The following is a 72,089-nucleotide window of genomic DNA, read 5'->3' as shown; positions in this document are numbered from 1 at the left end:
GTGACCCACGACACCATGTTCTATTTTCCACAATAAAAATTTATGCGTCAACTTCTCAAATGTCTTCTGGAACTCCCAGGACAGTTCATCTACAGGCACCTTTTATCCGCAATACATGGTACTCCTTCTCTCTCTAATGATTTAGCTAAACGTGACTTTCTCTTTGATGAAACATCGCAAACAAAGAAAACAGAGGCAGATGAAGGTCAATCAGCGCTTCAGGCCTGCTCCATCATTGACCATGATTGTGACTGTTCATTCAACTCAACACCCGCATTCTCCCCATTCCCTTTGATCCCTTCAGCCCTAAGAATAATGTTTTACTCCTTTTAGAAAACATTCAATGCTTTGACCTCAAGCACTTTCTATGGCAGAGAATTCTGCAGTGTTGCATGAAATATTTTTGCAGTTCCTTGAGTGTAGGAGATTAATGGATGATGTCATTGAGGTGTTTAAGGTGACTGAGGGAATTGACAATCTGGATAGAGAGAAGCTATTTCCTCTGGTGGGTGGGGGAGGGGGAGTGGGGAGGGAGATTCCAAAGCAATGGTTGGCACCACTACATAGTCAGAGGCAGGCTGTTCAGGAGGGTGACGGAAAGAATAGATTTGGAAATCTGGAAATCTCTCCAACACACTGAGGCTGGGGAACAATGGGAAATTTCAGAAGATTGTACAAATATTGTTAGATTCTTGTTGGATATGAAGTCAAGTAAAATGATGTGCAAACAAAGCCAGGACACTGTGAGAAAGAAGCTTACTCACTCAGTGTGTTGTTTGGGTATGGAATGCGCTGCTTGGAATTGAGGTGAGCCACGTTCAATTTAGGCCTTCAAGAGGACATTGGATAATTATTAGGATTTTTGTTTTATTTCTTGAGCGCGTCTTTTGGCTGGGCCAACATTTATTACCCATCCTGAATTGCCCAGAGGTCAGTTAAGAGACAACCGTCTTGCTATGGGTCACATGCAGGTTGGACCAGGTAAGGACACCAGTTCCCTTCCCTAAAGGATTTCAGTGAGCCAGATGGGTTTTTCTGACTATCAGCAATGGCTTTATGGTCATCTTCCAGATTTCTTTATAAGAAATGGTGTGCAGGAGTACGGGGCAAAGGCAGGAAATTGGGACTAGGTAGTAGAGCTGGAACAGGCATGATGGACCGCATGGCCTCTTCCTGTGCCATGACCATTTTGTGTAATGAAGTTAAGATACAGATCAGCCATTGGTCAAGAGGCTGATGAACCTCTTCTTCCCATGTAACATGGTACCTCATGACTCATGGCCTTCAGCAATGGATGATAGGAGGGTTATTTAGAAATATTAATCCATGTCTGTAGCTGTAAAGAGAGCAGAAAGAGAGCCTGAAAACTGTATGGGAGGAATGGTGGATGGAGGGATGGTAAACAGGACTGCCTCACAGCACCTGGGACCCGGGTTCGATTCCAGCCTCGGGCAGCTCACTGTGTGCGATCGGTCCAATTTCCTCCCCCAATGTAAAGCTGGTGTGGGAGGGGAGCTTTCTCCAGGCCCAGCTTTTCCACTGAGATAGCAGGAACTTCATCTTCTCTCCCACCACAATCCGGAGATGACAGAAGGCACCAGTGAAATGCAGATCCCTCTTTTACTTTTGTGACTGTAGATCCTGAAGAAGGGCTTATGCCCGAAACGTCGATTCTCCTGTTCCCTGGATGCTGCCTGACCTGCTGCGCTTTTCCAGCAACACATTTCCAGCTGTAGATCAGATAGGCCAATGGTCCGAGGAGTGGCAGATGGCGTTTAATTTAGATAAATGTGAGGTGCTGCATTTTGGAAAGGCAAATCTTAGCAGGACTTACACAATTAATGATGAGGTCCTGGGGAGTGTTCCTGAATAAAGAGACCTTGGAGTGCAGGTTCATTGTTATAGAGAGTCATAGAGATGTACAGCACGGAAATAGACCCTTCGGTCCAACCCGTCCATGCCGACCAGATATCCCAACCCAATCTAGTCCCACGTGCCATCACTTGGCCAATATCCCTCCAAACCCTTCCTATTCATATACCCATCCAGATGCCTTTTAAATGTTGCAATTGTACCAGCCTGCACCACTTCCTCTGGCTATGAAGGGCTTTTGCCTGAAACGCGATTTTCCTGCTCCTCGGATGCTGCCTGGTCTGTTGTGCTTTAATCTTGACTCTAATCACCAGCATCTGCATGACCCACTTCTGCCCACTTCCTATGGCAGCCTATTCCACACTTGCACCACCCTCTGCATGAAAAGGTTGCCCTCACGTCTCTTTTATATCTTTCTCCTCTCACCCTAAACCTATATCCTCTAGTTCTGGACTCCCCTACCCCAGGAAAGAGACTTTGTCTATTTATCCTATCCATGCCCCTCATAATTTTGTAAACCTCTATAAGGTCACCCCTCAGCCTCTGACGCTCCAGGGAAAACAGCCCCAGTCTGTTCAGCCTCTCCCTGTAGCTCAAATCCTCCAACCCTAGCAACATCCTTGTAAATCTTTTCTGAACCCTTTCAAGTTTCACAACATCTTTCCGATAGGATGGAGACCAGAATTGCATGCAATATTCCAGAAGTGGCCTAACCAATGTCCTGTACAGCCGCAACATGACCTCCCAACTCCTGTACTCAATACTCTGAGCAATAAAGGAAAGCATACCAAACACCTTCTTCAGTATCCTATCCACTTGCGACTCTACTTTCAAGGAGCTATGAACTTGCATTCCAAGGTCTCTTTGTTTAGCAACACTCCCTAGGGTCTTACCATTAGGTATATAAGTTCTGCTAAGATTTGTTTTCCCAAAATTCAGCACCTCGCAGTTATCTAAATTAAACTCCATCTGCCACTCCTCAGCCCATTGGCCCATCTGATCAAGATCCCATTGTAATCTGAGGTAACCTTCTTTGCTGTCCACTACATCTCCAATTTTGGTGTCATCTGCAAACTTACTAACTGTACCTCTTAAGCTCACATCCAAATCATTTATATAAATGATGAAAAGTAGTGGACCCAGCACCGATCCTTGTGGCACTCCACTGGTCACAGGCCTCCAGTCTGAAAAACAACCCTCTACCACTTCCCTCTGTCTTCTACCTTTGAGTGAGTTCTATATCCAAATGGCTAGTTCTCCCTTATTCCATGAAATCTAACCTTGCTAACCAGTCTCCCATCGGGAAACTTGTCGAATGCCTTACTGAAGTCCATATAGATCATGTCTGCCATTCTGCTCTCATCAATCCTCTTTGTTACTTCTTCAAAAAACTCAATCAAATTTGTGAGACATGATTTCCCACACACAAAGCCATGTTGACTATCCCTAATCAGTCCTTGCCTTTCCAAATACATGTACATCCTGTCCCTCAGGATTCGCTCCAACAACTTGCCCACCACTGATGTCAGGCTCACTGGTCTATAGTTCCCTGGCTTGTCCTTACCACCTTTCTTAAACAATGGCACTACGTTAGCCAACCTCCAGTCTTCCGGCACCTCACCCGTGACTATTGATACAAATATCTCAGTAAGAGGCCCAGCAATCACTTCTCTAGCTTCCCACAGAGTTCTTGGGTACACCTGATCAGGTCCTGGGGTTTTATCCACTTTTATGTATTTCAAGACATCCAGCACTTCCTCCTCTGTAATATGGACATTTTTCAAGATGTCACCATCTATTTCCCGACAGTCTATATCTTCTATGTCCTTTTCCACAGTAAACACTGATGCAAAATACTCATTTAGCATCTCCCCCATCTCCTGCGGCTCCACACAAAGGCCTCCTTGCTGATCTTTGAGGGGCCCTATTCTCTCCCTAGTTACCCTTTTGTCCTTAATATATTTGTAAAAACCCTTTGGATTTTCCTTAAGTCTATTTGCCAAAGCTATCTCATGTCCCCGTTTTGCCCTCCTGATTTCCCTCTAAAGTATACTCCTACTTTCTTTGTACTCTTCTAAGGATTCTCTCGATCTGTCCTGTCTGTACCTGACATATGCTTCCTTCTTTTTCTTAACATAACCCTCAATTTCTTTAGTCATCCAGCATTCCCTATACCTACCAGCCTTCCCTTTCACCTTGACAGGAATATACTTTCTCTGGACTCTCGTTATCTCATTTCAGAAGGCTTCCCATTTTCCAGCCATCGCTTTACCTGGGAACATCTGCCCCCAATAAACTTTTGAAAGTTCTTGCTTAATACCGTCAAAATTGGCCTTTCTCCAATTTAGAACTTCAACTTTTAGATCTGGTCTATCCTTTTCCATCACTATTTTAAATCTAATAGAATTATGGTCACTGGCCCCAAAGTGCTCTCCCACTGCCACCTCAGTCACCTGCCCTGCCTTATTTCCCAAGAGTAGGTCAAGGTTTGCACCTTCTCTAGTAGGTACTTCCACATACTGAATCAGAAAATTGTCTTGTACACACTTAACAAATTCCTCTCCATCGAAACCCTTAACATTATGGCTATCCCAGTCTATGTTTGGAAAGTTACAATCCCCTACCATAACCACCCTATTATTCTTACAGATAACTGGGATCTCCTTACAAGTTTGTTTCTCAATTTCCCTCTGATTAGTAGGGGGTCTATAATACAATCCCAATAAGGTGCTCATCCCTTTCTTATTTCTCAGTTCCACCCAAATAACTTCCTTGGATGTATTTCTGGGAATATCCTCCCTCAGCACAGCTGTTATGCTACCCCTTATCAAAAATACCAATCCCCCTCCTCTCTTGCCTCCCTTTCTATCCTTCCTGTAGCATTTGTATCCTGGAACATTAAGCTGCCAGTCCTGCCCATTCCTGAGCCATGTTTCAGTAATTGCTGATATCCCAGTCCCATGTTCCTAACCATGCTCTGAGTTCATCTGCCTTCCCTGTTAGGCCACGTGCATTTAAATAAATGTGGTTTAATTTATCAGTCCTACCTTGTTTTGTCTGCTTTGTCCCTGCCTGCCCTGACTGTTTGATTCACCTTTATTCTCAACTGTACCAGTCTCGGATTGATCTCTTTCCTCATTATCTCCCTGGCTCCCACCTCCCCCCCAACAATCCCCGCTCCGCGCCTTACTAGTTTAAATCCTCCCGAGCAGCCCTAGCAAATCTCCCTGCCAGTACATTAGTCCCCTTCCAATTTAGGTGCAATCTGTCATTGAGTCATAGAGATGTACAGCATGGAAAGAGACCCTTCGGTCCAACCCGTCCATGCCGACTAGATATCCCAACCCAATCTAGTCCCACCTGCCAGCACCCGGCCCATATCCCTCCAAACCCTTCCTATTCATATACCCATCCAGATGCCTTTTAAATGTTACAATTGTACCAGCCTCCACCACATCCTCAGGCAGCTCATTCCATACACGTACCACTCTCTGCTTGAAAAAGTTATTCCTTAGGTCCCTTTTCTTTCTTTACCCTGTCACCCTAAACCTATGCCCTTTACTTCTCGACTCCCCCACCCCAGGGAAAAGACTTTGTCTATTTATCCTATCCATGCCCCTCATAAACCTCTAAAAGGTCACCCCTCAGCCTCCAATGCTCCAGGGAAAACACCCTTAGCTAATTCAAACTCTCCTTATAGCTCAAATCCTCCAACACTGGCAACATCTTTGTAAATCTTTTCTGAACCCTTTCAATTTTCACAACAACTGTCCTTCTTGTACAAGTCACTTCTACTGCAAAAGAGATTCCAACGATCCAAAAATGTGAATCCTTCTCCCAAACACCAGCTCCTCAGCCATACATTCATCTGCTCTATCCTCCTTTTCTGACCCTCACTAGGTCTTAGCACCAGGAGTAATCCAGATATTACTACACCCGAGGACCTCCTTTTTAAATTCCTGCCTAACTCTCTGTAATCTCCCTTCAGAATCTCAACCTTTGCCCTCTTTGAAAGTGGAGCCCTATGTCGACAGACAGTGAAGAAGGCATTTGATATGCTTGCCTTCATTGGTCAGTGCATTGAGTACAGGAGTTGGGAGGTCCTGTTGTGGCTGTACAGGATGTTGGTTAGGCCACTTTTGGAATACTGCGTTCAATACTAGTCTGAGACAAAAAAATCTGCAGATGCCAGAATCCAAGGTAGACAGGCAGGAGGATGGAAGAACACAGCAAGTTAGGTAGCATCAGGAAGTGGAGAAGTCAACGTTTCGGGTGTAACCCTTCTTCAGGACTGGGGAGTGCATATAAGGGGAGCTGCAGATAAAGGGGAGGGGGGATGGGGAGGGTTTTGGGTGGGGAGACAACACCTCATCTTCCGACTGGGCAGCCTACAGCCCGGAGAATTCAACATTGAGTTTCCTAATTTCAAATAACCTCCGTTCCCATACCCTGACTCCCTTCCCAGCCCCTGATTCCCCTTCCCAGCCCTGACTCCCTTCCCAGCCCCTGATTCCCCTTCCCAGCCCTGACTCCCTTCCCAGCCCCCGATTCCCTTCTCAGCCCCTCGTTCTCCTTTCTATTCCTATGATCGATGCTTCCTTTCAGCTACCAACTGGATCCATTCCTCCCATCGACCAACCAGGTCATACCCTCTGCCTGTCTTCACCAATCCCCACCTCACCACTCCCAACCCAAAATTCAACATCACACTCTCTTTTTAGTTGCTGCTCCCCCTACACCCACCCCAGTCCTGAAGAAGGTTTACACCCGAAACGTTGACTTCGGCAACTCCTGGTGCTGTCTGATTGCTGTGCTCTTCCAGCTTCTTGCTTGTCCACCTTGCAGTTCTGGTCTCCCTGCTATCGGAAGGATATTGTGAAACTTGAAAGGGTTCAGAAAAGATTCACAAGAATGTTACCAGGGTTGGAAGGTTCGAGCTAAAGGGAGAGGTAGAATAAGCTGGGACTATTTTCCCTGGAGCATCAGAGGCTGAGGAGTGACCATATAGAGGTTTATAAAATCCTAAGGGGTTTGGATAGGGTGAATAGACAAGGTCTTTACTCTGGGGTGGGGGGAGTCCAGAACTAGAGGGCATAGGTTTAGGGTGAGAGGGAAAAGATATAAAAGGGAACTAAGGGACAACTGTTTCATGTAGAGAGTGGTACGTGTATGGAATGAGCTGCCAGAGGAAGTGGTGGAGGCTGGTACAATTGCAACATTTTAAAGACACCTGGATGGATATATGAATAGGAAAGGTTTAGAGGGATATGGGACAAGTGCTGGCAAATGGGACTTGATTTTTTAGGATATCTGGTCGGCATGGACGAGCTGGACCAAAGGGTGTGTTTCCATGCTGTACAGCTCTATGACTCTACGACTCTAAATATTTAATCAGACTCACCAATGAGATGTTTCTGGGCCCATGATTCCACTCACCTTAAGCATTCACTTTGTCTGGCACCCATGCAGAGTAGTAGCAGTGTGTACTACCCACAAGGTAAACTGCAACAACTCAACAAGGCTCCTCCGACAGCACCTTCCAAACCCAGGACCACTTGTATTTAATTTATTGTCACGTGTACCAAGGCACAGTGAAAAGCTTTGTCTTGTGAGCAATACAGACAGATCACAGAGTTCAATAACATAGATAGTAAATAATAGGTAAACAGCAGCAAAAATAAAAAACACAGGTACAGGTGAATACCGAGAATTTGTGAGTCCATTCAGTATTCTAACAGCAATAGGGTAGAAACTGTTTCAAAACCAGCTGGTGTATCTGTTCAGACTTCTGTACCTTCTCCCCGATGGTAAAGTTTGTAGGAAAGCATTGCCAGGGTGGGATGGATCTTTGAGAATGATGGCAGCCTTTCCTCGACAGCTGGTACATGGATTCAGTTGATGTTCTAGGGAGGAGTGAAGGGCAAGTGATATGGCATCTGAATGGATCTGTTGGTCCGATGGGCAAATTGGAGTGGGTCAACGGTACTGGGGAGGCTGGAGTTGGTTAATGCCATGACCAGCCTTTCAAAGCACTTCATGACCACTGAAGCTAGGGCCACTGGGCAGTAGTCATTAAGACATGCTGCATGAACCTTCTTAGACACAGGGATGATATTGGCCCTCTTGAAACAGGCAGGGACATGACCTGCTGCAAGGAGAGGTTGAAGATGTCTGAGAAGACCTCTGCCATTTGATCTGCGCATGCTCTGAGTGCACGGCCTGGTACTCCATCTGGTCCCATCACTTTCCTTGGATTCAAACGAAGGAAACCTGATCTGACCTCTGATGCAGTGACTGTTGGGATATGTTCATCAGGACTTGTCAGAATAGGTGTTACCCCTCCGCCGAAATTCTGCTCAAAATGAGCAGAGAAGGAGCAGGGATGTGTCATTGTCTGCTATCTTGCACTGCCTCTTTTTAGAACCTGTGATGTCACTCAGTCCTTGCTATAGTTGCCAGGTGTCTGTCTGGGTCTCTAGTTTGGATCGGTATTGGTCCTTGGCTGTCTTAATGGCTCTGTGAAGGTCTTACTTGGATTCCTTATATTTGAGTTGGTCTCCTGATCTGAAGGCCTCTCACACCTGGTTGTTAGCAGGTTCTGTACATCCTGATCCATCCAGGGTTTCCTGTTCGGGAACACCCGGATTGACTTCCTCAGTATGCAGTCCTCCACACACTTGCTGATAAAGCAGTCCTTCACACACTTCCATCCAGAAAGACAAGGGAAGCAGGAACACCACCCCCTGCAAGTTCCCCTCCAAGCCACTCCCCATCCTGACTTGGAAATATATCGCTGTTCCTTCACTGTCACTGCGTCCAAATCCTGGAATTTCCTCCCTGACTGACTCCCTACAGCACAAGAACAACAGAACCTCAAAGATGTGCCTTATCCCCCAACTTGCTTAGGGCTATTAGGGTTGGGCAGCACATGTTGATGGAGACAATTATGTTCACATCCCCTGAAAGAATAAATTTAAAATAATGACAACAAAGGCAAGCTTTCACTGTCTCTGCTTTCTGTATTTCTTCCAGGTCTTTGAGGGATCTTTCCATCAACTTCACAAGGAGCTGACAGAGGTCACTGAGGAAATGTTTGAACTGATTGAAAAGTGGCTCAGTGACAGACTGTCCCTGGTGGAAACATGAGTGAAATACGAAAATGAGAGAGTTTACTAAGTGTTTAATTTATACAGGGACTGAATGGGTGGGTGGGAGGGAGGGAGGAGAAGGGTGTAAAACCAGTTTCAAATTATCTGATTAACAAAATAAAATCTTTTTTTTACACAAAAATAAAGTCATTGGATAGATTGATTTAGTTCTTTGTGTTTGTGCGCACGGAGGGACAGGTCTCAAAGCAACCCTCCAGTTTGTAATTGTCACTGCCGTGCACTGTAGGTACAATAAAAAGACAGTACGAGTTGCATTTATATCGCACATTTCACAACCATCAAACAAACCAAAGCACTTTCCAGCCACTGTACTACAACACTCACAGCAAACAATAGTGTGAAAATGACCGATTAATCTTTCTGAGATTTTGTATTTGTTCGTGGGACATGGACATTAATGGCCAGGCCAGCATTTATTGTCCATCCCTAATTGCCCAGAGGGCATTTAAAAACCACCTTCGTTGCTGTGGGTCTTGGGTAGCAGGTAAAAACAGGTTTCCTTCCCCAAAGAACATTAGTGAACCAGATTGGGTATTTGTGACAATCAACAGTGGTTACATGGCTACCATTAATTCTAGATTTTTACTGGGTTCACATTTCAGCATCTGCTATGGTGGGATTCAAACCCACTTTCCCAGAGCATTAACCTGGGGCTGTAGGTGACCAGGAGAGTTTCCTCTACACCAATGAGACAGGATGCCTTCTTGTGGATTGTTTCAGAGAACATCTCTGGGATACCCGCACCCACCAACCCCACCGCCCCATGGCTGAACACTTCAACATCCCCTTCCACTCAAGGACATGCAGGTCCTGGGCCTCCTCCACCACCAAACCATTACCACCCGATGCCTGGAGGAAGAACACCTCATATTCCGCCTTGGGACACTGTAACCACACGGGATCAGTGTGGATTTACACAGCTTCCTCATTTCCTGTCCCCCACATTATCCCAGTTCCAAGCCTCCAATTCGGCATCGTCTTCCTGACCTATCCATCGCTTCCCCCCGACCTGTCACCTTCGCCCTCACCTTCGTCCACCTATCGCTTTCCCAGCTACCTTCACCCCAACCCCACCCCCCTCCCATTCATCTCTCAGCCCCCTTGGCCCACAAGCCTCATTCCTGATGAAGGGCTCATGTCCGAGACATCAATTTTCCTGCTCCTCGGATGCTGCCTACTCTGTCATGGGCTCTGTGGTATGTGCATCTGATGAGCTGCTCATAGAGCCACAATTTCGGCCGTACATTCAGCCGGTGTATTCAGGAGTTTGAATTGGTCTTTGCCCTCGAGGCCATTGGCATGCTTTTCTCCAATTCCATTTCCGTACTTCCTCTTGCCAACTGGTATTCTCAAAGAATGGCATTCCTTCATACAGGAGTTTCCTCCAAGTCAGTTTCTTCTGAACGAGGGTATCCTGTACATTAATGTCTATGATGCATTTCTTGAGGGAAGCCACCACAGAGTCTTAGAAACACTTGCTTTGTTCTCCTCTTGTTCAGGTGCCTTCCTTGAAAAGCTGAAGATTTGCTTTGGCCATCAGAACTCAGGCACCTTAAACAGGTGTCCAGCCCAGCTGAATTGGTTTTGAATGATTGTGGCCTTGAAGCTGCTGCTGTTAGCTGCTATAAGGACACTGATGTTAGTATACCTGTCCTCCCGCTGATGCGGAGAATCCATCTCAAACAGCATCGACGGTACTTCACAAGGGCCTTGCGTTGGTGTCTATATGTAGTCCAAGTTTCACAGCCATGCAGGAGAGTCAGAAGGATGACTGCCTTATCCACAAGGATCCTGGTATGAGCACGGTTGTCACGGTCATAGAATTTTCTCATCCTTAGATATTCAAAGGCAATGCTCACAGACTGGAGGCAATGCTGAATCTCCACATCAATGTCAGCCTTCGAAGAGAGGTAGCTTCCCAGGTAGGGGAAAATGCTCCACATTTGGGAGGATTCCTTCATTGATCTTAATGGATGGATGTAGTACAACTAGACTTGGGGCAGGTTGGTAAAGGAATTCAGTCTTCAGAATATTAAAGCTGACACCAATTCTACTGTACGCTTCTACAAAGGCATTGATTGAAGATTCTCTTCTAGAGACGATACTGTCATCACATACTGAAGTTCTACAAGTGAGGTCAGTGTCACATTCTCCTTGGATTTTAGTTGGTTGAGGTTGGAAAGTTTTCCATCCGTCCTCACCACTGGGAAGCTTGTTCAAACAAGATGAAGAAAGGTGGTAATGAAGGTGGAGCAAACGGTAGGGGAACGACACATCCCTATTTGACCCCAGAGGAGTCTGAATATTATCAGTGAGGATCGTCACCAACATCGCGTCACGGAGCAGACAAAGGATGTTGATGAATTTCACAAGACAGCTAGCCTTTGACAGGATCTTACATTGCACTTCCCAACTGACTGAGTCAAAAGCCTTGGTCAGGTCGCCATTGAGAGTTGCTGGTGTTGTTTCTGGTATTTCTCTTGGAGTTGAAAATGTGTTGCTGGAAAAGCGCAGCAGGTCAGGCAGCATCCAGGGAACAGGAGAATCGACGTTTCGGGCATAAGCCCTTCTTCAGGAATGAGGAAAGTTTGTCCAGCAGGCTAAGATAAAAGGTAGGGAGGAGGGACTTGGGGGAGAGGCGTCGGAAATGCGATAGGTGGAAAGAGGTCAAGGTGAGGGTGATAGGTCAGACTGGGGTGGGGGCGGAGAGGTCAGGAAGAAGATTGCAGTTTAGGAAGGCGGTGCTGAGTTCGATGGATTTGACTGAGACAAGGTGGGGGGAGGGGAAATGAGGAAACTGGTGAAATCCGAGTTCATCCCTTGTGGTTGGAGGGTTCCTAGGCGGAAGATGAGGCGCTCTTCCTCCAACCGTCGTGTTGTTGTGGTCTGGTGATGGAGGAGTCCAAAGACCTGCATGTCTTTGTGGAGTGGGAGGGGGAGTTGAAGTGTTGAGCCACAGGGTGGCATCTGCAGACCTCACTTTCTCTTGGAGTTGCCAAGCGTTGAAAATCATGCCCATAGTTTTAGGGCTGGGTCAAAGCCACACAGGCTTTCCGAAAGGGTTTCCTCTGAGGATGGGAGAAGCTGCCTAAGCAAGGATTTGGGTGATGATCTTCCCAGTGTTGGAAAGGAGGGAGATTCCTCAGCAGTTCCCACAGTCCATTTTGTCTCAGGAGTCCAACATTATCTTTGATGGGGAATTGGGGGATTTCCTCAACTATGATCCTGGTTGATGGTTGTACCGTGGATTAGGAGTTGGTTAAAGTTCTCTCTCCATTCTCTCTCTGCCATGGCCACTGATCTCACATGAGCAGCTTCTTTCCAGATCACCATTGAGGACTTGTTTAGGATTATGTTTTGTCTGGTTCCTCCTCTCTGACCTTACCGTCAGGAGAATTGAGAACACCTGATGGCAGCAGTCTCTGGATCAATGGAACACTCAATCCACTCCATTGCAGCAAGGTGGCAATCCCCACAAAGTTTGGCAAATGGAACCTGATTGGTAGGCACATTACCGTGAGGAATGCACCCGTTAATGATGATTGACAGTTAACTGTCAGGCATTGTTTAAATTTTAAATCAGGAAAATTGACACATATTTGTTCAGAATTGCTCTCCAGTACACACACTACACTGCACTGTGAGCCCAATTGACCACCTTAAATTGGTATTGACATAATTCTTCACACACTCGAGATGATCCAGCAGATATTGTCCAATTGCAGACTCACATGTTGGACTGTGTATTGTGAGGTTTACAAGTGCAGGCTGCCAGTGTACAGTCAGTAGCTCAGTTGTCGTGACTGGCTGAAAGCTGTTGACATAAACCATCTGCCTTAGGAATACATACAGCCTACAATCATCGCATCACATTGGCCCTGAAATTGAACCTTTATCTAAACAGTGCTTTTTTTCAGAAATGATTAAGACAGAAACCACCATTCAGTCTCTGGAGGGCAATTACCTTAAACATCCATAACCAACAACTGCTTATCTACAGTTACTAGCCAATCGGGCAGTTTTCCCTCTCTTTTTTTGGAGTTTACTCTGTTTCAGTACATCTGGATTGTGTTTCTGATCCTCTATTTGTCTTCTCCATTTTTTTCACTGCCACTGTGTTATCATGAATTACACGTCGTTCTGCTATAACGCGCGTTTCATTAACACAAATTCGCTGTAATGTGATTGATGAATTGGGGATGCTGTTTCTTAAGCATGTACTTTTAAAACAAGTGTTGGCTGTAACGCGATTACATCACCAACACTTAAGCACTCTTTCTATCATGCGAGGTTGTGCAAGAACACAGTCATCACATTATAGAAGAACTATCTATAGTACAGCTCTCTCATCACAATCCTTTCTGACAATGGCATTATCTGCACTGTTTCCTTGCTTTTCTAGACCTGAAGCTTATCACTTTATCTAACTATCATCAAATCTCTGTTGTTGCATTCCATTTAAAATTGTACTGCTCACTTGAAAGTGCCATTTCTTGTTCTGTCTTGAAAAATTAATCACATCCTTCCAGTTTGCTATAGCCTCCCAGCACCAGGCCCCTTACCCTTTTACTCACCAATAATGTCTCTCTGTGGGAGTAATTGACAAGGACTGACTAATGTTTCCATTGGGATATAAATGAGGAGGCGATGGACTGCTAATCCAGAGACCCAGGTAATGTTCCGGGGACCCAGGTTCAAATCTCGTTACAGCAGATGGTGGAATTTGTATTCAACAAAAATCTGGAATTAAGAGTCCAATGATGACCATGAATCCATTGTCAAATGTCAGGAAAAATCCCATCAGGTTCACTAATGTGTTTAGGGAAGGAAACTGCCATCCTTACCTGGTCTGGCCTACATGTGACTCCAGACCCACAGTAATGTGGGTGACTCTTAACTGCCCTCTGGATAATTAGAGATGGGGCAATAAATGCTGGGCCTGGCGAACGATGCACTCAGCCCATAAATGAATTAATAATAAAAGACTGTGACAAAAACTAAACCTCTTTCCGACTAAAACTGCCTTTACGTTGACCAGATTGGATCTGAAATAGAATCCCAGAACTGCTAAGGTCATCGAGGTCAGTTTAAGGAGTACAGAGGGCTGTTGGGACTGGAAAATGCCTCATGTGCAACTCAAAAGCACCATCAGTTTCAAGCTGCACCTGAACCAGGCTGGCAGCTCTCAGAGATCAACGAACATCCTGTAAGTTTGGACTGTACGGAAACAAGTCATTTAGTTCCATTTTTAGATCCTATTTGGATCAAGTAACACGCGGCCTTATGTACATATAAGTCTTTACTACTTAAGAGTGACTACCGCCTGACACCTTTTATTTTTCCGATGATACATGCTCTACAGTGAGGTGCTCCATCTCTCCCTTGTACAGAATCATGCTGCTGTCTCAGACTCTAGCACATCACTGTTGATATACGTCGTTATCTCATTATTCTCCCCCCTCCCCCCAAGTATAATCTCGACTTAACAATAACAGTTCCACATTCCGTAAGACAAGCGTGGGCAGCAATCTTGTAAGCTATTTGTTGACCCTTGTGCTGAAATAGAGCACATCAGATCCTGTGACATAATAGCTATCCTCATCCAGCCATTTCTTACTGCACACGATACAAGCTCATGAGAGACCCACTCTTGATTCTGAAAAGTGCTGAGACAAACTGTTTCAGTGCTACTATGTAATAACATGAAAGATTTGGGCTTGATTCCTGGCCAATGCATGGCAGCCCATTCTTCGGGGTGGTGTGGTAGTTAGCACTGCTGCTGCATAGCGCTAGGGACCTGGGTTCGAATCCAGTGTATGAAGTTTGAACACTCTCCTCATTTCTGCTGGGTGCTCCAATTTCCTTCCGCAGTGCAAAGATTGGCTGGACATTGTAAGAGCATTTGGTCTGGTCCAGAACAGCTGGTAGACCCCCAAGTGCATAGTGATTGAGCCCGAAGAAAATACATTATCAGCCATTAAATACGTCCTGTGCATATATGTGTATGTGCGTTGGTGGGTGGGTGGGTGTGCGTGTATGCGCACACATGTATGTGGGTGGATGTGCGTGTGTGTATGCATGTGTGAGCGTGTGTGTGTGGGGGGTGTGTGCATGTCTGTGGGCTGCGTGAGTATGTTTGTGTGTGTGGGGGGTGTGTGAGAGTGTGTGTGTGAGCATGTATGTGGGATGCGTGAGAGTGCTTGTGTGACCATGTATGTGGGGTGCGTGAGAGTGTTTGTGTGACCATGTATGTGGGGTGCGTGAGAGTGTTTGTGTGAGCATGTATTTGGGGTGCATCAGAGTGTGTGTGTATGTGTGCATAGTGCGTAAGAGTGTGTGTGTGGATGTGTGCGTGTGTGCGTGGGGTACGTCAGAGTGTGTTTGCATGTGTATGTGTGTGAGCATGGGTGTGAGAGTGTGTGCGGACAAAGTGACCTGGCCAGGAGCGTACAGCTGTAACTGTCTCTGAGCTCCAGAGTGAAATCCTGACATAAGTTAGAGAGGGATGGTTCCCATGGAGCACACGGACTCGTTGTGGTGAGGGCAGTGGCGCCTGAGGCCCTGCAGTGCCACCTGGTTACAGTTTCCAAATTTCAGGAATCTCTGGAATTGGCACCATTCAGTTTCTCAGGAAGGAGGCGATAGCGGGGATTGCGAGGTCAAAAGTGCGATGCAAACACATGGACATAAGGTGATTTGTGAGATTCAGAACTTGTTGGTTAAACCGCAAAAGGAAAATCAAGAACTTTTCTTTCAATGTTGAGATTCCAATTTTCCCAAATCTTCCCCACTTTCTGACCATTGCCAGCACCACTCCGGGCTGCAGAAGAACTGCACACAGGATCACGGCATCATTTGTACGAAAACCCTTTCAGCTCAACCAGAACATTCAGGGAAGAACATCTGCTAGCCTACATGTGACTCCAACCCCTCAGGAATTAACGCTGAAAATGCAGTGAGCAGGCCTGACAGCATTTGTGAAGTTGACTGCTCCAATGCTTACACTGTGTGTAGGGACAAAGTTAGATAATCCAGCAGTGCACTTGACGAAGGGTCAGCACTCCAAAAGCTTGTGATTTCAAATAAACCTGTTGGACTATAATCTGGTGCTGTGTGACTTTTAACCTTGTCCATCCCAGTCCAACACCGGCACCTCCATATTGTGCAATAACAATAACCCTCTCTTTAGAAACAAAAGCAGAAATTGCTGGCAAGCCTCAGCAAGTCTTGCCTGCCTTTTGAGATACAGGGAAAACAGAAATTAAACAACCTTCTGAGATTAGCTGCAATTTCACTGTGACCTTAGTGGTCATGTGTTAGAATTCTATTAAGAAGAATTCTGTACAGTTCAAATTGTATTGGTGTATAATCTTACCATCACTTACAGTGTGACAATAAACATTGTTTAACAGCTACTATTAAAGAAATCTGGCTTGAGTTCACATGAAAGCACCACATTAGAGCACAACCCAACACATGATATACAGGCAGCAGATTCAGTTTATTGTACATATGAAGCAAATCAGATTTATTGGTGTTTAATAGTTCAGGATTAGAGAGTACAGCAAATAACTTTGCAGTATAAACAAGGTCAACATGAGAATTACTTTAAAATGTTGATTTCACTGAGTCTTTGAAAAATACTTGTCATTACAGTATATTTGCAAACAAAGCAATTTCTCAATGTTTTTGTCTGTCATTTTACCTCCACTCCCCTCTCATTACCTTCTCATCTCGATATTGTGACTCTTGTGATTGAGAGATTGGGATCCCAGTGACCAATATTTTGAATGTGAGATTGTAGGGTTTTGGGGGAACATATCCAGAGACTCTGCCCATTCAACCCAGGACAGCATCAACTCTTTGAACTGAAGTCAATACTTTGCCTCCCCTGAGATATCTTCCATCTGTGCTGTCAGGTGCCAGACATTGATCAGCTCTCAATAATTGAATATGCCACACTCTTTAGCAAGTAACTGGGGAAACTGGAGAAACCAGAACACATCTTACAGCAAAGGAGAGATTTAATAAGTCTGTTAGAAATTGTTGAACATTCCACTGACAAGTATCAGTAATCAGATTACACTGATACTTCAGGAACTAGGAGTCTTTCTGTATTACAGTGATGAACACGTCTCATGTGGATCATAGAGATACATTGGCTCAAATCAAATCAGCACTTCCCTTCTGTGTTTGACACTCAATTTTAAAGTCTTAAAAGTGTTCAGGAAATCAATTGTATCAGAAGAGGGACCACTGACTCTTTCCAAGTGGTATATTAGTGTTTTAGCAATGCATTTCACAATTCTGTTTGCATTATATGGAAATGGAAGTGGTCTCATTTACACACTATGTAGCAGAGTGAGGAAGCTTTGCAGTGTAACACACTGGTATTGGGAAATACCCTGGCAGCAGTGTGGCTGGTGATCAGCAACTGCTTACAGATGGTAGATCTAAGAGGACACCGTTGTTTTGATTTGAACCCCCTCTTGTCCCTCTGCCGCACTCCCAATCCACCCACTGTAGCTGGGAGCCTACAATTCTGTTGGCCCCTTGGCTCCTGAGATAGTGAGCTGCAGACTGGGATTGAGAAATGTCAACCACAGTGAAGAGGGGAGGCTTTTTTCCAAACTCAGAAACAATGGGTGCAGACAAAGAGGGAAGTCTGCAGATGCACAGCTTTCCCTGGCTCAGTCGTAACTAATTGAATCAAAGATTTAATTGAAAAACTGTTGCTGAACAAATACTTCCTTTTAACATAATTTTCTTTATGAGGTAAAACAAACAAATTTTTGTTAAATTAGGCAATTTGAATTTTGTTTTCCTCTTCCCACAGCCCCCCTTCCCCCCCTGTACATGCATCCCCATTATAAATGAAACTGGTTCCTTTGTAAACTGTCCACATTTACAGGCCTGTTCAGTCTTGTTCCACTGGCGGCATCCTGTCAGCGATCCATTTCCCAATCAATGCAAAGACTTCCAGAGTAACATTCGGCACTTCTCGATGGAGCAGGTGGAAACATTTACTGAAGATCTGAAACACACCCAGAAGGGAGAGATACTGGTGACTAAACAGCATCACATGAGAGACCAACTGATGTAGGTGAAAGAGTCCAACTAAAATCTTATTGCAACGAAGACCAAAGTTTCTATACTATTTCCATTCCTGGAATGGAATGAAACATTAATTTGGGAGCAAAATACCAGCAATGATCATAGAAACCCTACAGTATGGAAGCAGGCCATTTGGCCCATTGAGTCCACACCGACCCGCTGAAGAGCCGCCCAGCCAGGGACACGGGCCTACCTTATACCTGGAACCCTGCATTTCCCATGGCTGATCAACCTAGCCCTCACATCCCTGGACACCATGGGCGAGTCAGCATGGCCAATCTACCTAATCTGTGCACCTTTGTACTGTGAGAGGAAACTGGAGCACCTGGAGGAAACACACACAGACTTGGGGAGAACGTGCAAACTCCACACAGACAGTCGCCCGAGGCTGGAATCGAACACAGGTCCCTGGTGCTGTGAGGCAGCAGTGCTAACCACTGAGGCAATGATGGGAATGAAAAGGATTCCTTTTGATCATTGAACAGTTTTTAAGGCAGTTTTTTGACTAACAAGAGAATCAAGGGTTATTGGGAATAAAGCATGAAAGTAGCTCAGGCCACAATCAGATTAGGCACACTCAGTAGCAGCAGTGTGCACCATCTACAAGATGCGCTGCAGAAATTCATCCAGGCTCCTCCAGTAGCACCTTCCAAACCCACGACCATCTTGAAGAGACTGGAGGGTTTGAATTATAGGGAGAGGTTGAATAGGCTGGGACTTTATTTTCCCTGAAGTGCAGGAGGCTGAGGGGTGACCTTAAAGAGGTTTATAAGATCATGAGGAGCATTGATAAGGTCTTTCCTCTAGCGTAGAAGAGTCCAAAACTAGAGTGCATAGGTTTAAGGTGAGAGGGGAGGGATTTAAAAGGGACCTAAGGGGCAACGTTTTCATGCAAAGAGTGATGTATGCATAGAATGAGCTGCCAGAGGAAGCGGTGGAGGCTGGTACAATTACAACATTCAAAAGGCATCTGGATGGCTACATGAATAGGAAGGGTTTGGAGGGATATGGGCCAAATGCTGGCAATGGGACTAGATTAGGTTGGGATATCTGGTTGGCATGGACGAGTTGGACTGAAGGGTCTGTTTCCGTGCTGTACATCTCTATGACTTTAACTGTAATTTGTGAGGACGGTGCAAGGATGCTTCATGAGGTTTTGGACAAGCTAAGTCTAAACAGGCAAGAAACTGGCAGATGGAAGACAATGTGAACAAGTGTGAAGTTACTCACTTTGGTGAAATAACAGAAAGACAGAATTCTTTTTGAAGAGTTTCAGGTTGGGAATGTTTCCATGCTGTATTACTCTATGACTCTAGGCCAGAAGCTCTCTGCTGTCTGCAGTTAAAATGCATTTCTAACTTGAAGAAAACCAGTGACTTTTTCTTCAGCAGTTGCTGTAAGCTGTGACTATTAATTGATAAATCAGAGACATATTACAGGAGAACCAGCCACCCTGTACCTCTCAGAAAATGGGGGAAATATTTGGAAACAAGGAAACCAGGAAGCAACCTTCGGATCAGCAACAACCAAATTTGTGGACAAAGACGACTGAGCTGTCTCTCCAGTTTTTCCTCGTCTATACTTCTGTCTGAATTCACTGTCACAGAAGGCTGTGGAGGCCATGTCATTGAGTATATTTAAGACTGAGTTAGATAGGTTCTTGAGGATCAAGGGTGTCAAGGTTACAGGGAGAAAGCGGGAGAATGGGGTTGAGAAATGTATCAACTGGGAGGAAGGGAGGACTGTAGATGCTGGACACTGTTCAACTGAGAAACCTATCAGACATGACTGAATGGTGGAGCAACTCAATGGGAAGGATTGGCCCAATTTCTGCTCCTATGTCTTCTTGTGTGTATGTGTGTGTGTGTGTGTGTGTAAGGGATTAGAGTTTTAATTAGTTGTGATGGTTTATAATTGTTTATCTGTACTTAGATTTCCAGTGCATGACTCCAGTGAGTTGTGACATAAGAACATATTAAATTGGATAGACATTTTAAATGTTCACATAAAATGGCAGCATAGGCTTGTTGAGCTGGAAGACCTACTCCTGTTCCTATATATCTATCTTAAATGTACTCAATGCATCCCAGGACTGTTAGCACAGAATTTGCCACCAAGCTACATGAAGAGATGTTTGCACAAGCCAACAGGGCTGGTTTTAAGAAGCACATGAAAGGAAGAGAGAGGAGCTATAGAGGTTTAGATGGGAAATTTCAGAGTCAGCTGAAGGCTGCAATACCAGTTTGATGAGAATTGGGGCCAGAATGACAGGGTTGTGGGGCTGAAGCGAAGAACAGAGATGGGAGACGAGGGCATGGAGGGATTCATAAACGAAGAAGAGATTGTTGATCAGGAATCAGTTGAGAAGTCAGTGAGCACAGGGGCTGATTGATGCAGAGTGGATTGGCTTTTGATAAATGGTGAAAAATGGGCCATTACAATATGTACCACTGCATTTTACGCAGCTCCTTAGGACAAGTTGAGATTAAAAGAAAACAACGATTGAAGGACTATTCAAGATTAGATTAGATTACTTACAGTGTGGAAACATGCCCTTCAGCCCAACAAGTCCACACCAACCCTCTGAAGAGCAACCCACCCAGACCCCTACACCTAACACTATGGGCAGTTTAGCATGGCCAATTCACCTAACCTGCACATTTTTGGACTGTGAGAGGAAACTGGAGCAAACCCACGCAGACACGGGGAGAATGTGCAAACTCCACACAGACAGTTGCCTGAGGCAGGAATTGAACCCTAGTCTCTGGCGCTGTGAGGCAGCAGTGCTAACCACTGTGCCACCCATGCATGTGGGATACCTCTGGAAAAAAAATCTAATCTGCTTTCTTTTTGTGAGCTTTGACAGAGCGTGAGGTAAATGAATATAGGATCAATCCAGTTTACATTCATTTGTGGGATGTGGTGTTGTTGGCTGGGCCCAGCATTTATTGCCCATCCCTAGTTGCCCCTTGAGAAGGTGGGGGTGAGCTGCCTTCTTGACCCACTGCGGTCCACCTGCTGTGGGTTTACCTACGATGCAATGAGGGAGGGAATTCCAGGATTTTGACCCAGCGACAGTGAAGCAACGGCGATATATTTCCAAGTCAGCTTGTGAACAGCATTGGTGTGGAGGTTTCACAGTGGAGGGAAAGAGGGATATGCGGTGGTGAGCCCAGCAGCATTCCCTGATGGGCACTGGGACAGACTGGTCATGTATGATGTGGGGCTCACAGAGGTTGGGAATGGACACCAAGGGGAAGAGAAAGCCTCACCTTCAGAGTCTTGTCCGAGCTCGCCGATAGCTTGTACAGGAGGAAGGAGCCCCTGATATCACACAGTTTATCCGCATCACCGTGTAAAATCAACATTGGCCAAGTGATGGTAGGCACCACTTTCTCCAGTTTGGCAACCGCTTGTAACACTTGAACAGTGAATCTCATCCTATACGGTCCGTGGTAATTGAGAGGATCATTATTGAATATCTTTACCTGCAAGAACCAAAACACATCACATGTACACATTGGGACTTCAACAGCGCTGTTCAGCATCTACGCAAATTGTGTGAAATCAAAACAGGGAGAGGAATCATTTTGAGTCGAAAAGTGTGGTGCTGGAAAAACATAGCCGGTCAGGCAGCATCCGAGAAGCAGGAGAGTTAACATTTCAAGCATCTTTCCTGGTAAAGAGTTTATGCCCGAAACATCGATTCTGCTGCTCCTCGGATGCTGCCTGACCTGCTGTGCTTTTCCAGCGCCACACTCTCGACTCTGATCTCCAGCATCTGCAGTCCTCACTTTCTCCTAGGAATTGTTTTGAACTATTTTGATACTTAGAAACACTGTCAGAGGTGCAACGGTGAACGTTGAGGGAGGAAAAGACAAACCAGGCAGCCGTAGTTGGGATGTGGTGGGGGGAGTAGGATAAGGAGATCGATGGGAAAGAGCGTCATGAATGAAGCAGGCAGCAGCAGCATCTTGATGAGCCAGGCCATGATGTTTAGATATGGGTACTGCATTCACATTTAGAAAGACAGATCTGAATGTGGTTGAGGTAATGTTACTTTTTAGTCATTCCCAGGGCGTAGGCATTGCTGGCTGGGCCAGAATTTAATGCACATCACTAAATGCCCAGGGGGCAGTTCAGAGTCAACCACATGGCTAGGTTGATAAGGCGCCCAGAACTATTTGCAATATTCTAGCTGTCTTGGAAAATATTAGCAAAACCTCCTGATGTTTATATTCATGATGTCTCTTGAAATCAAGCCAAATATGGTCAAGGTGACTTCCAGATGATTGTTGTTTTAGAAAGAGTTGCAACCATAAAGTCTTGGAGTCATACAGCACGGAAACAGACCCTTCAGTCCAACCAGTCCATGCCGAACATAATCCCAAACTAATCTAGTCCCACCTGTCCCTGCCTGGCCCAGATCCCTCCAAACCTTTCCTATTCACGTATCCATCCGAAGGTCTTCTCAACAACTTCTCAGCAACTGTACCTGCATCCACCACTTCCTCTGGAAGGTAATTCCACACGTGAGCCACCCTCTTCGTAAAACATTTGCCCCTCACGTCTTTTTAAAATCTCTCTCCTTTCACCATAAAAATGTGCCCCCTCGTCTTGAACCCCCGCATCCAAGGAAAACAACAACTGCCATTAACTCTATTTATACCCCTCATTATTTTATAAACCTCTATAAAGTTACCTCTCAACCTCCTACACTCCAGTGAAAAAGGACCCAGCCTATCCATCCTCTCCTTATAACTCAAACCTTACATACCTGGCAACGTCCAGGTAAATCTCTTCTGAACCTTCCCCAGTTTAATAGTATCCTTCCTACAACTGGGTGACCAGAACTGGATACAGTACTCCAGAAATGGCCTTACCAACATCCTGTACAACCTCAACATGACTTCCCAACTCTGTTCCTCGCATAAACACCATTCAAGCCTCAAGGTTTCTTTCAGTACTATTTATGAATAACATGTATATGATGTTAAGTTACCAGAGCTCGGATGGCACGGTGGCTCAGTGGTTAGCATTGCTGCCTCACAGCACCAGGGTTCTAGGTTTGATTCCAGCCTCGGGCGACTGTATTGAGCTTGCACATTCTCCCTGTGTCTGAGTGGGTGTGCTCCGGTTTCCTCCCACAGTCCAAAGATGTGCAAGTCAGGTGAATTGGTCATGCTAAATTGCCCATAGTGTTAGGTGCATTAGTCAGAGGGAAATGGGTCTGGGTGGGTTACTCTTCGGAGGGTCGGTGTGGACTGGTTGGGCCAAAGGGCCTGTTCCCACACTGTAGGGAATCTAAAAAAAAAAGGTCCCTGGTGTATCAAAAAAAGGATGTATCCAACACCCCACCAACAAATCCGAGCCATGCGGGATTAAGAATAGTCAGAGGATTGTGAATCTTTGTAAATCCCTATCATGGAGGGCTGTGAAAGCTCAGTCTTTGAGTATGTTTCAAGCAGGTTTTTAAACAGCTATGATAATAAGGGATATGGAAACGGTATGGGACAAAGGATGTTCAGGCATGATTGCACTGAATAGCAGAGCAGGTTTGATGGGCCGAATGACCTACTTCTGTGCCTAAGTTCCTCTCACTATCATTATAAGCATCAACAGCCTGGGGATTACTGTCGACCAGTCTCTGAACTGGACCACTGATATAAATACTGTGAACACAAGGGCAGACCAGAGGCTGGGCAAATAACTCACCTCCCGACTCCCCAAATCCTGTTCACCACCTACAAGGCAAAGGTCATGAGTGTGATGGAATATCCCCATTTGTCTGGATGGGTGCAGCTCCAATAACACACGAGCAGTTTGACACCATCCAGGACAAAGCTGCTGGCTTGACTGGCGCTACACCCACACCCCGCCTCTCTTCGCCATCGAGGTAGCAGGTTCCAGGAGGGGGATTACACATGATCAACATGATCTCGGCAAAACGGGGTTGGGGTCAACTGAAAAGTTTCCCAAATAGAGACACAAACAAAGCTCCTTCGAATGTTTAAGATGTAATGAGAATCCCTTCCAGAGAGAACAAAATCCAGAAGCAAAAAGGTAGATATTGTCAAGTTGGTACAGGAGTAGCTTGCAAGTCTACCCACAGTAAAAGAAGCTGAGGAAGACTAAGAGTTTGGTGAACAAGCAGCCTTGAGGAATGAGGATAACAGGAGGCAGCCAAGCAGCCAGCAGAAGAAGCACAACATTTCCCAGTCAACAAAAGGTGGAGCTGGAAAAGTACAGCAGGTCAGACAGCATCAGAGGAGCAGGAGAGTCAACGTTTCGGATCAGGACTGGGAACGGGGAGGGGAGCTCCGAAATAAATAGAGGGAAGGTATGGGGCTGGGGGAAGGGTAACTGGTGTGGTACTAGGTGGACGCAGGTAGGAGGCTCCCTGCCTCATTCCTAATGAAGGGCATTTGCCTGAAACGTCGATTTTCCTGCTCCTTGGATGCTGCCTGACCTGCTCTGCTTTTCCAGCACCACTCTGATCTAAACTCTGGTTTCCAGCATCTGCAGTCCTCACTTTTGCTGGGTTAGGTCAGGTCAGGGAGGCGGGGAGGAGAGGGAGGGTTGGACAAGGGATGAGGTTGGGGGTGGAAAGATTTTGAAATTACTATTCACAATATTTCTCTATTCATTCACAGGCATCGCTGGCCAGGCCAGCATTTATTGCCCATCCCTAATTGCTCCTAAGGAGGCTAAGAGTCAACCACATTGCTGTGAGTCTGGAGTCACATATAGGCCAGACCAGGTAAGGATGACAGATTTTCTTCCTTCGTGAGTAAGAGGCTTTCTCTCTCAACAATCGACAACATTAGACTCTTAATTCCTGATTTTTACTGTTATGGACCAGATCGGACACCTCAAAATATATTAAGAAGGTAGCCAGACCCCAAATTCTTCTTATTTCAACGGTAAATACAAGGTGCTGCATTCCAGATGCAACTCGATTGGTCAAACTAATCAATGTTAAACAAAATACAATTTATTCAAACACTATAGTTAAAACACAATAAAAGAAAGAAGAATTTGGAATAACTTTAATCTACTGGAAAACCTAACAGAACAATAGATTATCTTACTACTAAACAGTAACTGTTCCAACATAGTATCATCCTAAACACATCCGTGGCAAAAGGCAAACAGACTGTCTCACATGCAGTTCTCCAATCCAGGAGGAAAGAACATCAAAATACAATTCTGAGAGAAAACTCAGAGATAGTGTAGCAGCTGGGAGAAATTCATTGCCTTCCAACTCTGCTGAGACCCCAGCAACAATTGCTGAATGCAAACTAAAAGTCCTTGATCTGTGAGAGCTGGACCACACCCATTTAGGCTGCTTCTATTGTTCTACTTTTAAAAAACCCCAAAGCCTTACAAGTTGTTTATCTTCTCATAGACTGCTCAGTACCTGTCTCCCAATCTCTCCCTGAAAGAAGCTAGGACAAAATACACCTCTTAAGGCCACAGTATCGTCAGGTTATTGAATTCAAATTCCGCCATCTGCCGTGGTGGGGTTTGAATGTAAGTGCCACCAGAGGGCACCAACCCTCGGTAAGGGGAAGAAACCTGTCAGGTATGCTGTTCTTGAAGAGGTGATGGTAAATCATTGCAGCCTGTTCTGTGATGACATTCTGACCTTGCTGCTGGGGAAGGTGTACCAGAATTTTGACCCAGCAATGAGGAAATGCATTGCATTTCTCAAATTGTGCGACTTTGAGGTGTACTTAGAGCTGATGATGTTCCCACATTCTGCTGCCCTTGTCCCTCTACAAGGAAGAAAATGCAAATTTGAGAGTAGAATACCGGCCAGAAACCAGAGTTGACAGAAACTTACAATCTGTTGCTTCTGGATCCAATAATTTGAAGGAATGCGAGCGGGGATTTGACACATCTGTAAGAGGATAATGTCCTTAAAAGGGGAACTCAAATATCCATCTACATTGAAATATTTCTCTAACGCTGCTCACGGATACTATATAAAACAGGACACAAAATTGAGCTCTGGAACTGTTGCTGTACTCAATGAGTTAATGTTTGTCATATTTACAGCGATGGATGGAACATTACCAACAACCTGTTGGTCCAGTTCTGCTCGATAGTGGCAGTAGCCATCACATGATCAGTAATGACCTTTCACTACTTGACCTTTGAACGGGTCCCATGGTGAAGGACATCGCCTTGGAGATGGTGCAGAATCATGTAGCGTAATTACTAATCTCTCCTCCCTCCAATCCCTCATCCCAATATTTATATCAAGACCGAATAACCTCCAGGGAAAAATACCCATTTTATATGACTTTACTGAAGCATGTTAGTCACTAACTGAGGATTATAGCAGCATGTGACAATATAGAGTTACATTAATTGGCAGCATGTCTGTAATGCTACACTATTCAATAATTATTTCCATAGTATGTGTTTGTCCATTGTTGCTAATTTGAGTTTACAGCCCTGAACAATCCAACTACCAAACTGGAATTCAGCAACAGCAACATTCTTAACAAATAAATCATCGCAAGGTGCTCACCGAATCAGCCCAGATTGGGGGTAAAGCCCATGACCTTCTGTTTGGGAGGGGGCAGGAACATCAGTGAAGCTGTGGTTGAACTCTGTGATGAACAATGGAGCTCTCTTGTGAATGGCACGGTCATGGAAATCCACAGCATCAATAAAACCCTTCGGCCCATCACTTCCATGCTGGTCAAACAACCATTTAACTACTCGAATCCCATTCTCCTCCACTTGGTAGAAAACCCTCAGATTGAGATTTTTTTTGTCCTTTTTACTCGAGTACAGGAGTACAGGACTATGCAAGTACAGGAGTAGAGATTCCCTACAGTGTGGAAACAGGCCCTTCGGCCCAACCAGTCCACACCGACCCTCCAAAGAGTAACCCACCCAGACCCATTTCCCTCTCACTAATTCACCTAACACTATGGGCAATTTAGCATGGCCAATTCACCTGACCTGCACATCTTTGGACTGTGGGAGGAAACCGGAGTACCTGGAGGAAACCCACGCAGACACGGGGAGAATGTGCAAACTCCACACAGACAGTCGCCCAGGGCTGGAATCAAACCTGGGACTCTGGTGCAGTGAGGCAGCAGTGCTAACCACTGAGACACTGTGCCCCCACAGAGTAAAGGAGTACAGGAGTACAGGTGCACAGGGATACGGCAGTATGAGAGTACAGGTGTACAGGAGTACAGGTATACAGGTGTACAGGAGGACAGACATTAAGGAGTACAGGTGTATAGGAGAACGGGGTGCAGGTGTACAGGAATAAAGGAGCACAGGTATACAGGAATAAAGGAGTACAGGTGTACAGGAGTACAGGAATAAAGGAGTAAAGGTGTACAGGAGTACAGGAATAAAGGAGTACAGGAGTACAGGTGTACAGGAATAAAGGAGTACAGGTGTACAGGAGAACAGGAATAAAGGAGTAATGGTGTACAGGAGTACAGGAATAAAGGAGTACAGGTGTACAGGAATAAAGGAGTACAGGTGTACAGGAGTACAGGAATAAAGGAGTAAAGGTGTACAGGAGTACAGGAATAAAGGAGTACAGGTGTACAGGAGTACAGGTGTATAGGTATAAAGGAGTACAGGTGTACAGGAGAACAGGGGTACAGGAGTACAGGAGAACAGGGGTACAGGAGTACAGGTGTATAGGAATAAAGGAGTACAGGTGTACAGGAGAACAGGGGTACAGGAGTACAGGAGAACAGGGGTACAGGAGTACAGGTGTACAGGAGAACAGGGGTACAGGAGTACAGGTGTACAGGAATAAAGGAGTACAGGTGTACAAGTGTACAGGAGTACAAGTGTACAGGAGTAAAGGAGTACGGAAGTACAGGAGAACGGGAGTACAGGAGTATGGGAATATAGGAAATGGGAGTACAGGTGTAGAGGGACACGGGAGTTTACAGGAGTACAGGTATACAGGTGTACAGGAGTACAGAAGTAAAGGAATACAGGAGTACAGGTGTATAGGAATAAAGGAGAACAGGTTACAGGAGTACAGATATATAGGAGTACAGGGGTACAGGTGTACAAGAGTAAAGGAATACAGGGTACAGGCATATCGGAGTAAAGGAGTACAGAGTACTGGAGTACAGGTGTACAGGAGTAAAGGAGTACAGGTGTACAGGAGTACAGGTGCACAGGTATACAGGGGTACAGGTGTACAGGTGTGCAGGAGTAAAGAAATACAGGTGTACAGGTGTGCAGAAGTATAGGTGAACTGGAGTACACGTGTATAATGGATAATGTTGCCCCCCATTGTACCATCTTAGGGATAAAGGTACCAAGGAACCTCAGCCTGACCCCACCGCCACAGATACCATTGCTGCTGCTGGAACATTCTGCCTCTCCCATCTCTTCCTGTGCCTCAGGAACATGCCCAGTCAGGATCCACTCACATACTGGGCCGAAACACAACTATAGCCACCAAGAGACTGGCCGATTTATCACCAAGAGACCAGGCCGACTTATCGCCAAGAGACCCAGGCTGACTTATCGCCAAGAGATCTAAGCCGACATATCGCCGAGAGACCAGGCCGACATATCGATGAGAGACCAGGCCGACATATCGACGAGAGACCAGGCTGATATATCGACGAAAGACCAGGCCGACATATCGCCCAGAGACCAGGCCGACTTATTTATGAGAGACCAGGCTGACATATCGCTGAGATACCAGGCCAACGTATCGCCGAGAGACCAGGCCGACATATCGCCGAGAGGCCAGGCCGACATATCGCCGAGAGGCCAGGCCGACATATCACCGAGAGACCAGGCCGACATATCGCCGAGAGACCAGGGCGACATATTGCCGAGAGACCAGGCTGATATATCGCCGAGAGACCAGGTCGACGTATCGCCGAGAGACCAGGCCGACATATCACCGAGAGGCCAGGCCGACATATCGCCGAGAGACCAGGCCGACATATCACCGAGAGACCAGGCCGACATATCGCCGAGAGACCAGGCCGACATATCGCCAAGAAACCAGGCCGACATATCGCCGAGAAACCAGGGCGACATATTGCCGAGAGACCAGGCTGATATATCGCCGAGAGACCAGGTCGACGTATCGTCCAGAGACCAGGCCGACATAATGCCCGGAGACCAGGTCGACAAATCGCCGAGAGACCAGGCCAACGTATCGCCTAGAGACCAGGCTGATATATCACCAAGAAACCAGGCCGACATAACACCCAGAGACCAGGTCAACGTATCGTCTAGAGACCAGGCCAACGTATCATTGAGAGACCAGGCTGACATATTGCCTAGAGCCAGGCCGACGTAACGCCCAGAGACCAGGTTGACATATCACCAAGAGACCAGGCCGACGTAACGCCCAGAGACCAGGCTGACTTATCACCGAGAAACCAGGCTGACATATTGCTGAGAGACCAGGCCAATCCTTAGCCCACTTCCCTATCCTATCAAGATCCCTCGATAATTTTGGATAACCTTCCTCGTTATCAATGATAGCAATCTTTCACCAGTCTGTTGAAGATTAGACAAGTCATAGGGGATGGTGAAGCACAGACAGTTCACATCCATGGTGTCTGGGTGGCACTGAGATCTACGAATTCTTGTGATGAGCAAGTCCGTGAAGCCGGGTTACTAATGATTGGCACGGCATTGCCAACACAGCATGAGGTGTGCAAGACCTGCCTGGAAAATCACCAGCATTTCTGAACCTGAAGACCCTGAAGAATGAGATAAATGTCTGGCTGCTCACCCACCTGTTTCCCACAAACACTCTCGATATGCTCCTGGATTTCACATGAAAACATGTTTGACTGCATTGACGATCGGGCAGTCTGAACTATGTCTCATTGATTCACATCTCAAAACAGCACGGTAAGCAGGAAAAAAATTATTACCAAGAGCTATCTCCCAATTTTTTTAATACAAATTGGGTTACATAATGGCCTCCTTGTAACGTCCTCAAAGGTCCGTTTAACACAAAATGCGAACAGGCCCCCTCCTGCAAATCAACTTATCACCATTTCATTGAAGGCAATACTGCACCAAATTGAGGAGTACAACAAATTACAGGTTGAAAATACATTTTCATAATAAGTAGATCATTTTTAAAAATTACAGATTGGGCATTTATTGCCCAGAAGGCAGTTAAGAGGTACAGTTAGTAAGTTTGCAGATGACACCAAAATTGGAGGTGTAGTGGACAGCGAAGAGGGTTACCTCAGATTACAATAGGATCTGGACCAGATGGGCCAATGGGCTGAGAGGTGGCAGATGGAGTTTAATTCAGATAAATGCGAGGTGCTGCATTTTGGGAAAACCAATCTTAGCAGGACTTATATACTTAATGGTAAGGTCCTAGGGAGTGTTGCTGAACAAAGAGACCTTGGAGTGCAGGTTCATAGCTCCTTGAAAGTGGAGTCTCAGGTAGATAGGATAATGAAGGAGCCTTTGGTAGGCTTTCCTTTATTAGTCAGAGTATTGAGTACAGGAGTTGGGAGGTCATGTTGCAGCTGAAATAGGACGTTGGTTAGGCCACTGTTGGAATACTGCGTGCAACTCTGGTCTCCTTCCTATCGGAAAGATGTTGTGAAACTTGAAAAGTGTCAGAAAAGATTTACAAGGATGTTGCCAGGGTTGGGGGATCTGAGCTATAGGGAGAGGCTGAACAGGCTGGTGCTGTTTTCCCTGGAGCGTCGTAGACTGAGGGGTGACCTTTTTTTTTAGATTAGTTTACTTACAGTGTGGAAACAGGCCCTTCGGCCCAACAAGTCCACACCGACCCGCCAAAGCGCAACCCACCCAGACCCATTCCCCTACATTTACCCCTTCATCTAACACTACGGGCAATTCAACTTGGCCAATTCACCTGACCTGCACATATTTGGACTGTGGGAGGAAACCGGAGCACCCGGAGGACACGCAGACACAGGGAGAAAGTGCAAACTCCACACAGAGAGTCGCCTGAGGCAGGAATTGAACCCGGGTCTCTGGCGCTGTGAGGCAGCAGTGCTAACCACTGTGCCACCGTGCCGCCCACGTTAGACTATAGTAAACCTTATAGAGGTTTACGAAATTATGAGGGGCATGGATAAGATAAATAGACAAAGTCTTTTCCCTGGGGTGGGGGAGTCTAGAACTAGAGGGCATAAGTTTAGGGTGAGAGGGGAAAGATAAAAGAGACCTGAGGGGCAACTTTTTCACGCAGAGGGTGGTCCATGTATGGAATGAGCTGCCAGAGGAAGTGATGGAAGCTGGTACAATTGCAACAGTTAAGAGGCATTTGGATGGGTATATGAATAGGAAGGGTTTGGAAGGATATGGGCCGGGTGCTTCTAATAATTTGCTTCTAATAACCTGCAGACTTCTAACCAAACACTTCTGAACTGGAAGTGGCATAAACTAAACATTTTTACTGACGGAACCATGCTTTCCCTGAACTGTACTATATCCCTTTCTAGGAAAGAAACTAATTTTGCTTCTTGTCTTCATCAGATCTCCTTTGAACTAAACCTTTTAAGATCATAATCAGTAAGCTTTGCACAGTGAGGAAGGAACAATCACTTCCAGAGTGTGACACAGCCCCAGTGAGGATATAGTTCAGGGGAGATTTGGGGGCAACATGTAAATTCAATGCAGAGGGGAAAAGGTCCTGTTTCCTTGCTTTTCTTTGGCTTATAGTTTGTCAGGTTTTTGTTAACAGAATAAATTAAAGCCCAGCATCAGGGCCCAGCACAAAAGAATTATGTCATAGGCAGACCTTAAGTTCATTGGTTGGTGTTTGCTACTAATTTGAATATCTATGATAGGTTTTTTTCAGACTGAAGTTAAATAGGAGGGATATATTCACAAGCGGCAAACTAAAAGACCAGTACATTTTTTTTTTAAAATGTCAAATTAAGGACTAAGTAATTAAAACAGAAATACCAGGCCAGGTGATGTGTTGTAACTGCAGTATGTGGGAGTAGGTGGACTGCTTTGTGGTTCACAGGGACCCCACCTGTAGCAAGTGTCAGTTGCTTGAGGAACTCTGGCTCAGAATTGATGAGCTGGTGTCTGAGCTTTAAACATCAGGGAGGGGGGACAGTTACCTGGATGCTATGTTTCAGGGGGCAGTCACATTGCTTAGATTAACTACCTTGAATTCAGTCAGTAGTCAGGGACAGGAGAGTGTGATTTTGAGTGAAGCAGGTAGAGAGATCCTGAATGAACCTCAGCCCTTGAGCTGGTCTAACAGGTTTGAGATTCTTGCTCCCTGTGGGTTGAGAACAGGGGCTATGGGGAGGATGAGCAAACAGACCATAGCATCATGGTACAGGGAGCCACTCAAAATGGGGGAGTAAAGAGAAATGGAGTTAAACTGGGGATAGTAGAGTCAGGGAATAGACACTGGTCTCTGTGTCCAGGATCGAGACTGCCGAAAGCTGTGTTGTCTGCCTGGTGCCTGGGTTCAGGATACCTCATCTGGGACTTGGAGTGGGAGGGGAAAGATCCAGTTGTTATGGTCCACATAGGTATCAACAGTATAGACAGAAACAGGAAAGTGGTTCTGCTGAGGGAATATGAGCAGCTCGGGCCTAAATGAGAAAGCAGAACCAAAAAGGTAATAATCTCCCGATTATCACCACAAGCTCTTTGGCACAGGGTCAACAAGATTAAAGAAGTAAATGTGTGGCTCAGAGATTGATTTGGGATAAACGTGGTTGAATTCACGGGACATTGGCATTGGTACTGGGGAAGGAAGGAGCTGTTCCAATGGTACAGGCTCCAGCTGAATCACACTGGGACCAGACTCCTAGCGAATTGCATAACCAGGGCAGTGGATAGGACTTCAAACTAAATAGTGGAGTGATGGGTACAGTTGTATGGAAAAATTATGGAAGAAGTTAAAGGAAGGGTGCTCATCAGATGTTTTTAAAGTTTCCAGAACAAGTAATATGACAAAGAGTATGGAAAGGCTCAGGAATTTAACTTCAGGCAATTCAGATAAGGGAACAACAATGAGACGGGGGGCAGTCAACACAGGGCATAAATACTTTTAAAAATATACTTAAATACACACAGTATACAAAACAAGATAAATGAGCTTGTACACAGATTGAAACTGGTGTTTATGATGTTGTGAGTATCACAGAGGCGTGGTTGCAAGGGGCTCAGGGCTGAGAATGACATAGCCAAACGCAGACATCCTATTGAAAGGACAGGCAGATGGACAGAGGGGGTGTGACTGACTTATTAGTAAGAAATGAAATTAAATTGAGAGCAAGAAGTGATATAGAGTCAGAAGGCAAAGAATCCATGTGCGTAGAGTTGAGGAGCCATAAAGGAAACAAGACCCTGATGGGAGTTATGTACAGGCGGCCTAGCAGTAGTCAGGATGTGGGGAAAAAAAATCAGGAGATAGCAAAGTCATGTCAGAAAGGCACGATTATAATAATCATGGGGAAGTCAACATGGAGGTGGAAGGGGAAAATCAGGTATGTAGTGGATCCCAAGAAAATGAATTTGTGAACTGTCTATAAGATAGTCATTTGGAGCAGCTTGTGATAGATCCCATGAGGCAAGTCTGGATTTGGTAACATGTCATGAAGCAGACTTGTTAGGGAGCTGAAGGTGGAGGAATCGCTAGGAGGCAGTGACCATAATAGGATAGAATCCACCCTGCAGTTTGAGAGGGAGAAGCTGGAACCAGATGTAACAGTATTAAAATTAAGTAAAGGGAACTACAAAGACATAAGGAAGGGGCACACCGGAGTTGATTGGAATGGGAGCCCAGCAAGGAAGATGGTGGAGCAGTAATAGCAGGAGTTTCTGGGGGTAATTCAGGAGACACAGCAGAAACTCATTCCAAGGAAGAAGATACGTAGTAATGGAGGGATGAGGCAACCACAGCTGACAAGGGAAATCAGAGACAGCATAAAACCAAAAGAGGAAGCATACAATGTGATGAAGATGAATGAGAAGCCAGAGGATGGGAAGCCTTTAAAACCTAGCAGAGTACAAGTGAAAAAGCAATAAGGGGGCAGAAGATGAAATATGAGGGTAAGCTAGCTGGTAATATAAATGATGATTACAAGATTGTTTTTAGATATCAAGAAGGTAGGAAAGGGGCAGGAGTGGACATTGGACATAAAATGAGGCTGGAAAAGTAGAATGGGGAACAAAGACCTGGCCGAGGAACTGAATAGGTAGTTTGCATCAGTCTTCACAGTGGAAAACACCAGCAGCTGTGGAACTTGAAGAGTCAGGGAGCAGAGGTGGGTTTAGTGGCCATCACTAAGACTTTAGACAGTGATAGCTGAGGAGTTATTGGAGTTTTTGATGGTGATCTTTCAGGAATCTCTGGAGTCAGGGAGGTTCTCAGAGGACTAGAAAATGACTAAGGGAGGGATACAGAAGACAGGAAACCATAGGCCAGTTAGCCTGACCTTGGTCTTTGGTGAGGTTTTAAGAGTCCATTATTAAGGATGAAACTGCAGAGTAGTTGGAAGTGCAAGGTAAAATGGGGCTGAGTCAGCACGGTTTTGTCAAGGGGAGGTCATGCCTGACAAATCTGTTAGACTTCTTTGAGGAGGTAATGAGCAAGTTAGATACAGGAAAGACGGTGGAGGTGATCTGTTTGGATTTCCAGAAGGCCTTTGACAAGGTGCCACACAGGAGGCTACTAAATAAGAGGCCATGGTGTTAGGGGCAAGATGCTGGCATGGATAAAGGATTGGCTGACTGGCAGAAGGCAGAGAGTGGGGATAAAGGGGTCTTTTTCAGGAAGGCATCCGATGAGTAGTGGAGTTCCACAGGGGTCAATGTTGGGTCAACTGTTCATGTTATACATTAATGATCTGGACAAAGAAACTGAGAGCATTGTTGCTAAGTTTCCAAATGACACAAAGATAGGTGGAGGGACAGGTAGTGTTGAGGAAGTGGGGAGGCTGCAGAAGGACTTGGACAGGCTAGGAGAGTGGGCAAAGACGTGGCAGATGGAACACTATGCGGGAAAGCGTGAGGTTCTACACTTTGTGTATAGAATAGAGGACTATTTTCTAAATGGGGAAAGGTTTCAGAAATCTGAAGCACAAAGGCACTCGGGAATCCTAGCTTGTGATTCTCTTAAGGTGCAGGTTCAGTTGTCATTTAGGAAGAGCAATGTTGATATTCATTTCAAGAGGACTAGAATACAAGCGCAGAGGCTGTATAAGGCTGTGGTCAGATTGCATTTGGAATATTGGGAGCAGTTTTGGTCCCCATTTCTAAGGAAGGATGTGCTGACAACGGAGAGAGCCCTGAGGAGGTTTACAACGATACTCCTATAGCTGAGGACTCAGGGTCTGTACTTGATAGAGTTTAGAAGGATGAGGGGGGGATCTGATTGAAACTTATAGAATACTGAGAGGTCTGGATAGAGTGGACGTGGAGAAGATGTTTCCACCAGTAGGAGAGACTAGGAGCTGAGGGTACAGTCTCAGAATGAAGGGGTGGCCCTTTAGAATTGAGATAAGGAGGAATTTCCTCAGCCAGAGTAGGGTGATTCCATAGAACTCATTGCTGCAGAGGGCTGTGGAGGCCAAGTCATTGAGTGTATTTAAGACAGAGATAGATAGGTTTCTGATTAGTGAGGGGATCAGGTGTAAAGGGGAGAAGTCAGGTGAATGGGGTTGAGAAACATATCAGCCGTGATCAAGTGACGGAACAGTCTTGATGGGCCGAATGGCTTAAATGTGCTCCTATATTTTATAGTCTTATGGTCATGTTTGCAAAACTAAAGTCAAGCCTTGATTGTCCTGAAACAAAATAAGCCTTCAATGTTTAATCTATCATTCATAAACCACAATGCTGAATGTTTCTATAAACTCTCCCAAACGTCCCTGCTGTCTAACACATACTGGATTAGTCACTGTTTTGGAAGAACTGTCTGACTTAACTATTTTTAGAAAAGTTACCGTATATGGCACTATTTTAAAATACAAACTCTGAAGACGATATTGATGTGTATAAACCACATACCTTTCATTACATGGGGGCCATTTGAGCCGAATAGCCTGTCTCTTTAGGGCAGATTTTAAGCAATTGAAAATAATTCTCTGTTAAACTGGACAATGTTTTGACAAAAACTCCAGCAGAAGTGCCCACAAAATGAAGTATTCAACTTAAGATAAAAGACAAGCAGAATAACGGTGGAAAATCTTTGCCGAGACTGTGAAAATATGCTGTCAAGAGTGCGGTGCTGGAAAAGCACAGCAGGTCAGGCAGCATCCAAGGAGCAGAAGAGTCGACGTTTCACGCCCTTCATCAGGAATGAGGCTTGTGGGTCGGGGCTGAGAGATAAATGGGAGTGGGGTGGGGTTTGGGGAAGATAGCTCAGAAAGTGATAGGTGGATGAAGGTGAGGGAGAAGGTGATAGGTCAGAGGGATGGACGGGTCCGGAGAGGTATGCCGAGTTGGAGGCTTGGGACTGGGATAATGTGGTGTGGAGGGGAAATGAAGAAGCTGTTGAAATCCACATTTATCCCGTGTGGTTGCAGGGTCCCAAGGTGGAATATGAGGCATTCCTCCTCCAGGCATCGGGTGGTAACAGTTTGGCGGTGGAGGAGGCCCAGGACCTGCATGTCCTTAGGGCGGGGAAGTTGAAGTGTTCAGCCATGGGGCGGTGGGGTTGGTGAGTGCGGGTGTCCCAGAGATGTTCTCTGAAATGATCCGCAAGAAGGTGTCCTGTCTCCCTGCTAATGAATACCAATGTACCTAAGCTAGAGAATCAATTACGATGATTAAGTTTGTGAAGTTAGACAATTTGGAATCAAGACAAGGAGACTGAAATTAAAAAGGTCAGGACTCTTTCATTACTAATAGCTCCATCAATTGTTGCTCAGCCCTATGTGTCCTGAACTTCCTGGGCCATTTCAGGGGTTGAGATTAGAGTGGTGCTGGAAAAGCACAGCAGGTCAGGTAGCATCCGAGGAGCAGAAAAATTGACGTTTTGCGCAAATGCCCTTCATCAGGAATGAGCTTCAATGCTCCTCAGATGCTGCCTGACCTGCTGTGCTTTTCCAGCACCACTCTAATCTTGACTCTAATCTCCAGCATCTGCAGTACCTACCTCCGCCTAGTTCATTTCAGGGGTTGGTCAAGCGTCACCCACAATGCTGTGGGCCAGGAGTAACATGTAGGCCAGGCTGTATAAGGATGGAAGATTTCCCTTCCTAAAGCGCATTAGTGAACCTAAATGGGTTTTTATGAAATATGGTGATAGCTTCATGGTCACTAACACTACGACTACCTTTCAATTTATGACTCTTATGAGATAGGAATCATTCTGTCTCTAGCATTAGCCTGAGCCTTCTGGGTTACTAACTCAGTCGCACTGCCAGGACACCACCTCTCAACATTTGTGACAGCCAATATAAATGGTGGCGTAAGCTGAATGGCCTACTGCTATTTCCAAATTCACTTTAGAAGTAACTTGGCAGGTTTTGCTCAATCAAAGTGTTACTTCAACCCAAAGCATTAATTTTGGAAGAAATTGCACCTCTGCTTAATAGACCGATGGAGTAAGGGAATGAGAAGGTCAAGTGCTTTGTGCGACTGGAGAGTTAGTGAACTCACCACAATCTTCACATAAAATCCGTTAAATTCTTCATTCAACTGCGAGAAAAGAAATAAGTCACTGCAATCCCACCTCTTTTTGTGATCTTGAGAGCCAACGAGGGTCCACGTATCCCAAGGTTAGATTCGGCGTCAAGTGATACAGCACTTTGGCAAAAAACATCTGCAACAGAGACAAGAAAACAAGCCCAAGTCAACCCACAGCTTTGTTTGGATCCACAGCTTTACCCAGTTATAGGAGGGATTACTGCACATTGCGGATCAGTGGTGCTGGAAGAGCATTGTTTTTACCTGACTGCACATTGCAGCAACTACGATGAGAGATTCGATACTCTGGTGTGAAGGCTATTTTCAGAATCACGGAATTGCTACGGCACAGAAGCAGTCCAGTTGGCCCATTGTTCCTGCACTGGTTCTATTACCTCCCCATAACCTACACACCTTTTCTATCAAATTAAGCAATAAAAGCCCCTTTTGAACGTCTCAATTGAAACTGCCTCCCCCACATTTCCAGGCAGAGTATTCCACTTTTGGGCCCCATACCTCAGGAAGGATGCACTGGCTCTTGAGCGGGTCCAGAGAAGGTTCACGAGAATGGTCCCAGGATTGAAAGGCTTAACATATGAGGAATATTTGAGGACTCTGGGTCTATACTCGATGGAGTTTAGAAGGATGAGGAGGGAATCTAACTGAAACTTACAAAATACTGAAAGGCCTGGGTAGAGTGGACTTTGGGAAGATGCTTCCATTAGCAGGAGAGATTGGACCTAATGGCACAGCCTGAGAGTAAAGGGAAGACCCTTTAGAACAGAGATGAAGAGAAATCTATTCAGCCCGAGAGTGGGGAATCGATGGAATTCACTGCCACAGAAGGCTGTGGAGGCCAATCATTGAGTATATTTAAGATGGAAATAGACATGTTTTTGATCGTCAGGTGGATTAAGGGTTATGGGGAGAAAGCAGGAGAAGAGATTTGAGAAACATACCAGCCATGATTGTATGGCGGAGAAGTTTCGATGGGCCAAATGGCCTAATATCTGCTCCTAAGTCTTATGGTCTTATGGCCCAGACCCTAACTACTTGAACATAGAACATAGAATATTACAGCGCAGTACAGGCCCTTCGGCCCTCCATGTTGCACCGACCTGTCATACCAATCTGAAACCCATCTAACCTACACTATACCATGTACATCCATATGCTTGTCCAATGATGACTTAAATGTACTTAAAGTTGGCGAATCTAATACCATTGCAGGCAAAGCATTCCATACCCTTACTCCTCTCTGAGTAAAGAAACTACCATTTTTGGAAAAAGGCTTTCCCAGTCCACCCTATCTAACCCTCTGATTATCTTATATGTCTCTATTAAGTCCCCTCTCAACCTTCTTCTCTCTAATTACTTGCTGGGTGAAAACGTTCTTCCTTCCAACACCCTTGCTTCTTTTGCTGATCACTTTAAATCTACACCCTTCCATTTTTGTTCCTTTTACGAGTAAGAACAGTTTCTCCCTATCTACTCTGTCCAACCCGCTCATGATCTTCAAACCCTCTGTCCAATCTCCTCTCAGCTTCTTCTCTCCAAAGAGGTCAGTCTCAACTTCTCCAATCTATCCTTTCTCACCTGAAAGGGGTTAATGCTGATGAGTCCACCCAAGATGATTACACCATAAGGACTTGGCTAGGTAAAGGAGCTCAAAGAAGATAGATCTATTATCTTGGTCACCTCACAGTCTCAGCCGCAGCCTCTAACATACCAAGGTAACTTCTACCTAATTGTTACAGGGCAATAAATTACATTTTTTTTGAGATAAAAGCCTTTTCTTGTAAGGCAAGTAGTTTTCTGCTCCCACAGTATCTCATGCAACACAACAGCAGTGGTGGCCATCACTTCAGTTTACCACATGGTGAGGATTTATTGTATAAGCACCACTGACACCCATGGGATTCTCTACCCACTGGAATGAAAGCTCATGGATTGATCTAAGATTCCATAGCCAATTCCTGAAACAAATTTGCTTTTGGGAACTGAGGAGTCTCAGGGAAAGCAAACTCAGAGAAGGGACAAGTTAGACCATAAGACCATAAGACATAGGAGTGGAAGTAATGCCATTCGGCCCATCGAGTCCACTCCACCATTCAATCATGGCTGATGGGCATTTCAACTCCACTTACCTGCATTCTCCCCGTAGCCCTTAATTCCTTGTGACATCAAGAATTTATCAATCTCTGCCTTAAAGACATTTAGCGTCCCGGCCTCCACTGCACTCTGCGGCAATTAATTCCACATTATATTGCAGATACTTGTTTGAGATGTAAGGTCACATAAAGGGATATAAAGTAGGAGCAAAAGTGGACCATTCAGCCTCTCTAGTCTGCTCCACTGTTCAGATCATGGATGATCTGTCTGTGTTTCAAATTCAACGCTCCCATCATTCCCTGACAGCCTTTGACCTGTTGACCTTTGCCTTCAATAACCCACCATCATCACCATCTCCTGAGGCATGGAGTTGCAAAGTTGCAGAACCCTCCGAATTCTTAAACAACGCTCCCTTCAGCTGGACTCACCCACCAACAGGAAACATGGCCGCATTGTTAAGACTATTCAGTATTTTATGTTTCAACCAAGTCACCCCTCACCTTTACAGTTGTAAGGGTGAGTGGGGGCAGGTGGGGTGGGGGGGGTGGGGGGCGCGGGCTGATGTGGTGAGAAACCAGGGCAGATTGGAAAGCTGCAAAGACCATGGGTCTTATTCCGTTCCAAACAGGAATTTATATTGTGTATGAGAGGTCAGCCTGAGTGGCCTTTGATTTTCCTTCAAGGACAAATTAACTTAAGGTGAAAGAAAAGGAGAACATGTTGGAATTACCCAGCATCCTGCTCTCACTCTGAACTGGAAACTGCCCTTGACTTGTCTGCCTGTTTTTATTTTAGATTTTCAGGTCTCTCAGTATGGATTGTAATTCCCCGCTCCAGTAACCCTCTCTGGGTCCAGTACCTACAGAACTTCTGCTTATCCCTGTAGTGGCTCTGCATTGATCTTTAACCATATGCCTTTTTATCTAGTTTGGACACTCTAACGTCTGTATTTGGTGCTCAATTAGAACTCGTTCATCATTAAGCATGGGATTGATTTTTTTCTTATTTTGATTTGATTTATTATTGTCACATGTACCGAGATACAGTGAAAAGTATTTTTTTGCAAACTAACAAAACAAGTCATACCTTACATAAGTACAAAGTTAAAAATCACACAACACCAGGTTATAGTCCAACAGGTTTGTTTGGAAGCACTGGTGTTTGGAACGCCGCTCCTTCATCCACACAACCACCTGATGAAGGAGCAGCGCTCCAAAAGCTAAAGCTTCCAAATAAACCTGTCGGATTCCGGATGTAAGTTTGCTCATGGAGCTGGAAGGTTCATTTTCAGACGTCCTCAAAACTCGCTAAAACCTGTTGGACTATAACCTGGTGTTGTGTGATTTTTAACTTTGTCCACCCCAGTCCAACACTGGCACCTCCAAACCATTACATAAGTACACCAGGAGTAATAGAACCAAATGCAGAACGTAGTGTTACAGCTGTAGAGGAGGTGGAGGTAAAGCCTTTGCGTTTACAGTGTTTGTGCAGTGATATACCTGTCCTGTATTTGGCAAATTCTCTGGTTGGGCAATATCCCAAGCTGAAGGATGTGGGTTGGGAGGGACAATCTATACTTGGCCTCAGTGCTAACAGAAGTGGACTTGCTTTTCTATAGAGAAGGGGAAAGGGCAAAGCTTCAACGGCAATTGACAAAGTCCACACAGACACATTGATCCAATTGCTGCAGCTTCACGTATTTAAAGTTAGAAAGTTCAGGGCGCGAAGGGCTGGATTTCACCCTCCAAAGGAACCAACTTTCCCTGTTTTTACACTATCTGTTCAGGTAGGACCTAGGTTTCATGGCTCAGAGGTAGGGAAAGAACCCTTTTGCCCATTTGTATTAAAAGTGTGTGTGTGTTTGGGGGGGGTAAAGGTGATGAAATCACAACCCCTACTAGAGAGATGACCCGGTTCATCACGCACCAATCAGCTCTCTAAGAGATGGTGGGGAGATGGGTTTCTCAGCCTATCACAGGCCTCGACACTGGGATGAGAGACTAATCAGAGATTGGCAGCTTCTCAGTCCTAAAGGTGGCAGATCAAGCCCTACACCCCCGGCCCCCATTCCCCCTCCCTCCTCAGGGAATCCAGAAAAGATAAGTTTGGTTTTCCTTTTTTTTATGAGCTGAGCATTACAGGAACGGGGGTCAGGGGGTTGTATCAGATATAAGAGCAGATATGTCACCCTCTGGATCTCCCAGGTATGTTTCTAATTACCTCAGATTGGGGCAACTGAAGTCTCCCATCTCCACCTCAGCTCAGCTTTGTTTCCCATGACAACCACCTTTCTCACCTGCTGGGAAGTTAGGAAATCGGAAGGGTGGCAAGTCCAGGCCCAAAATGAACCATAATCGACCAATGAAAGGCATCAACTGGTGGTCCACAGATCCTTTCGCCCAGAACCTGATGGGTGAGACGGTGAGAAAAGGAGGAACTACTTGCTGGTGAGTTCCGTTTCTTGCCACCTCCAGGGAGGGGAAACCTCTGGCCTCATTCCATTTGTGGAGTTGGGGTTGGTGGCGGGGGTGCACTGGGTGAAATTAATGTTGTAACCGGGCAAGTCGCCAAGGCAATGACATCAGCAGCTCACGATTGCAGAGAGAGGTCTGAATTCCGAACTCTGGGTGGAGAGTTAGGAGTGAGGGCAGGTAGCTCTAAGACTAAGACAAGGCCCACTCTCTGGATGTTTACAATCTCTCATGCCAATAGGAAGAGGAATTTCCTCCCAGCACGCTGACCCACATTTCTCCCTCAAACATGACCCTGGCTCTAATTTATTTGACTCTTTGTGATTATTAATGAAGGCCATGGCCCTAACTAACAGATGGAAGGCATTATTGCTCACTCATGAGAGCCACTTTTTTTTTATTCATTCATGGGAGGTGGGTGTCACTGGCTAGGCCAGCATTTATTGCCCATCCCAAATTGCCCAGACGGCAGTTAAGAGTCAACCACATTGCTGTGGGTCTGGAGTCACACGTAGGCCACACCAGGTAAGGATGGCAGTTTCCTTCCCTGAAGGACATTAGGGATCCAGTTGGGTTTTTCCCAAAAATCGGCATAGGACCACTAGGCCATCACCTCCCCATAACACTGCTTGTAAGACTTACCAAATTAATTAATCATTAAATTCCCACATGAAATAATTCAAATGGACAGGCTAGCGAATCCAAGAATGGAGATCCATAATTCAAACAGCGAGAGTTCAAATCACACGGTGACAGTCTGAAAGTTGCAATTTGTATTTTCAAGGTGCAGACATCCTTGGCCAGGCTGGGGGGGATTCCCTACAGTGTGGAAACAGGCCATTTGGCCCATCAAGTCCACAGCAACCCACCCAAACCCATTTCCCTCTAACTAATGCACCTAACACTATGGGTAATTTAGCATCACCAATTCACCTGACCTGCACATCTTTACATTGTGGGAGGAAGACAGATCACCCAGAGGAGACCCACACAGGCACGGGGAGAGTGTGTGAACTCCACACAGACAGGTGCCTGAGGCTGGAATTGAACCCAGAACCCAGATCCCTGGTGCTGTGAGGTAGTAATGTTAACCACTGAGTCTCCGGGATGACCTGGGATGGTCTCTGAATGGACTGAAAAGGACACAAAGCCTTATCTGGGCTTCATCGAGATTTCGGGCAGGGGTTAAGGTAAAAAGAAAAATTGATTCCTTGCTTTCCCGATGGGCCTCTTTAATAACCAAGCAGTGGCCTTTGTAGTAGCTTGCTCTCAGAGAGCTCTGCTTTGGTCCCAGACACTTAGAATCCCTACAGTGTGGAAATAGGCCCTATGGCCCAACCAGTCCACACCCACCCTTCAAAGAGTAACCCACCCAGACCCATTCCCCTACATTTACCCCTGAGTGATGCTCCTAACCTACACACCGCTAAACACTATGGGCATTTTAGCACAGCCAATCCACCTAACCTGCACATCTTTGGACTGTGGGAGGAAACCAGAGCACCCGGAGGAACGTGCAAACTCCACACAGACAGTCACCCAAGGCTGGAATTGAACCTGGGACCCTGGTGCTGTGAGGCAACAGTGCTAACCACTGAGCCACCGTGCCACCCAGGCACCTGGCTGGCAGCTTGAATTAAATTACCATTGACTGGACTGACCCCTGGGGGAAAAGAGAGGAATTCACACCCATTCCATCTGATTCCTACATGCTCTTCGAGACCGGATCCTCCTGGATTGAATCCCACCAATAATCCAGACTTTCCTTGGAAATGGGGATTGACTGTAAGATGTAAGAGCTGAAGTAGGCCATTCAGCCCCAACAGGCCTGCTCTGCCATTCAACAACATAACAGTTAGAAGTTGGTGTAAAGAGTTTTGAGGGGGAGGGGTGGACAGTGGTGGGAAGGGGGGAGGTGGTGATAGGATGGGATTCCTTCCATATTTTTCTGTTACCCTTGCTGGTGTTGCTGACTCAGGGTTCAATATAACCAGCGGCGCGATAAAAATCACCCCAGCGATGTGCTTCTGCCTCTCGTTTGCGACAGAGATTGCGATGGTCCCGCCCTAAAATGCAAGAGGAGGCAGAATTACAACAACAACTCCATTTGGCAAAGTTACCACAGTAGCTCACTCAGTGCAGGTGCTTCCCAATGCAGTCGGAGTCCACACAACTGTGAATGTGCCCGGCTCTGGTTCCTAGCCTATACTGGGGCAACCTTCACCAAGACGGTTGGGGGGGGGCGAACGGGGTTTATTCACCTTATTGGCTGTGAAAAAGGGGCAAGAGAGCATCAGGAGCCATTTTCACACCCTGCCCAGTTACCCTCTCACCATAGCAACAACATGCATTTACTTAGCACCTTTATTGCCTTGTTTTTATGTCACTGGCTGAGCCAACATTTATTGCCTTAATTGCCCTGGTGACGGGCTGCCTTCTTGAGCTGTTGTAGTTCTTTCAGGTGTAGGGCCACTCACAATAAATGTTGGGAAGGATCTTGACCCTGAAGGAACGGCGATACATTTCCAAGCCAGGATGATGAGTGGATCGGAGGAGCAATTGTAAGAGGTGGTGGTGTTCCCATGTATCTGCTGCCCTTGTCCTTCTAGATGGGTTTGGAAGGTGCTGTTGGAGGATCTTTAGTGAATTTCTGCAGGGCATCTTGTAGATAGTAACACGCTGCTGCTACTGAGCGTCAGTGGTGGAGGGAGTGGATGTTTCTGGGTGTGATGCCAATCAGATATGCTGCTTTGCCCTGGATGGTGTCAAGCTTCTTGAGTGTTGTTATGGTAAATGTAGCAAACTGTCCCAAAACAGCTTGGTCTAATTAAACCTGGCAGGAGCATTATCAGATACAATTTGATTGATAGGTGTGTGAGGGCGCAGTATTGGATATTGGGGTTTGGGTGTCAGGGTGGGTCAGAGGGACTGTGCTGCACTGAACACAACTGGTTGATATTGCCATGGGTTGACATTCTTTCAGACTGAATGATCATTTTGGTGTTGGTAATACAGTGTGCAGATTTCTCCATTAATGGCTGTTGAGTCCTCTCTTGCATGTTGGAGATGCTCTGGTTTAGACAATCGTGCCGGAATATTCCCACTGTTTTCCCAGCCTAGCCAAAATAATGCTGGGGGGACTGAAGCCAGAGGTGCTGCCCCTGAGCCCAGCACCCACCATTTCTGTCGGTGGTTGCGGAAGGGTTTGGGATTCCAGTTGAACTTTGGACATTCCTGTTACATGGAAAGAACTATCCTTTGAAATGGCGTGGCAAACCACTCAGTTGGATAAAATTCTTACAAGGGCTCAACAAAGTAATGAAATAGGACAGACTGCATGGCATCGACTGAAACACGTGGACTGCAGCAGTTCAACAAGGCAGCTCACCTCCACTTTCTGGAGGACAACTAGGGACGGGCAATATATGCTGACCCAGCCAGTGTTTCATGAAGGTGGTTTACATAGAACATAGAACGTTACAGTGCAGTACAGGTCCTTCAGCCCTCGATGTTGCACCGACCTGTGGAACCAATCTGAAGCCCATCTAATCGACACAATTCCATTTTCATCAATATGTTTACCCAATGACCATGAAAAGCCCTTAAAGTTAGTGAGCCTATAACTGTTGCAGGCAGGCCATTCCACCTCCCTACTACTCTCTGAGTAAAGAAACTACCTCTGACATCTGTCCTATATCTATCACCCCTCAATTTAAAGCTATGTCCCCTCATGCTAGCCATCACCATCTGAGGAAAAAGGCTCTCACTGTCCACTCTATCTAACCCTCTGATTATCTTGTATGTCTCAATTTGTTATGACTCAGTGCAGTATCACCCTGGAAGTCATGCCCCCTCATTCACAGAGACGTCACAAAAGATAAAGATTTCTACATTAACTCAACATTCCTCAACTGTTAGACCCAGGTTGAAAGAAAGTTGAACAAGAATGGTGACAAGTAATTTAGCTTCTACAGGTAAACAGTTACAAACTGTTGGCTTATAAGTGCCTTTTTGTCATTCACTCATGGGGTGTGGGCTTCACTGGCTGGGTCAGCATTTATTGCCCGTCCCTAGTTGCCCTTCAGAAGGTGGGGGTGAGTTGCCTTCTTGAACCACTGCAGTCTACGTATTCAGGTGCTTAGGTCTATGCCAGGCGGTCTGTCCGGTTTCATTACTTTGTTGAGCCCTTGTAAGAATTTCATACAACTGAGTGGCTTGCCACGCCATTTCAGAAAGTAGTTGAGAACCAGCCACTTCGGTGTGGGTCTGGAATCAGATGTAGGTCAGATAAGGTGAGGATGATAGATTTCCTTGCCTGAAGGACATTAGTGAGCCAGATGGGTTTTTCTAACAATGGTTTCATGCTTTTTTGTTCAATTGAATTCAAATTCCACCATCTGCCAAGGTGGGATTTGAACCCAGGTCCTCTTTAGCTGAGTTTCTGGATTAATATTCTAGTGATTATACCACTAGCCCATCACCTCCCCATTTCTAATTACTATAATAACTAGTAATCCCCTTGTAAACGTCCGCTTACACAGACAAACAGAGAGTAAAACAGGTTATGGGCAGAGGGGAGGAACTGGAAAGGATGTTCAGTAATCATTGTTCCCAGGTTCTGTTGTTGAGATGATCCTTATGACTCATCTGCTGGCCAGCAACAGACTTCAGTCACCTTTCTCCAGATGCTGTCACAGGTTGGTAAGGCATAAAAGGTGACCAGTTCACTCATAAAAATTCTCTGAGTGGTGTTCTTTAGTTTTACAGTGGGTTTTGACTGCAGAGAACAGAGAGACTGCTCCCGTGCTGGGGAAGAACTGAACACATCTGTGTCCTTCTCACTCTCTCTTTCTCTCTCCCTCTCTCTGTAATTTGTTCCAGGCTCCAAACTGCTCAGTCACCTGAGAACAATCACACAGTTGTTGTCAGGTCTCTCTCATCAATAACTGGTTGCTAGTTGGTGATTGGTTAGCTCAGTTGCCTGAATGGCTGATTTGTGATACAGAATGATGTCAACAATTCCCATGCCAGCTGCTGTTATAGAGTCATAGAGATGTACAGGATAGAAACAGACCCTTCAGTCCAACTCGCCCATGCTAACCAGATATCCTAAATTAATCTAGTCTCATATGCCAGCATGTGACCCATATCTCTTTAAACTCTTCCTATACATATACCCATCCAGATGGCTTTCAAATGATGTAATTATACCAGCCTCCACCACTTCCTCTGGCAGCTCATTCCATACATACACCACCCTCTATGTGAAAAAACTGCCCCTTGGGTCCCTTTTAAATCTTTTCCCTCTCACCTTAAACCTATGCCCTCCAGTTTTGGACTCTAGTTCTCCTGGGAAAAGACCTTGATTCTTCACCCTATCCATGCCCCTCATGATTTTATAAGCCTCTATAAGGTCACCCCTCAGCCTCCGATGGTCCAGGGAAAACAGCCCCAGCCTATTCAGCCTCTCCCTATAGCTCAAACCCTCCAACCCTGGCAACATCCTTATAGATCTTTTCTGAACTCTTTCAAGTTTCACAACATCCTTCAGATAGACCAGAATTGAACCAAAAGTTACTGTGAAGGACTCTCCTTCTCAATCTTTCCCCTCACCTGGAGGTGTGGTGACCCTCAGGTTAAACCTCCACTAGTCATCTCTCTCTCGAATGAGAGAGCAGCACTATGGCCTGGCAAGACTATAGTGACCTTATTTTACTTACTAACCCACAGACCAATTAACTACTTGGTCTTCTTAACTTCTGTGGTTCAACCTTCAATTACTATTGGGTGGCTCAGTGGTCAGCACTGCTGCCTCACAGCACCAGGGTCCCAGATTTGATTCCAGCCTCGGGTGCTCTAGTTTCCTCCCATGGTCCAAAGATGTGCAGGTTAGATGAATTGGCCATGCTAAATTACCCATAATGTCCAGGGATGTGTAAGTGAGGTGCATTAGACTGGGAAATGTAGGTCTGGGTGGGTTACTCTATGGAGGGTCGGTGTGGACTTGTTGGGCCTAATAGCCTATTTCCACACTATAGGGATTTTATTATCTACTCTCTGTCCAAGCTGTTGTTTACGATATACTTGCTATAGACATCATCTTACTTGTTTTTCAAAACTGCAGCTCCCTTTCAAACACATTGAGTTTAAAACGGCTCTTTCTCAGTTCACAATTTTTAAAAACACCAAAAAAAATACATTGAGACAATTCTTAGCTTCTCATGGAGAGCTTCCTCCAATCTGATTGGATTTTCACCAGGCTGGAGTGGAGTGGGAATTCAATGTCCTTCATGAGAGGTCCAATGTCCGTTGGGTGTGTTGGAAGTAGACAGGAAATTGTATAAAAAGTGGATTAGCTCACTTGGATTATCAGGAAGTTGTCAAGGAATATAAATACCATGTCATGTAAAAAATGTCTGCTGTGTTAAAAGGTAGTCCTTGCTGTTTTGTTCCATTTGTTGACATCAGCCTGAGGGTTAGTGTTATCGGATTACAGTGATTTCACAACCTTTCATTTTCACAGTAAAATGTCTGTCAGTTCACAGCTTTATTAAGTTGCTTATAAAGTCTTTGAAATGAGACGATGAATACAAATCAGGAGAGGCAATGGCCTAGTGGTATGATTGCTGGATTATTAATCCAGAGACCCAGATAACATTCTGTAAACCCAGGTTCAAATCCTGCCATGGCAGATGGTGGAATTTGAATTCAATAAATATCTGGAATTAAGAGTCTAATGATGATGAGTGATTGTTAGGAAAATCCATCTGGTTCACTAATGTCCTTTAGGGAAGGAAATGCCATCCTTACCTAGTCTGGCCTACATGTGACTCCAGACCCACAGCAATGTGGTTGACTCTTAACTGCCCTCTGGGGCAATTAGGGATGGGTAATAAATGCTGGCCTAGACAGCAATGCCCTCATCCTCTGCAAGAATAAAAACGAAGTGCCTGTTTTTTTTAATGAGATTAGAGGAAGCTAAAGGTAGTAAATGAGTTTTTGTCAATGAGAATTTTTTTTAAATAGTGGATTCATCAACAGACACAAGAACACTATTTAATCTCAGCATGAGCCCTGGGACCTCCCCATGTTGGGTATTGAGATGGTGAACTCCTGTAAGCGGGCACAGGGCCTGTTAGGTAGACATGGAGGCAGTCTGTGGGTAAGGCTCGCCTCAGTACGATGGCACTTTGTCACAGCTGTGAAATGAAAAGATTAAAGTGTAAGAACAGAGTGCACCCCTCAACTCCCATGCGCCTGCCACACTCCCTCCCGCTGCACTCACTCCCCATGCCCCATCCACATTCGCAGTCTGTTGTACAAGGGTTTAAGAGTCTGAAAGAGTTAATACTGAGGATGGGTTTCAGCACCACCAACTTTGGCAATGTCATATGTATCAATGGGCAGTACAGCCTAAAACCAGCTCTTGTGCTCAACACGAAAGTGTTTATGACAAGTTAGTGACTAGTTACGGGTTACGTTGACCTGAAATGCGCTCCAGAGAGTTTGATCAGGTTCAGGCATGACTTGCTCTCCTGAAGTCCTAAGCAGTTTTTCTCATGAACACATATGGTATGGTCACAGTGGGCAGTGCATTAAGTACTTTTCATGATTAACCCTTTCAGATCCTTACACCTTTACACAGCACAATCTTGCTCCAATGTCACGTGAACCCTCAATGCTAACCTATATCTCTTTACTTACTTCCATTCCCGTTTACAGCTCCAATACTCAGTGAACACCAATTCATACCAACCAATACCCCTCTCCCCCCATCCAGACTCTTCTCCCGCCATCATCCCTCGACCTTTGCTCCGCATGCTGTTGGGAGAAAGTGAGGACTGCAGATGCTGGAGATCAAAATCGAGAGTGTGGCACTGGAAAAGCACATCAGGTCAGGCAGCATCCGAGAAGCAGGAGAATCGACGTTTCGGGCATGAGCCCTTCATCAGGGAGGGCGTGAAAGGCTAATGCCCAAAACATTGACTCTCCTGCTCTTCAGATGCTGTCTGGCCTGCTGTGCTCCTCATCCAGGATGTTGCCTGGGCTGGATGGTTTCAGTTATGAAGAGAGATTGGACAGACTGGGCTTGTTTCCCTTGGAGCAGAGGAGACTTATGCAGGACTAAACTGAGATGTAAAGGTAGTTACACAGGAGGCTGGAAGAACGCAGCAAGCCAGACAGTGGAGAAGTCAACATTTCGGGCATATCCCTTCTGGGTAGAGATAGGAGGGAACTTTTCCCTTTTGTTATTCATTCACAGGATGTGGGCGACACTGGCTGAGCCAGCATTGACTGCCCAGAGGGTGGCGAAGAATCAACCATTTGCTGTGTGTTTCGAGTCACATGTAGGCCAGACCAGGTAAGGATGGTAGATTTCCTTCCCTAAAGGACATCATTAGACTCTTAGTTCGAGATTTTACTAAGTTCAAATTCTACCATTTGCCGTGGCAGGATTTGAACCCAGGTACCCAGGACATTACCTGGGTCTGCAGAGTAACAAGCCCAGCAATAATACCGTCACCTTCCCTGATGGAGGGATGAATGAGCAGGGATCGAGGATTAAGGGTAAGGGGCATTGGAATGGTGGGACAGGCAGAGACCTTCATCACCTTGAAGGAGGATTTAGATGTGCACTTAAAATGCCAAGTCTATGGGCCAAGTGCTGGGAAATGAGATTAGTGTTGCTCGGTGGTTATTTCTGACCAGGTCAGAGGTCCCATGACACCAGGTTATAGTCCAACAGGTTCACTTGAAATCACAAGCTTTTGAAGCACTGCTCCTTCATCAGGTGAAGTGAAAATAAACCTGTTGGATTATAACCTAGCATCGTGTGACTTCTGACTTTGTCCATCCCAGTCCAACACCGGCACCTCCACATCACAATTTTGACCAGCACGGACTGAATGGGCCGAAGGGCCTTTCCGTGTGCTGTAGGTCTCTGGGACTCCACCCCACATGTTGAATTTGTGCTTCTGATTGCTGAGTCTGAATTGTTTGTTATTCTGTTCACTCACCATGGCGTGTGCAAAAATGAAGACCTTTAGGTTCGGGAAACGGTTCGTCATCATGTCGAAGTGCTGCAGGGAGTCCCGGATGTAGTCTCTGAAACTGGACACATACATGCGCCTGCCTTCACTCTGCCCATGGCCAACTGTGCAAGGTTGGGGGGCGGGGGGGGGGGGGGGGGGTGGTGGAAGCAAAGACAACGGCTTATAGGAAAGGTACAAATGAATGGGGTGCTCCAACTAACCCTCAGTGAGGTGTTACAGACCAGGAGGGTACACAGTTCACTCTTGTTTGGGCGGGTAGTCTCGGAGGGAGGCAGCAGAGGCCACCTGGGTGATCCTTCAGACTCCAAGGTAACCAGATTGGTCTGTGGATCAATAATCTGCTATCGCTACACCTCCAGCTCCCTCCCAGCCGGTCCCTCACAACCACTGAATGTGAAGATACTGGAAAAATTAACATGTGCCTATGCAACGGTTCAGCATGATCCTAAAATAAACATTCACAAAACACTTCACGTTGTGTCTAATTACTTCAATCAAGCAACACTCAGGAAGAAAGATTTGTAAATTTAATACAGCACTTCCAGTACGAAGTTCAAGAGTTCCAATGGAGTGCAGTGGTTCAAGAAGGTAGCTCACTACTGCCTCCTCAAGGGCAATTAGGGAATGGGAGACCAGGAAGGCTGCATTCTTTCAATAAATTAAAACAAAAGCATTGTCACCTCAGGAATGTACGAGCCTACTTGATACCCATTCATTTCTGTAGCGCCTTTCTCAGCCCCCGTTCATCCCAAAATGTTCCAAAATCATTAAAGGGAGATCACTCTCGTCACAGAGGAAATACAGCAACCACATCAGGCACAGGAAGCTCCCACAAACGGTAACATGATAATGACCAGGCTACCCATTTTGGTGCAAAAAGACCAGTTCTGAAGAAGGGTCACTGAACTTGAAACACCAACTCTGTTTCTCTCTCTCTCTCTCTCTCTCTCTCTCCACAGATGCTGCCAGACTTGCTGAGTTTCTCCAGCAATTCTTTATTGTCTTGCTTTGGATTTCCAGCATCTGCAATCCTTTGTTTTATATGAATCTGTTTTTGGTGAAGTTGGTTAGAGTGATAAATATTAGTGCCATAACATTAAGGAGTGCTTCTCTGTCCCTTACACCCAGCTCCCAGGTCAGGCTACAGCAGACGCACTTTGTTGGTCATATCCCAGGGGACGTCATGTGAAAAATCACAAATGAGGCCATTCAGCCCATCGATCCATCATTCAATAAGTTCATGGCTGATCTGACTGCAAACACAAATCCACATTAACTCCTCTCTTAGACAACCTTTCACACCCCTCACTTAACAAGAATCTATCCAAATATCCAACACTTCTTTAAAAATATTCAAAAGCTCTGTTTCCATCACACATGACCCTCTGATGGAAAAACATTCACTTTATGTCTGTTTAAAGATACTTTCCGTATCAACTTGTTCAGATATGTTATTACACACCTCTGGAGCAGGTTGGACTTGAACTTAGACTTGAATCGAACAGTGTGGTGCTGGAAAAGCACAGTAGGTCAGGCAGCAACTGAGGAGCAGGAGAGTGGGCGTTTCAGGCATAAGCTCTTCATCAGGAAGGACTTATGCCTGAAATGCTGATTTTCCTGCTCCTCGGATACTGCCTGACCTGCTGTGTTTCTCCAGCACCACACTTTTCAACTCTGATCGCCAGCACCTGCAGACCTCACTTTTTCCTTGAACTTAAACCTCCTGGGCTTAGAGGTAGGGTCACTGCCACAAAAGTCCTTATCTCTGCTTTAACTTAGTCATAGAATCATAGAGTCATGGAGATGTACAGCACAGAAACAGACCCTTCGGTCTAACTTGTCCATGCCAACCAGATAGCCCAACCAATCTAGTCCCACCTGCCAGCACCCAGCCATATCCCTCCAAACTCTTCCAACTTATTTTGAAACAGTGACCCCAAATTCTGGATTACGCCGTGTCAGGCATAACCCTGTCCACATCCGCCCTGACAAAACCCTTTTTAGAATATTTGATGTTTCCATCAAAATCAGTCTTTAAAACTGACCTCCCACCACCTTCAATATTTTTATGAAAAATAAGTGTTCAAACTAAATTGGAAATAAATTCTTTCAGGGTGTTATTCGGTGAGATTCACACCAATTCTGCAGGGATATCTGGATGGCTCTGGAGACTGGGGTTAACCAAGAGCTGACAGGAAGTCAGGTTCATGTCGCAAGGTACGGAGGCCAGCCGGAGAGGAAGGATTATTTCAAAATTGCATCCACTACCAACATGGTGGAAGTGTCTATGTCAGAGTGAGAGGTAGGAAGGAATTATTTTTCTACAATTTATTTTTCAAATCATTCGCAGATTGTAGGCATCACTGGCTAAGCCAGTATTCAAAATGTCAAGAGGGCAATTAGATGTAGGCTTGCTCGCTGAGCTGGAAGGCTCATTTTCAGACATTTCGTCACCATACTAGGTAACATACGAAGCTGCATCAGAACATTATTTCAACAAGTCACCACACACTGCAGCACAGAGGAACTACGCAGGGCAGAGGCAAATCACCGAGACAGTGTATTCAAAAAGAATGGGTACCCAATGAACACAGTCCACTGATTTCTCAGCAACAAACCCAAACAAGCAGACAAAACACGTCCAGAAACCCTAGCCACACTTCCCTACATCAAAGACATCTCGGAAATGACTGCCAGACTACTCGGACCCCTCGGCATCATGGTAACCCACAAACCCACTAACACACTAAAACAGCTGCTAATGAACTTGAAAGACCCTATACAAACCCTATATGCCACAAGGACCGGTGCTGGGCCCTCTACATTTTGTCATTTACATAAATGATTTGGATGTGAGCATAAGAGGCACAGTTAGTAAGTTTGCAGATGACACCTAAATTGGAGGTGTAGCGGACAGTGAAGAGGGTTACCTCAGATTACAACAGGATCTGGACCAGATGGGCCAATGGGCTGAGAACTGGCAGATGGAGTTTAATTCAGATAAATGTGAGGTGCTGCATTTTGGGAAAGCAAATCTTAGCAGGACTTATGCAATTAATGGTAAGGTCCGAGGGAATGTTGCTGAACCTTGGAGTGCAGGTTCATAGCTCCTTGAAAGTGGAGTCGCAGGTAGATAGGATAGTGAAGAAGGTGTTTGGTATGCTTTCCTTTATTGGTCAGAGTATTGAGTACAGGAGTTGGGAGGTCATGTTGCGGCTGTACAGGACATTGGTTAGGCCACTGTTGGAATATTGCATGCAATTCTGGTCTCCTTACTATCGGAAAGATGTTGTGAAACTTGAAAGGGTTCAGAAAAGATTTACAAGGATGTTGCCAGGGTTGGAGGATCTGAGCTACAGGGAGAGGCTGAACAGGCTGGAGCTGTTTTCCCTGGAGCGTCGGAGGCTGAGGGGTGACTTTATAGAGGTTTACAAAATTATGAGGGGCATGGATAGGATAAATAGACAAAGTCTTTTCCCTGGGGTGGGGGAGTCCAGAACTAGAGGGCATAGGTTTACAGTGAGAAGGGAAAGATATAAAAGAGACCTAAGGGGCAACGTTTTCACGCAGAGGGTGGTATGTGTATGGAATGAGCTGCCAGAGGATGTGGTGCAGGCTGGTACAATTGCAACATTTAAGAGGCATTTAGATGGGTATATGAATAGGAAGGGTTTGGAGGGATATGGGCTGAGTGCTGGCAGGTGGGACTAGATTGGGTTAGGATATCTGGTCGGCATAGACAGGTTGGACCGAAGGGTCTGTTTCCGTGCTGTACATCTCTATGACTCTAATGTCATTTACAAAATGCTGTGCAAGAACTGTAACAAGCACTACATTGGACAAACAGGCAGAAAACAGGCCACCAGGATACATGAACATCAACTAGCCACAAAACGACATGACCCTCTCTCACTAGTGTCCTCACATACAGATGGGGAAGAACACCACTTCGACTGGGGCAACACATCCATCTTAGAATAAGCCAAACAGAGACACGCATGAGAATTCCTAGAAGCATGGCATTCCAACCAGAACTCTAACAACAAACACTTGGATCCCATTTACCACCCCCTGAGAGAGAGAACATGAAATGACATCACCACAGGAAATGATGTCACCACAGGAAATGGCATTACCAGCCCAAGGAAACCCAAACATATAAATAGAAAGCAGGAAACACCAGCAGTGCTTCGTCCAGAGGCTCACCGAAGATGTTACCTAGTATGGTGATGAAACACCTGAAAATGAACCTTCCAGCTCAGCGAGTAAACCAGAACCTCAACCTGAGCTACAAATCTTCTCAAAACTCACTGAGGTCAATTAAAAGTCAACTGCACTGCTGTGCGTCTGGAGTCACTTGTAGCCCAGACCTGGTAAGGATGGCAGTTTTACTCTTAAAATGACATTAATGAACCAAACAGGTTTCTCACCCAACAATCAGCAATGGCTTCATGAGACTCCTAATTCATATTTTTATTGAAATAAAATTCCACAGTAGGATTTGAACCCACACATCCAGAACATCGGTTGGGTCTTTAGATTAATACTCAAGTGATGACACCACTAGGTCATCATCTTGAAGTGCTCATGCCCGAAATGTCAATTCTCTTGCTCCTCGGATGCTGCTTGACCTGCTGTGCTTTTCCAGCACCACACTCTCGACTCTGATCTCCAGCATCAGCAGTCCTCCCTTTTTCCCATCATCTATATTTATGTTACCCAATCCTGAAAAGGCTGCGGATGTAAATTCAATGATAACTTTCAGAGAATTGGAGCATATCATCTTATGGAGTTCAACCAAATATGAGGCAACCCTATACAAAGATTCTCAGGAGTCCTGGAAAAGGGCAGGTTAATTTGGGTGATGGTTTGGTGAGTTGAAAACAGGGAAGCTGAAAGTCACATAAACAGAAGTTGCTGGAAAAGCTCAGCAGGTACAGCAGCATATGCGGAGAGGAATCAGAGTTCATGTTTCAGGTTGAGTGACCCTTTGGTCAAGGGAAGGAGGAAAGAATTCCTAAATGGTAGCCATGTCTTGTTTATCAAATTGGGGTTGTTGGGGGTCTTGGGAGATGTTCTGGGGAGGCTCTGTTTAAGTGTAAGGAGCAGGGTGGTGTGAGGCTATCACATGTACAGGTTTGGTCAACTTCTTCACCTGACAGGGGAATGCACATGGAGGAAGACTGAACTGGTTGAAACATATAGATTCTTTAAGGTAGCAGGTATATAGGATAGTGAAGAAGGCGTTTGGTATGCTTTTCTTTATTGGTCAGAGTATTGAGTACAGGAGTTGGGAGGTCATGTTGCGGCTGTACAGGACATTGGTTAGACCACTTTTGGAATACTGCATGCAATTCTGGTCTCCTTACTATAGGAAGGATGTTGTGAAACTTGAAAGTGTTCAGAAAAGATTTACAAGGATGTTGCCAGAGTTGGAGGATCTGAGCTACAGGGAGAGGCTGAACAGGCTGAGGATGTTTTCCCTGGAGTGTTGGAGGATGAGGAGGACCTTACAGAGGTTTACAAAATTATGAGGGGCATGGATAGGATAAATAGACAAAGTGTCTTCCCTGGGGTGGGGGAGTCCAGAACTAGAGGGCATAGATTTAGGGTGAGGGGGAAAAATACAAAAGAGACCTAAGGGGCAACCTTTTCATGCAGAGGATGCTACGTGTATGGAATGAGCTGCCAGAGGAAGTGGTGGAGGCTGGTACAATTGCAACATTTAAAAGGCATCTGGATGGGTATTTGAATAGGAAGCGTTTGGACGGAAATGGGCTGGGTGCTGGCAGGTGGGACTAGATTGGGTTGGGATATCTGTTCAGCATGGACTAGTTGGACTGAAGGGTCTGTTTCTGTGCTGTACATCTCTATGACTCTCAGGATGTGACGGGGTGGATGTTGAAAGGTTATTTCCCCTCGAGGCAAAGTCTACAACCAGACAGCATCATCTTAGGGCAACGAGTTGCCTGTTTAAGACAGAGATGGGAAGGAATTTCTTCTCTCAGAGGGGAGTGAATCTGTGGAATTCTTTACAACAGAGGGCCGTTGAGGTTGGGTTATTGTAATAACTGCACAGATGCTAGTATCCTGTCACCCTTTATTTACTTATGCACAGTACACACTGGCTGCAAGCAGCCAGCTCAGAGTCAGTCCCTGAACTGAGGAGATTCTAAATCCCCTGTTTATAGTTAATCAGCCAAGGTTTCCTGATTGGTCCAGTTTAACAACCCCAATCAATGACCTCATCGTCAATAGGATCCACCTGGTTCCAACTGCTATTGTCATTAAGTCTGTAAGGGTATCAATGGGCTATGGAAAAGGCAGGAAAGTGAAACTGATGATTCTTTTTTCTTATTCATTCACAGGATGAGGGTATTGCTGGCTAGGTAGACCTATACCAGAGGGCAGTGGGTCTGGAGTCACATGTAGGCCCGACCAGGTAAGCATGGCAGTTTCCTTCCCTAAAGGACATTAGAGAACCACATAGGTTATTCCCTAACAATGAATTCATGGTCATGAGACTCTTGAATTCAAATTCTACCACCTGCAGCATTCGGGATTTGGACCCAGGTCCCCAGAACATTACCTGGGTTTGGATAAACAGTCAATCAAAAGTGCGACTAGGCCTCCCGATTTGTTTAGCAAATCAGCCATGGTCTGATTGAATACTGGGGCAGACGTGACAGGCTGAATGGCCCACTTCTGCTGCTACATCTTATGAGAGATATACATTTGAAAAGGAAACATTTCTAGGACTGCATGTGGGAAAAGAACAGAGAAATGGGACTAATTGGATAGATCTTTCAAGGAGCTAGAATTGTTGTGATGAACTGAATGTCCCCCTGCTGCGCCATACAATTCTGTAAATGGATAGGGAGTTGGGGGCGGAGGGGGATAGGTTGGGTGGGTAATTGTATCTCTGAATCCTTTCATAGGTCATTTTCTAAGAGGGATTAATTCCTTTTGGCCTCTGTTCTCCAAAACCCATCATTAACCTGGAACCGCGCTTCAAGTTATGTACACGTTGGCTGGCAGACTGTTACTGAGGCAAAAATGCCTCTGCCAAGTTTGGAACAAAGTCGGGTTAGAGTCTTTTGTCTAACCTCAAATCAGTGGGGCCCAGCAAACAATTCCACCTCAGAACATAACCTTTTCACTCTCTGCAAAAATTGCTGGTACCAAAAAAAATAACGTAGCAATTAAGTTTTATACAAGCAAATCCATCTTCCAAAAGAACAGTCTTCATACATTCCGATGAACGAGAGATACCAGCATTTTAATTATAAAAATTACAAAAGAACAAGATGGGAGGTGAGGAGATTTTGATTTTAAACTGATTGAATCGTTGTGATGTGCTAAGTGCTGCCTGAAAGCACTTTCAAATGGAGTTTTCGAAAGAAAATCAGATGTGCACTTGAAAGGCAGAGATTTAAAGAATTCTGGAATAACAGTGTGTGAGTGAGTGGTACTAATTATTCTCTGTTCTAAGATGTACAAATTTAGCTTCTCTGGTCTCTCCATACTTAGTGTAATCTTATGAATGAGGCTTTACAGAGTGTTTTCCAGTAAATTCCTGGCAACTGTTTCCAGGCAGATTAGGTTCATTGCTTCAGTGGATTCTTAACATGTCTTTGTTGAAGGACCCTTTTCAGAATGAATTAGCAATGACACAACCCATCTGAACTGTAAAACTATACAATACATGGAAGACAGAAGTGACACAAGGGTAGCAACAGTTTAATGGTGATTATAAGGGAACAACAGGATATGGGTCTGTTTGGTCTCCATAAGATATAGGAGCTGAAATATGCCATTCAGCCCATCGAGTACAGAACACCGGGTTCAAGGCAGGATTCTTGGTAGTGTGGAGGAACAGCGGGATCTTGGGATCCATCTCCATAGATCCCTCAAAGTTGCTGCCCAAGTTGATAGGGTTGTTAAGAATGAGTATTGTGTGTTAGGTTTCATTAACTCAAGGGGACTGAGTTTAAGAGCCGCAAGGTTAAGCTGCAGCTCTATCATGCCCTGGTTAGACCACACTTGGAATATTGTGTTCAATTCTTGTTGCCTCATTAAAGGAAAAAATGTGGAAGCTTTTGAGAGGGTGCAGAGGAAATTTACCAGGATGCTGCCTGGACTGGAGGGCATGACTTTTGAAGAAAGGTTGAGGGAGCTAGAGCTTTTCTCATTGAGGCGAAGGATGACAGGTGACTTGATAGACTTGTACAAGATGATGAGAGGCATAGATAGACAGAAACCTTTCCCCACGGCTGCAATGGCTATCATAGAATCATAGAGTCATAAAGATGTACAGCAGGGAAACAGACCCTTCGGTCCAACCTATCCATGCCGTCCAGATATCCTAACCCAATCTAGTCCCATCTGCCAGCACCCGGCCCATATCCCTCTAAACCCTTCCTATTCATATACCCATCTAAATGCCTCTTAAATGTTGCAATTGTACCAGCCTCCACCACATCCTCTGGCAGCTCATTCCATACACGGACCGCCCGCTGTGTGAAATAGTTGCCCCTTAGGTCTCTCTTATTTCTTTCCCCTCTCACCCTAAACCTATGCCCTCTAGTTCTCGACTCCCCAACCCCAGGGAAAAGACTTTGTCTATTTATCCTATCCATGCCCCTCATAATTTCGTAAACCTCTATAAGGTCACCCCTCAGCCTCCGACGCTCCAGAGAAAACAGCCCCAGCCTGTTCAGCCTCTCCCTATAGCTCAGATCCTTCAACCCTGGCAACAGCCTTGTAAATCTTTTCTAAACCCTTTCAAGTTTCACAACATCTTTCCGATACGAAGGAGACCAGAATTGCACGCAATGTTCCAACGGTGGCCTAACCAATGTCCTGTACAGCCGCAACATGACCTCCTGTACTCAATACTCTGACCAACAAAGGAAGGGATACCAAAGGCCTTCTTCACTATCCTATGTACCTGCGAGTCCACTTTCAAGGAGCTATGAACCTGCACTCCAAGGTCTCTTTGTTCAGCAACACTCCCTAGGACCTTACCACTAAGTGTATAAGTCCTGCTACGATTTGCTTTCCCAAAATACAGCACCTCTCATTTATCTGAATTAAACTCCATCTGCCACTTCTCAGCCCATTGGCCCATCTAGTCCAGATCCTGTTGTAATCTGAGGTAACCCTCTTCACTGTCCACTACACTTCCAATTTTGGTGTCATCTGCAAACTTACTAACTGTACCTCTTATGCTCGCATCCAAATCATTTATGTGAATGACAAAAAGTAGAGGGCCCAGCACCGATCCTTGTGGCACTCCATTGGTCACAGGCCTCCGTCTGCAAAACAACCCTCCACCACCACCCTCTGTCTTCTACCTTTGAGCCAGTTCTGAATCCAAATGGCTAGTTCTCTCTTTATTCCATGAGATCTAACCTTGCAGATCAGTGTCCCATGGGGAACCTTGTCGAATGCCTTACTGAAGTCCATATAGATCACATCTACTGCTCTGCCCTCATCAATCTTCTTTGTTACTTCTTCAAAATACTCAATCAAGTTTGTGCGACATGATTTCCCACACACAAAGCCATGTTGACAATCCCGAATCAGTCCTTGCCTTTCCAAATACATGTACATCCTGTCCCTCAGGATTCCCTCCAACAACTTGCCCACCACCGAAGTCAGGCTCACCAGTCTATAGTTCCCTGGCTTGTCTTTACCACCCTTCTTAAATAGTGACACCACGTTTGCCAACCTCCAGTCTTCCAGCACCTCACCTGTGACTATCGATGATACAAATATCTCAGCAAGAAGCAGCAGCAATTACTCCTTTAACTTCCCACAGAGTTTTCGGGTACACCTGATCAGGTCCTGGGGATTTATCCACTTTTAACCGTTTGAAGACTTCCAGCACTTCCTCCTCTATAATCTGGACATTTTGCAAGATGTCACCATCTATTTTCCTACAGTTTATATCTTCCATATCCTTTTCCACAGTCCATATTGATGTAAAATATTCATTTAGTATCTCCCCCATCTCCTGTGGCTCCACACAAAGGCCTCCTTGCTGATCTTTGAGGGGCCCTATTCTCTCCCTAGTTACCCTTTTGTCCTTAATATATTTGTAAAAACCCTTTGGATTCTCCTTAATCCTATTTGCCAAAGCTATCTCATGTCCCCGTTTTGCCCTCCTGATTTCCATCTTAAGTATACTCATACTTTCTTTATACTCTTCTAAGGATTCACTCGATCTGTCCTGTCTATACCTGACATATGCTTCCTTCTTTTTCTTAACCAAACCCTCAATTTCTTTAGTCGTCCAGCATTCCCTAAAACTACCAGCCTTCCCTTTCACCCTGACAGGAATATACTTTCTCTGGATTCTTGTTACCTCATTTGTGAAGGCTCCCCATTTTCCAGCCGTCCCTTTACCTGCGAACATCTGCCTCCAATCAGCTTTCGAAAGTTCTTGCCTAATACTGTCAAAATTGGCCTTTCTCCAATTTAGAACTTCAATTTTTAGATCTGGTCTATTCTTTTCCATCACTATTTTAAAACTAATAGAATTATGGTCGCTGGCCCCAAAGTGCTCCCCCACTGCCACCTCAGTCACCTGCCCTGCCTTATTTCCCAAGAGTAGGTCAGGTTTTGCACCTTCTCTAGTAGGTACATCCACATACTGAATCAGAAAATTGTCTTGTACACACTTAAGAAAATCCTCATCTAAACCTTTAACACTATGGCAGTCCCAGTCGATGTTTGGAAAGTTAAAATCACCTACCATAACCACCATATTATTCTTACAGATAGCTGAGACCTCCTTACAAGTTTGTTTCTCAATTTCCCTCAGACTATTGGGGGGTCTATAATACAATCTCAATAAGGTGATCATCCCTTTCGTATTTCTCAGTTCCACCCAAATAACTTCCCTGGATGTATTTCCGGGAATATCCTCCCTCAGCACAGCTGTAATGCTATCCCTTATCAAAAATGCCACTTCCCCTCCTCTCTTGCCTCCCTTTCTATCCTTCCTGTAGCATTTGTATCCTGGAACATTAAGCTGCCAGTCCTGCCCATTCCTGAGCCATGTCTCTGTAATTGCTATGATATCCCAGTCCCATGTTCCTAACCATGCCCTGAGTTCATCTGCCTTCCCTGTTAGGCCCCTTGCATTGAAATAAATGCAGTTTAATTTATTAGTCCTACCTTGTCCCTGCCTGCCCTGACTGTCTGACTCTCTTCTGTTCTCAGCTGTACCCGTCTCAGATCGATCTCTTTCCTCACTATCTCCCTGGGTCCCAAGCCCCCACCTTACTTGTTTAAATCCTCCCAAGCAGTTATAGCAAATTTCCCTGCCAGTATATTAGTCCCCTTCCAATCCATCCTTCTTGTACAGGTCACTTCTACCTCAAAAGAGATTCCAATGATCCAAAAATGTGAATCCTTCTCCCATACACCAGTTCCTCAGCCATGCATTCATCTGCTCTATCCTCCAATTCCTGCGCTCACTAGCTCGTCGCACTGGGAGTAATCCAGATATTACTACCCTTGAGGACCTCCTTTTTAAATTTCTGCCTAACTCTCTGTAATCTCCCTTCAGAGTTATAAGGTCGCCAGGAAGGATCTGAAGAGAGAGCTAAGAGCAGCAAGGAGGGGACATGAAAAGTCCTTAGTTGGTAGGATTAGGGAAAACTCAAAGACTTACTATAGGTATGTCAGGAATAAAAGAATGACTAGGGTAGGAATAGGTCCACTCAAGGATAGTAGTGGGAAGTTGCGTGTGGAGGCTGAAGAGATTGGGGAGACACTTTTCGTCAGTATTCACTCAGGAACAGGACATTGTTGCCGATGTGAATACTGAGTCACAATTAAGTAGAATGAACGGCTTTGAGGTATGTAGGGAAGAGGTTGTGGTGTAAAATTCCAAGCAGTGGAATGTGGTGAAACGGTTAAAAATTATGTCCCAATACATGTGTGAATCTAACCGGAATGGAGGTGTTGCTTAGTCCCGTGTGAATCTTCTTATCTGTATGTAACCAGAATGGAATGTGTTTTTTAGCCTTGCTCTGCTGTTCACATGAATGTTTATATCTGGAAAAGAGTATATCAGCTGGAAAAGTCTCCAGTTCGGTGAGTCTGCTCCGGGGTTACGTTTAACCGCCGAGCGTGGGTTGTTGGCAACCGCTCTACGAGAACTGACGGCTCCCAGTTTTGGTAACATGTAGAGTGAGTATAAGCCAGACCCGTTCTGGCGACGCTGCGGGGAATAAAATGCCCATATTCTAGCAGACTCGCCTCTTGGTCGTTTGTTCTGTGTCAGACTACTCTCCTACGAACCTGACCTTGAGAATTTTTTAAAACATTTGGCGTAGTCGAGCAGGGTCAATCGCAATTGAGGAGAGATTTTGATACAGAACAATGTTTTGGAAAAAGACTAAGAAACCAGAAGAACAAACTGTGGAGGTCCCGACCGTCCCGGGATGGCATGGATGTGGGCATGTACATGGCAGTTTGTTTGAGAAAGGATCCCAGTCCTGCCGAAGAACCCCTTGCCTGGGGTACAGCGGAGGATGTGGGCATGCCCAAAAAGCTGAAGCGGAGTTAACAGAATTGAATGGGATTGAACTGAACTGAACTGAGTGGAACTGAAGTGAATCAAATTGAACGGAACAAAATGGAACTGAGCTAAATTGAATTGAAATGGACGGAACTGAATTGAACACAATTGAATTGAACTGAACAGACCTGAACTGAGCTGAATTGAATTACACTGAATTGACTGAACTGAAATTAACTGAAACGAATTGAACTGAATTAAGCATAATGTAACACATGTATTGGGCCAAGCAGTGGAATGTGGTGTAAAATTCCAAGCAGTGGAATGTGGTGAAACGGTTAAAAATTATGTCCCAATACATGTGTGAATCTAACCGGAATGGAGGTGTTGCTTAGTCCCGTGTGAATCTTCTTATCTGTATGTAACCAGAATGGAATGTGTTTTTTAGCCTTGCTCTGCTGTTCACATGAATGTTTATATCTGGAAAAGAGTATATCAGCTGGAAAAGTCTCCAGTTCGGTGAGTCTGCTCCGGGGTTACGTTTAACCGCCGAGCGTGGGTTGTTGGCAACCGCTCTACGAGAACTGACGGCTCCCAGTTTTGGTAACATGTAGAGTGAGTATAAGCCAGACCCGTTCTGGCGACGCTGCGGGGAATAAAATGCCCATATTCTAGCAGACACGCCTCTTGGTCGTTTGTTCTGTGTCAGACTACTCTCCTACGAACCTGACCTTGAGAATTTTTTAAAACAGAGGTGTTGGAAATTCTGGAAAGGGTGAAAATAGATAAGTCCCCTGAGCCTGATGGCATTTATCCTAGGATTCTCTGGGAAGCAAGGGAGGAGATTGCAGAGCCATTGGCCTTGATTTTTATGTCCTCGTTGTCTACAGAAATAGTGCCAGAAGACTGGAGGATAGGAAATGTGGTTCCCTTGTTCAAGAAGGGGAGTAGGGATAACCCTAGTAACTATAGGCCGGTGAGTCTCACTTCTGTTGTGGGCAAAGTCTTAGAGAGAATTGTAAGGGATAGGATTTATGAACATCTGGATAGGAATAATGTGATCAAGGATAGTCAGCATGGTTTTGTGAAGGGCAGGTCGTGCCTCACAAACCTTCTTGAATTCTTTGAGAAGGTGACTAAGTAGGTGGACGAGGGTAAAGCGGTAGATGTGGTGTATATGGATTTTAGTAAGGCGTTTGATAAGGTTCCCCATGGTAGGCTACTGCAGAAAATATGGAGGTATGGCATTGAGGGTGAGTTGGAGGTTTGGATTAGGAATTGGCTGGCTGGAAGAAGACAGAGGGTAGTAGTTAATGGTAAAGGTTCATCTTGGAGTGCAGTTACTAGCGATGTTCCGCAAGGATCTGTTTTGGGACCATTGCTGTTTGTCATTTTTATAAATGACCTGGAGGAGGGGCTAGAAGGTTGGGTGAGCAAGTTTGCGGATGATACGAAAGTCAGTGGAGTTGTTGACAGTGAGGAAGGATGTGTCAGGTTACAGTGGGATATAGATAAGCTGCAGAGCTGGGCAGAAAGGTGGCAAATGGAGTTCAATGTCGGTAAGTGTGAGGTGATTCACTTTGGTAAGAGTAACAGAAAGATGGGGTACTGGGCTAATGGTCGGTAACTTGGTAGTGTGGATGAGCAGAGGGATCTTGGTGTCCATGTACACGGATCTCTGAAAGTTGCCACCCAGGTAAATAGTGTGGTGAAGAAGGCATATGGTGTTCTGGCTTTTATTGGTAGAGGAATTGAGTTCCGGAGTCCTGAGGTCATATTGCAGTTGTATAAGACTCTGGTGCGGCCGCATCTGGAGTATTATGTGCAGTTTTGGTCGCCATACTATAGGAAGGATGTGGAGGCACTGGAACGGGTGCAGAGGAGGTTTACCAGGATGTTGCCTGGTATGGTAGGAAGATCGTATGAGGAAAGGCTGAGGCACTTGGGGCTGTTTTCATTGGAGAAAAGAAGGTTTAAGGGTGACTTGATAGAGGTGTACAAGATGATTAGAGGTTTAGATATGGTTGACCATGAGAACCTTTTTCCACGTATGGAGTCAGCTATTACGAGGGGGCATAGCTTTAAATTAAGGGGGGGTAGGTATAGGACAGATGTTAGGGGTAGATTCTTTACTCAGCGAGTCGTGAGTTCATGGAATGTCCTGCCAGTAGCAGTGGTGGACTCTCCCTCTTTATGGGCATTTCAACGGGCATTGGATAGGCATATGGAGGATAGTGGGCTAGTGTAGGTTAGGTGGGCTTGGATCGGCGCAACATTGAGGGCCAAAGGGCCTGTACTGCGCTGTATTCTTCTATGTCTATGTTCTATGTTCTATGAGTCTCAACCTTTTCCCTTCCGATGTCATTGGTTCCAATGTGGACAATGACCTCCTGCTGGCCCCTCTCCCCCGTGAGAACATTCTGCACCCTCTCTGAGACATCCTTGATCCGGCACCAGGGAAACAACACACCATTCTGCTTTTTCTCTGCTGGCCACAGAAATGTCTATCTGTACCTCTGACTACAGAATCCCCTAACACAATTGATCTCTTGGAAGCCTTCATACCCCTCGTTGCATTAGAGCCAGTCTCAATACCAGAAACTTGGCTGTTCATGCTACATTCCCCTGAGAATCTATCACCCCCTACATTTTCCAAAACAGCATACCTGTTTGAAATGGGTATATCCACAAAAGACTCCTGCCCTAGGTGCTGACCTCTCTCACCCTTCCTGGAATTAACCCATCTATGTGACTGTATCTGAGACTTTCCCCCCCCCCCTTCCTATAACTGCCATCTATCACATACTGTTGCTGTTGCAAATTCCTCATCGCTTCTATCTGTCTCTCCAACTGATCCACTTGATCTGATAAGATTCACATCCAACAACATTTATGGCAGATATAATCCGCAGAAACCCTTAAACTCTCTTTAAACTCCCACATCTGACAAGAATTGCATATCACTGCAAAGGAGAAAGTGAGGACTGCAGATGCTGGAGATCAGAGCTGAAAATGTGTTGCTGGAAAAGCGCAGCAGGTCAGGCAGCATCCAAGTAGCAGGAGAATCGACGTTTCGGGCATAAGCTCATGGATGCTGCCTGACCTGCTGCGCTTTTCCAGCAACACATATCACTGCAAAGGCCATTTTTGCTCCTTCACAATCTACAGACCCAGAAAATAACACTGTCTTATTCCTCTACAAACACGGCCCCAGGTTAAATTAATAGCTATGGCTTATATTTTAAGTTTAATCAAGAGACTTATCTCCAAAACATATAATCAAGAAAGAATCCACTATACTCACTACTGCAGCCTTTCTCTTGGACAGACTTAAAACAACAATTAACTTATCTGATTCTGTGCTGTGAACTTCGCCCAACAGTTCCTCAAAGATTAGTTGTGAATTTCACTGTTTGTTAATTTTCCCAGATGCACCCAGATGTCCAGAGATACATGAATTCAAACAGCAAAGGTGGTAACTGTGCAGGTTCTCTCTCTATCACGAGAGGGGCCTTTATTTTAAGGTGATTAGAGGAAGGTTTAGGGGAGATGTCAGAGATCGGTTCTTTACACAGAGAGTGGTGGGTGTGTGGAATGCACTGCCAGCTGTGGTAGTAGAGTCAGATACATGAGGGACATTTAAGCGACTCTTGGTTAGGCACGTGGATGATAGTAAAATGAAGGGTATGTAGGTTGGTTTGATCTTAGAGTAGGATAAAAGGTTGGCACAACATTGAGGGCTGAAAGGTCTGTACCTTGCTGTACTGTTCTAAAATCTAAATCATTCAAAGCGTCCATGCATTGGCTGGGAAGTCAGAAGGCCCTCTGTGCTCTGAAAGGCATGGGTTGGAAATAGCAATTTCTCAAAACCTCATTGAGCTGGGCAAGCTGGAGCTAACATGAGCCATCTCAAGGAACCCCCTTCCATCCAAAGTGCTGCATCCCCCCTCAAGAGTGCCCATACATGCACCTTCTCTCTGGGAGGCTAATGCCAATTTACTCAATTGCTCACAGCCAAGGTACAGATATTCAGGCTAATCTCTCCTGTTTCTGTGCCCATGGGGGACCACCGCTTATTGGCAGGTCCCACAGCAAGTTAGTTCACAAATGGGTCATCAGATCACCTCCCACTCCTACGTGAATGCTTACGCCAGAGACCTTTGGCAGAGGGTCATGGTCTTTGCTTATCAAACAAAAGTAGACCACCAGGAGGCTGGAAGAACACAACGAGCCTGGAGTCAATATTGAGTTCTCCAATTTTAAATAGTCTCCCTTCCCAGCCCCTCCCCCTCCCTGCCCACTCCTCCCAGCCACCAACCAGATTCATTCCTCCCATTGGCCAACCAAGTCGTACCCTCTACCTGTCTCAATTTATCCCCATTTCACCACCCTGCACCCCCACCATCCGTTTATCTGCAGGTCCCCTTACACCCACCCCCCAGACCTGAAGAAGGGTTACACCCAAAACCTTGACTTCTCCACCTCCTGAGACTGCCTGGCTTGCTGTGTTCATCCAGCCTCCTGCCTGTCTACCTGGGATTCCAGCATCTGCAGCTTTTTTTTTGTCTCCATCAAATCAAGGAGCAGGCACGAGGTGCTGACTGGCCAATTTCTGCTCTTGATTCCTATGTCCTTGTGCTGTCCTGTGGTTTTCCGGCCCAGATCCCTGGCGCTGTGACGCAGCAGTGCTAACCAGTGAACCACTACACCACCCACCCCAGACTTGAAACATTAACTCCACTTTCTTCATGCAAATGCTGCCAGACCTGCCAAGTTCCACCAGCAATGACTGTTTTACGTCTCCACTTCTTCGTTTCATTTTAACCATTAACCTCACTTTTTATTCCACTTTGTTAAATTCAGATATCACTGTCTGCCAGGATGGGACACTCACACTCACACTCACACTCACACACCGTTTCACACTCACACACCGTTTCACACACACAAACTCACACAGACACACATACAGACACACAGAGAGACACGTGCACACACACACACACACACAAGTACATACACATACAGACACACAGAGATACACACACATGGACACACACACATAGTCTCTCACACACACACACACACAGGCACACATACAGACACAGAGAGACACATGTGCACACACATAGACACAAGTACATACACATACAGGCACATAAAGACGCATACATGGACACACACACATACACAGACACACATGGACACACATACAGACACACACACAGACACATGCACAGACACCAGTACATACACACACAGGCACATAGAGAACCGCACACACACAGACAGACACACACAGACAGACACACACAGACAGACACACACACACAGACACACACACACAGACACACACACACAGACACACTCACCCACCCTGTGGCATTTGGCTGGAATTCAGGGTTACACAGTCAGTGACATTATCATTACGCCCCTTCACCAGTCCCTCTCCCCACAAAGCCCAAAGTGTTCCTGAAGGAGGGTCCCTGGACACGAAACACTAATTCTGCTTTCTCTCCCCCACAGATGCTGCCAGACCTACTAGGTTTCTGCAGTACTTCATGTTCTTGTTACAAAGCCCAATATGGACAAAGACTAAGGAATTAATTGGGAGCGACCAAAAGATGGGGTGAACGCTGTACCGATGGATGGTTATCCTGGGTAAAGAGGGTGGGGGTGTGTGGCCATGATGGTACTCACTGTGATCATGTGCAAATACAAACAAGGCATGCTTTGTCATCACCCCAGCAACTCCTTGATAGCGGCCGCTGTGTTCTCCTGCAGCGTGTATTATCATCGCTAAACCCCTAAAAGAGGAATGAGAAATTCAGCCGTGAAATAGCATGCAAATCAACTTCAATGTAAAGCAAGGTGCATCAAAACACAAGGGGATGGAGAGTGCAGCCAGAGGCTGGAGCACTGGTCCTGATCTCAGTAAACATTGCAATCTCTGTGATGGAGTTCTCCTGTCTCAACACAGTCACTAGTGCAAAACAAACAGCCAATGAAATGGAAGAATTCTCATAGATGGCAAACCATGAGGTTAACATCTATTGAATCCCTTCACTTTTAAGATTGAGATTTCAAAGTAGAAACATACAAGAAATTTCAGTGGAAACTGAAGTAACAGAAACAAACTTTAATCTTTACTCATAGTTTTTAAAAATGTGGCATTTCTTGTCACAATGGAGAAATTTAACATTAACATTAGAAGGATACGGGCTAAGTGCAGGGAAATGGGGTTAGCGTGGATGGACCAGTTTGGTCAGGGATGGACCAGTTTGGTCAGGGATGGACCAGTTTGACCTGTCTCCATGCTATGTCTCTAAATGAAGGTAAAATTCCTCTTTCAGAGCCGGTGAGAATGGTTAAGCCCAATAATCAGATTGGGAAAACATTTAAGACCATAAGACCATTATTTGACGATAAGAAATAGGAACAGAGAAGGCCATTCAGCCCCTTATGTCTGCTCTACCATTCACTAGGATCATGGCCGACCCAAAATTCCTGCCCTTTCCCCTCTATTCCCTGATCAATCAAGAATCTATCGATCTCAGCCTTAAATATACACAAGGACTCTGTCCCCACAGCTCTCTGAGTTCCAAAGGCGCTCAATCCTCTGAGAAAAGAAATTCCTCCCCATCTCAGTCTGAAATTGGTGCCCCTTTATTCTGAGACTGTACCGTCTGGTCCTAGACTTTCCCACGTGGGGAAACATCCTCTCAGCACTGCCCCTTAAGAATCCTATTGGAAGCTGAGTTTGTTCACACTGCCTAACATACCTGTTTCATGTTTATAGAATTGAGTAAATTATGCCTCTTAATATGTGGAATCTAATACAATACACTGGCCTTCCCTTCCTGCCTCTGGCTCCCCCCCTTTCTGTCTTCACCATCGTCCCCTCCCTCCACCCAAGGCTTCAGTTGGATGTAGCAGTGAGTAACTGAGTGACACAGATCCCCAGTAAGTGCTGAGTCTGGGTCACTGCCTTGCTCTCATGGTTGCTGAGGTATAAAGAGGGAAGACTTATCCATCTAACCACACCCCCATCCATCTATCCCGCCCCCAGCAACCCCCCCCCCCCCCCCAACTTCCAGCACCCCTCCATCACTTCCTCTGGCAGCTCATTCCACACACTTACCATCCTCTGCATGAAATAGTTGCCCCTTAGGTCTCTTTTATACCTTTGCCCTCTCACCCTAAACCTATGCCCTCTAGTTCTGGACTCCCCGACCCCAGGGAAAAGACTTTGTCTATTTATCCTATCCATGTCCCTCATAACTTTGTAAACCTCTATAAGGTCACCCCTCAGCCTCCGACGCTCCAGGGAAAACAGCCCCAGCCTGTTCAGCCTCTCCCTGTAGCTCAGATCCTCCAACCCTGGCAACATCCTTGTAAATCTTTTCTAAACCCTTTCAAGTTTCACAACATCTTTCCGATAGGAAGGAGACCAGAATTGCATGCAAATATTCCAACAGTGGTCTAACCAATGTCCTGTACAGCCACAACATGACCTCCCAACTCCTGTACTCAATACTCTGACCAATAAAGGAAAGCATACCAAACGCCTTCTTCACTATCCTATCTACCTGCGACTCCACTTTCAGGGAGCTATGAACCTGCACTCCAAGGTCTCTTTGTTCAGCAACACTCCCTCGGACCTTACCATTAAGTGTATAAGTCCTGCTAAGATTTGCTTTCCCAAAATGCAGCACCTTGCATTTATCTGAATTAAACTCCATCTGCCACCTCTCAGCCCATTGGCCTATCTGGTCCAGATCCTATTGTAATCTGAGGTAACCCTCTTCGCTGTCCACTACACCTCCAATTTTGGTGTCATCTGCAAACTTACTAACTGTACCTCTTATGCTCGCATCCAAATCATTTATGTAAATGACAAAAGGTAAAAGGTAGAGGGCCCAGCACCTATCCTTGTGACACTCCACTGGTCACAGGCCTCCAGTCTGAAAAACAACCCTCCGCCACCACCCTCTGTCTTCTACCTTTGAGCCAGTTCTGAATCCAAATGGCGAGTTCTTTCTTCATTCCATGAGATCTAACCTTGCTAATCAGTGTCCCATGGGGAACCTTGTCGAATGCCTTACTGAAGTCCATATAGATCACATCT

At 45.5% G+C, this 72,089-nt stretch overlaps 2 protein-coding genes across 4 annotated transcripts in view; one reads left to right on the top strand and one right to left on the bottom strand.

The window, feature by feature from the left end:
• mgll (monoglyceride lipase) overlaps positions 1–9,072 on the top strand; it is a 103,068-nt gene extending 93,996 nt beyond the window's left edge. For all 3 annotated transcript variants that reach the window (XM_043707591.2, XM_043707593.2, XM_043707596.2), the window contains one exon: positions 8,905–9,072. In XM_043707591.2, the coding sequence (XP_043563526.1) occupies positions 8,905–9,018 (114 nt within the window). In that variant the 3' untranslated portion in view covers positions 9,019–9,072. The remainder of the gene's footprint in view (positions 1–8,904) is intronic.
• A 7,475-nt stretch (positions 9,073–16,547) lies between these two features.
• LOC122558808 (monoglyceride lipase-like) lies at positions 16,548–69,889 on the bottom strand. Its single transcript, XM_043707590.2, has 6 exons — positions 69,662–69,889; positions 51,391–51,527; positions 44,329–44,439; positions 37,837–37,926; positions 21,428–21,643; positions 16,548–18,075 (listed from the first exon to the last, which is right to left on the bottom strand). Exons 1-6 carry the CDS (start codon positions 69,756–69,758, stop codon positions 17,959–17,961), a joined length of 768 nt encoding a protein of 255 aa, XP_043563525.2. The 5' UTR covers positions 69,759–69,889; the 3' UTR covers positions 16,548–17,958.
• Positions 69,890–72,089: the final 2,200 nt, after the last annotated feature.

Source organism: Chiloscyllium plagiosum, unplaced genomic scaffold (genome assembly GCF_037043375.1).
Source record: "Chiloscyllium plagiosum isolate Xiang-an unplaced genomic scaffold, Cpla_swu_hap1 HiC_scaffold_14, whole genome shotgun sequence".
Classification (NCBI taxonomy): domain Eukaryota; kingdom Metazoa; phylum Chordata; class Chondrichthyes; order Orectolobiformes; family Hemiscylliidae; genus Chiloscyllium; species Chiloscyllium plagiosum.
This window is presented reverse-complemented; position numbering and strand designations above follow the sequence as displayed.

What these genes read in the sequence shown, in the direction of transcription:
- LOC122558808 (XM_043707590.2), bottom strand. Translation starts at nt 69,758, where the DNA reads ATGATAATACACGCTGCAGGAGAACACAGCGGCCGCTATCAAGGAGTT. An exon ending in TGTATTTGCACATGATCACA is followed by an intron (nt 51,528 to 69,661) that starts GTGAGTACCATC and finishes AACCTTGCACAG; the next exon opens with TTGGCCATGGGCAGAGTGAA. An exon ending in TCTCAAGATCACAAAAAGAG is followed by an intron (nt 21,644 to 37,836) that starts GTGGGATTGCAG and finishes TGGTTCTTGCAG; the next exon opens with GTAAAGATATTCAATAATGA.